The sequence below is a fragment of the Vulpes vulpes genome, chromosome 4 (genome assembly GCF_048418805.1).
Source record: "Vulpes vulpes isolate BD-2025 chromosome 4, VulVul3, whole genome shotgun sequence".
Taxonomy (NCBI): Eukaryota; Metazoa; Chordata; class Mammalia; order Carnivora; family Canidae; genus Vulpes; species Vulpes vulpes.
The window spans coordinates 74475343-74547431 of record NC_132783.1 but is presented as its reverse complement, the minus strand read 5'-3'; positions in this window follow the sequence as shown (position 1 = coordinate 74547431).

The following is a 72089-nucleotide window of genomic DNA, read 5'->3' as shown; positions in this document are numbered from 1 at the left end:
CCTCATCTTATTTCACTTCTTGGCAGCATTGGACACAGCAAGCACTCTCTCCCTCTTGTGCTTCATCGCCTTGCAGAGAAGAATTTGCTGCAAAGTAAATGAAACATGGACCACTGGCACCTGCTCCTCCCAAGGACCCACAAGGAGTTCTAGCCATGTGTTCACAAGATCATGTAATTTTGTAAAATTTGTAAAGTACTTTCACTGGAATTGGTCAAGATCATTGTCTTTTTTTCATTCTTTTTTTTTTTTTTCATTCTGAGCTCAATTTCATCACGTTTCTCCCTGCATTTAGCGTCCCTGCATTCAGCTCAGGGAAATGGAGTTGCAAACACATTTAGGTGGGATTTATCACACCAGTGCAGTGGGGTCTGTGTGGCAGGAGGTCCAGGAATTCTCATTCGGCCCACTTTCCCCACCTCTCACCCAGAGCTGTGACGTGAAAATGCAGACCTGGGGTCATATCATGACATCATCATGTCCTATGGCACCCTGCTCTGTAGGTACACAGGTTGTGGGGGAAACAAGTTTTGACACAGATTAAACTGGAAGCTAATCCGTGAAAAAGTCTTCTAATCTTCAGACACATATATTTGTAAGCAGGGAATTAGATTCTCTTTGACAGTTTACCAAATTAAAAGTCCTCTCCTATCAGGTATTTATATGCTCAATCATGCATCACGTGCATTAAAAATGTGCTGTGCTTTTTAAAAATGGGACTCATGCAAACCAGAAATTATCAGAAGGAAACTATAGGGCAGGAACATGCACAGTACTGCAGTGAGTATACACATATATACAGTTGAGTGTTGTATGCATCTTGATGTACTGGATTGCATTTTAATGTACTTGCCCCTTCAAAATCTGGTGGTTCTGGATGAAATGGCACCAAAATTGGCACCAAGAGAGTGAAGTGGTCTAAAGAAACTAGCGTTTCAGATGAAGAATTCCTATACATTTTCATCAGAAAGTGAATGTATATAGAATAAAAGAAATTTGGTTTCACAATTGCATTGCTCTATGCAACAGAGCAGCAATTAAAACGTATCTGAATTGCTCTTCTGTATACATTCATTTTAGATCTTTGTTTTTTGGTGCTAGCGATTATTTCACTATTCAACTATGATGAAGAGGCAGTATCCTCATGAAAGCCAAAACATAAACTATAAGAAAGAACAGGTGGAAGGTTTAAAATGCCACCCCCCCCCAATTTTTTTTTTATTATATTTCAACAGAAACTAAAGTCTCTGGTATTCAAAATCATGAAGATTAGGGAAAGATTCATGATAGCCAACAGAAGAGATAAAAACGCTTGTGATAATGAAAACGCTTGAAACAGGAAACAAAAAAAAGAAGGAAGATGAAAGAGTGAAGAAAAATGAACTTTGTATCCTCAAAGGAACACAGAAACATCAGAATCTGCTTCACTTTGATGAGTTAATTGATTTGGTAATTGCCATGATCTTTCATTGTGGTCTGTTATGAAGAACAATAATTTTATTCAACATCAAATGGAGTTCACTTTTTCCAAATTTTGGTCTAATAATATTCACAGAGAATTCAACAGAACAAATCACAGGAAAGCATATACTTCTCAAACAGATACATTTGGGTCAAACTGCTATGAGAACCTGGCTGGCCTATTCTAAAACTAAAAGTTGCATTTTTTTTCTTTTGTTTGTAGACTGTTTTCAACAAGACAGATTACGTCAGATGGGTTTTAGTACTGGGTAAATATGCTAAGAAGTTTAAAAAGTTAAGTATATCCCACAGAGTGCTAGGTTTGCAATGTTTACTTGAAATACCAGTTGACTCTAACAACACAGGTCTGAACTACATGGGTCCACTTATTCATGGATTTAAAAAAAAAAAAATACAGTACTTTATTCCCCCCCTCAATACAGTACTTTAAATGTATTTTCTCTTCCTTATGAGTTCCTTAATAACACTTTCTTTTCTCTAGCTTATTGTGGGAATACAATATACCGTATGTATAACATACAAAATACGTGTTAATTGACTATGGCTTCTGGTCAACATTAGGCTATCAGTAATTAAGTTTCTGGGGAGTCAAAAGTTATACTCAAATTTTTGACTTCAGAGGGTTGGTGCCCCCTCCAACCCCTACATTGTTCAAGGATCAACTGTATATATATATAAGTCTAATTAAAATGCACTAAACCAGCTTCTTGAAAAATCAACAGGAAAAAAAACAGGAAAAACATTCTGAATTATTTAGAATGCCATAAACAGTAGCAGCAGCTATTACATTTTTAAGTAAAAATGGCTTCAGAGGTCCTAGTGAAACATTGTGTTCTTCAAACAAAAGTAGGTAATTTCGCGGTAATCCCTGAACTAATTGTTGAATTTTGCTTTTGTATAAGAACTTGGAAAAAATGTCAAAATAAAAGAATGAACGTGACTCATCTAAAACTTATGGACAACAGGTGTATCAAATTAACTAGTGAAATAAAATACATAAACCAGATATCCAATACTACTCTATTAGTGAAAGTCTATACATGGCAGTGCCAGATTTTCAGATGGCGATTGTTGTATTCTCCATTAACAATAGAAACTTTCACCCATGAACAATTTTTAACTTATCACTAACTAAAAACTATCTGTGATTTTATTCAACACTTGCATTCTTCTATTGAATAGTATTCATGGTCAGGTGTGCTATCATGTAACTGCTAGGGATGGCTGGTGAAAGCAAAGAGCTACAAGCATTCTTTTAAAACACTAGTTATGGAGCGCCTGGCTGCCTTAGTTGGTGGAGCATGCGATCTAATCTCAGGGTCGTGAGTTTGAGCCCCATGTTGGTCATAGAGATTACTTGAAAATAAAATTTTTTAAAAACCCAGTAATTATGCAGAATTTTCTTAATTTGAGGGAAAGAAAAAGCTGCCTTGGTAGTAATCTGAAGTTATTCACTATGTCAGTATTTTGCAACAGTTATATTTTACTGTTTTGATTTTCTCTCACATATATTTTATTTCACTTAAAATTTTTTTTTCTTTTCAAAGTTTTATTTAAATCCTAGTTAGTTAACATATAGTATAGTTTAGGTTTCAGGAGAATTTAGTGATTCATCACTTACATACAACACCCAGTGCTCATCACAAGTGCCCTCCTTAATGGCTTCACCCATTTAGCCCATCCCTCACCCACCTCCCCTCCAGCAACCCTCAGTTTGACACCCAGTGCTCACCACAAGTGCCCTCCTTAATGGCTTCACCCATTTAGCCCATCCCTCACCCACCTCCCCTCCAGCAACCCTCAGTTTGTTCTCTATTGTTAAGAGTCTCTTATGGTTTGCTTTCTTCTCCCTTTTTCCTTTCCATATGTTCATATGTTTTGTTTCTTAGATTCCACGTGTAGTGAAACCATATGGTTGTCTTTCTCTGACTGACTTAGTTTGCTCAGCATAATATTCTCTAGCTCCATTCATGTTATTGCAAATGGTAGAATTTCATTCTTTTTGATGGCTGAGTAATATTCTGTTGTTTATATGTACCACATCTTGTTGGTCCATTTATCAGTTGATGGGAATTTGGGCTCTTTCCCTAATTTGGCTATTGTGGATAATGCTGCTATAAACATTGGGGTGCATGTACAGAGCATACAGAGCATTTTAAATAAACATGCCAATTTAGGTTTTTTTTTTTTTAAGATTTTATTTGAGAGAGAGAGAGAGAGCATACAAGTGGGGGAGCGGGGCAGAGGAAGAGGGAGAAGTAGGCTTCTCACTGAGCAAGGAGCCCATCACAATCCTGGATCTCAGGCCCCTGAGGTCATGACCTGAGCAGACGGCAGATGCTTAATCGATTGAGCCACCCAGGTGCAGCTCAGATTTTTTTAAGAAGAAATCTAAGTGTAATGAGATTATCTTCCCATTATAAAGCTGTTTTAAGCCTTGCAATATGGATATAACAATGTTTCAAGGATTCTAAAACATATTTTTCCAAGACCCAGAAGAGAAAGCTTAACACAACCAGATGCAATGAGTTTATTCAAAGCGTTGGTTAAATTAGACTATGTTGTTTTAATTGCAATTTGGAAAAATGTTTTGGAGTATTTCAAAAACAAGTAAGAAATTACAGACTGATTTGGACTTATATAAAGGATATTTCTTATGTCATTTTAAATTTATTGATATATAAAATAACAGAGAATTCAGAAGAAAAGAGGATGGAATGTGAAATAAAAGTGATGTTAGGGGTACCTGGGTGACTCAGTCAGTGTCTGACTCTTGATTTCAGCTCAGGTCATGATCTCAGGGTCCTGAGATCAAGCATCATGTCTGAGCAAAGAGCTTGCTTGAAATTCTCTCTCTTCTTCTCTCTTGGCCCCTCTCCCCATCTCTTTCAAATAAATAAATCTTTTTTTTTAAATAAATCTTTTTTTAAAAAAAACTGATAGATTAATTATCCTGATATTGAGAAACAAATTGTAACAGATTAAGATAAAAGCAGCAACACATTGAGAGGAAGAGATATATTTTGAATGGAAGGAATGAATAAACTTGTGAATTGTTTGGAAATCCCGCTAATAAAGAGAAGTAAGTCATGTAAACATGTTGAGAAAAAAACTTACATTCCTTGCTAATTTACATGGAAAACTAATAGTGATGAAACTAACATAAAGCTTCAATATGACACTACAAGGACATCAGGACATTGGTGACAACTGGTAAAGGAAAACTACGGAAGAAAACCTGAAATGCCCTACTATCCCACAGCTTGTGAAACAAACCTGATAGAGGTTTCCTAATTTTGACATTAGTCTTAGAAACATACATGACATTACAAACTATGACCCATGAGGTTCAAAGCAACTTTTTTTTAAAAAGGTTTAATTTATTTATATGAGAGAGAGAGCAAGCGCACACAAGCTCTCATGTACAAGCTGGGGGAGGGGCAGAGGGAGAAGCAGACTCCCTGCTGAGCATGGCGCCCAATGTGGGGCTCAATCCCAGGACCCTGAGATCATAACCTGTGCTGAAATAAAGAGTGGGGTGCTTTTTTAAAAAAGATTTTATTTATGTATTTATGAGAGACAGAGAGAGAGACGTGTGGGCAGAGGGAGAAGCAGGCTCCCTATAAGGACCCCGATGTGGGACTGGATCCCAGATCCTGGGATCACACCCTGAGCTGAAGGCAGAAGCTCAACCGCTGAGCCACCCAGGTGACCCAAGAGCCACCCAGGTGCCCCAGTTGAAAGCAACTTTTAAAAATTAATAATAATAAAACAAATTCAATCTACAATGCCAGAGGAAAGATTGAATTCTTTCTATTCAAACCATAGATAATTATACACTAAAGCCATAGTTATGTGAATAATCAGTATGAAGCCAAAATATGTAGGATAAGAAACTATTATGAGATGATTTTTTTTGCTTATTCCAAATAAGTGTTCACTCTACCTAATTTTGTTTTTGTAATTTTGCTTCTTTAAAGGAGGTTCCTCCCCAGTGCTAAAGTCCTCAGGCTCCATAAAATGTAAATATGCTCCCATACATCTGGTTTTCATGATGCTACTGCCCTGGTTTTCTTCCTAACTCCCCCTTATTGCCCCTACTCATTTTCTTTTCTTTTCTTTTTCTTTTTTTAAGGATTTATTTATTTATGTATGATAGAGAGAGAGATAAAGAGAGAGAGAGAGAGGCAGAGACATAGGAGGAGGGAGACGCAGGTTCCATGCCGGGAGCCCGACTCAGGACTCGATCCCGGGACTCCAGGATCGCGCCCTGGGCCAAAGGCAGGCGCCAAACCGCTGGGCCACCCAGGGATCCCCCTACTCATTTTCTAAGACGTATTGTGCCCCAGGGTTCTGAGATGGGACTTCTGCCTGCTCCATGCACAGTTTCTCCCAGTGCTGCCCCTTGTCTATCCCCTGAACTCCGAAGGCCTATTTGACAATCTGGGTGTCCAACAGGCATCTCAAATGGAACATGTCCAAAACAAAACTCTTGACACGCACAAAAACTAATAAGCAAGAACTATTCCTCTTTCAGATTTACCAACACAGGAAATGTCATCAAAGCCACCCAGTTATTCATGTCAAAACCACCAGTGATCATCCTTGATTACTCCTTCTCCTTCTCCCCTTACTTCTCATCCATTACCGAATCCTGTTGACTTTTCTCCCAAACCTGTCCTTGAGCCATCCACTTCTATTTCCGTCTCTACCATCCTAGGCCAACCTGCCATCATCCTCTTCCTATACACTTGAAACAGTCTCCCAACTGGTCTCCTTGTCTCTCCCTTTCACAGTCCATTCTCCACAGCCATAGTGGCTAACCAAAGTTCAATAATGGTCTTCCCTTGCTCAACAACCCACCTTAATAAATCTCTGTCACACTAATAATAACATCTAAGTCTTTACTTTGGCCTGAAGGTCCTGTGTGGTTTGACTTTCGTCCACCTCTCCAAAGCCATCTCCATAGTCTTTCTGCTCCTTGAGCCCTCCAAGCTTGTTGCATCACTGCAGTGAAAGTGGATCCAGCATTCCTTCTGCTCAGAATGTTTTTCCCAAATGGCTATTCAAGAGGCTCTTACCAAGCCCTTCCCTAACCACTTATTCTAGTGGTTCTCCATGAGGGTGGCACCAATCTCAATGAGGTGTTTAGAAAATGTGTCGGAACATCTTTGTTATTCACAATAATTGAGGATACTTCCGGCATTTAGTGACAGAGTGGGAGGGGATGCTAGAAATGCCTGATGTCTGGCAATAAATAGTAGAGTCGTCCCAATGAAGGATTGGCCTACATACTGCCTGACTTTGAATATCTTACTTGTCATGTATGAGAAAAAAAACCTGTTTCTAATTATATGTACCAAGAATCCTCTCTGTAGACCCAGAGATATCTAATGACTAAATATTTTTTGCCTAGTTTTAACATCCACTAAAATTTCTAGGGATGCAATTACCATGTGAGTTGATGAAAGATAATGCATTGTTTTGTTTGAGGCATTACCCAGAGTTGTTCCTTATTTAGGTAAATCATGTCACTAAGGGCAATGCCAGTGGTATAAGAGTCACTGGTAACACTCCTGTAATCACTGGGCATTTGTGGCTATTGCATTCATGGTGACTCAATGCATGAATGCAAACATCTGACTGCCTCATCATGTTTTCAAGTATAGTCATATTCAATCATTTACATATTGGAATGAATATTTTCTTATAAAATTATGTCCTTTTATTTCTCTTCATTATTAGTTGGACATATATATTTATATATGTATATGCAAATTATGTATGAAGTAGACTATATCATATAAGAGTTTATATTTTGGAATCATAAATGCTATTATATTTGTTATGGAGAGAGGATGTTGGGTTTGATAGGATTGAAAACTGTTGAGTTAATCTAAAGTAATCACTTCCTTTTACTTACCTTGTTTTATTTTCATCATAGCAATTATCACTAGCTAATAGTTTCTTGCTAATTAATTGGTTGATTTGATTGTTATGCATACCCATTCTGAAAGGTAAGCTCTGTGAGAGTATCAGTCTTATCTGTCTTATATAATGTTTAATTTTCAGTGCCTAGAAAAGTGTCAGGAACAAAGTTCCTTCAATGAATGTCATTCAAAGGATGGATGGATGGATGGATGGATGGATAGAGAGGATGACAAGTGCCTGTTAGCTGTTCAGCTGCTGAGATTGGATTTGAGTCTCTCTAGCTTAAAAGTGATGATCAGAAACTTTTCTTTAAAAAAAAGTTTTCCTTGTTCTTCTTTTTCCTTCGAGATAGTTATCAAAAAAGGGTGCTGCCACATGATCCCTATCACAGCAGCTGACCTTGACTTCTGATAGCCAGGCTGTGATGCACCCTGCCCTAGCCTAACAACGCTTCAACTATCAACACAGTCGACACCAGCCCAGCAAGGCTCAGCCACAGCTGAAGCTGCTGAGGCCTGTGACAAGGGCGCCACCTTTGGCAGGGTCTTTACCTCTGTTACTGTAGGATTTCCATACTCTGGGGTCTGTGTGAACACACCTCAGGGGAGATAGGATGATGGTAGGAGGGGGGTCAAAGAACAAAATTTTTCCCTTCCCTCCCCTCCCTTCCCTTCCCTTCCCTTCCCTTCCCTTCCCTTCCCTTCCCTTCCCTTCCCCTTCCTTCCTTCCTCCCTTTCTCCCTTCCTTCCTTGGCTCCATGCCCAAAATGGGGCTTGAACTCACATCTTCAAGATCAAAGTCCCATGCTCTACTAACTGAGCCAGCCAGGGCCCCCAAAGAACAGTTTTTTTTTTTTAAAGATAGAAGTTATTGGACTGTTTGCTGCAGGGAATGGTTCAGTTGTGAGGGAGAAGATGAAGACAGAGAAAACAAAGAGAATAATGCATGGGAATGGAGGTTTTGAAATCTAGCCACCCTGGGTCTAGTAGAGGAGAAGAGGTCTCTTGACCCTTCTTATTGTAGCAGGAAAGAACAAGACAAGGATGAACACAGACACTGGGAGGTTCAGAGATTCAGTGCTGGGAAGATGAGGGCCCAGTAACAACACCTGATGTCTGATGGCTTCTACTTTGTTCCCGAAGCAAGAGGGTATTTGCTTAGCTCTGCAGACCCCCGTCAATCTCTTACTTAGCAAGCTTTCACAGGAACAGGCATCCATGGTGATCAAACACGTAAGCTTTGTAGTCAGGCAGACGAATTATTTTGTGTGTGTGTGTGTGTTTGTGTGTGTGTGTGTGTGTGTGTGTGTGTGTCTTGGGTGCACAGAATTGGAATTCACAGTAGTTCTAATGCTATACTTTCACCTTTGGTCCAGGCTGGCGCTTCACTGCTAGCTCCTCTGTGTGACCTTGGACAAATAATTCGTTGCTCTGAGTCTTAGTTTTCCCAACTACACATCTCATCAACTACTATTTAACATAGAATTGGAAGTCCTGGTTAATACTATTTAAAGAAAAGTATTTTCCCATTGCATCACTGAGCAAAGCCCAACTGCTATCAAGAGAGACAATTTTCTAATTCCGGGACAGAACAAACAAACAAAAAGCACAATAAGAATATAGAAAATCTAGAGACCTTCCCTTCACTTTTCACATCAGAGCATGCATAGAATAGGATAATTTTGGGGGCACCTGGGTGGCTCAGTAGATTAAGCATCTGACCCTAGATTTTGGCTCAGGTCATGATCTCAGGATTGTGAGATGGAACCCTGCATCAGGCTCCATACGGGGCATAGAGCATTTTAAGATTATCTCTCCCTCTCCCTCTGCCCTTCTCCCCTCTCTTTAAAAAAAGAAGAAAAAAAAAGGAATGATAATATTGTATGAACTCTTGGTTAGAGTAATAATGCAGACCTGGGCAGAAGTACCAATCTAGATGCCAGGCCCCTGACCCGGCCTATCCTGAGCTGAGGGGGTCAATAGTTTCATTTCTCTGTAACCCTTTTGTGGCATACCTGTTGGGAAGCTCTTAATGGAGAAGAGGTTAGTAAAGTCCAGATAACTGAGAAGGGTTTCATGGAAGAGATGAAAGTAGAACTTGGCTTTGAAAGATGGTAAGTTGGAGGGGCAGTACTGATGGAAAAAGACATTCCAGCAGAGGAAATGACATGAACCAGAGCAGAGCAGTGGCACTGAATGCTAGATCTGTGGGCTCTGGGGAGAGCTGAAGACAGGGACAGATGACAGCAGGAGATCTAGGTTGAAATGTAGAGGAATTTTTGCGGGTTAGACCCCAAATAGGGAAATCTTAGAAATGGTCACATTCAGGCTCAGGGAAAAAGGAGGTGAATATTTTTTAATTAATTAATTAAGTCGAGAGACAGAGAGAGAGAGAGGCAGAGACACAGGCAGAGGGAGAAGCAGGCTCCCCATAGGGAGTCCAACGTGGGACTCGATCCCGGCACTCCGGGCTCACGCCCTGAGCCAAAGGTAGAAGCTCAACCACTGAGCCACCCAGGCATACCAGAAAGTGAATATTTTTTAAAAGTCTGTGTTGGGGAGACTTGAGGAAATAGACACTTCTGTATGATGCTGATGCAATATAAATGGATGACCTCTATGGGGAAATGTTTGCAGAATCTATCAGAATTACAAATGCACATGTCTTTTGACCCAGAATTCCACTCAGAGGAATTTCTTCTATGTATATAGGTATATACCTTATATATGGGTATGTACAGGGTTACTTACATACTGTACCATTTTTGTAATAGCAAAGGTTGAAAACAAGATTTGGAAACACCGTGACTATCTACTAACAGGGGACTCATTGAATAAATTACGGTACATAATTTGGTACAGTAGAATACTAGTTTTTATAGTTATAAAAAGAACAAGAGAGTCCTATGTATTTCATGTTTTCAAATATATGCAGGATACAATGTTTAAAGTGCTCATACAGGTGCAAAAAAGCAAGGGAAAGAGGAGGTGTATACGTGCGTGTATTTATGTATAAAATAAAAGATTCATAAAAAATTAACATTGATTGCTTCTGAGTCAGGAAACTGGTTGCTAAGGGACAGGAGTGGGAAGAAAACTTTTTATAGCATATCTTATTCTTCTTCCAAACATTTGAACTCATGTGGATTCATTATGTACTTAAAAATAAATAAATCAAAATTGAGAGAATCCCTTTGACTGCTTAAAAAAAAAACCCCACACAGCATCCATGATTCTCGATGCTCTAAGCATACAGGATACTTCCCAAGAGAAAAAAATTGATTAGTTTATTTTAAAAAATCAGACCTTTGTTTATTCTACTTTTATGAGTCTTCTGGATTCCTATTTTCATATTAAATATTCCAGCAATGGTCACTTGGTTCCACTTTTAATTCAAAATCTCTTAATATCATCTGTACTTAATTAACTATCCAAAAACATTTGATTGTGCTTATTTTGTACATGGATTCAAATGAATTGTATCACTCAAGCTTCAGACTGAAATACACTGTGTATGGTCCTCACAGTCATTCACATCATTTACTTCTATCCTTTTCATGTAGGTGCTCAATTAAGATCGAAAGATAATGCTATCCCCACGTGTATTAACAAAAGACCTTGGTGAAACTAACAAGTCTATTCATTGTTTTCATCCTTGAAAAAGAAATTGAAAATTGCCAAATGCACATTTTCCCCAGTTCTAAGTCTATGTCTAACCACACCCTGTCTGGACATAAAAATGCAGCCTCATTCGAGTTTGTTATTGGTAAGTACTTCCAGACACCAGTAAGCAACTTCTTCCTGTCCCCTGATCCCCACCCCCAAAAAGAGAAGAAAAAATTTTGGTAGAAAGCTTATAAATTTTTATCAATAATTGGGTCAATAAAGTAGACTTTCCTGAAGTAATACCTTCTATCAATAGGTAGTCTAATCCCTTTGTGACAAAGGAAAAGGAAAATTTCTCATAAAATAGGATGGTATCTCCGTGGGAGGGCCCTACTTAAATTCCATTATAAAGGAGTGCTAGACACAGCCTGCATTCTTGTTGTAATAAATATTGCTTGAAATATTTAAACCTCTCTGGGCCATGGAATTTTGTGTTAAAAATAGTTGTTCTTGTTATAGTTGTAGCTGTGTTTTAACAGACTGGTACATTTGCTGTAACTGCGTGTTGCTGCCCACCCAGACTGTACAAGTCCAGCTCCTAAAGCAGTAAAGCACTGTCTCCACCAGCTTACCAGTTAGTAAATTGGAAAGAATACTGGAGGTTGATGGACCAAAGGGATAAGATGGGTCGTCTCTCCTTTCTACCAAAGGGCAGGTAAAGCTGAGGCTTTGGGTAAACCAAAGGGAAGTTTTCAATGGTCCCCAAATAACTTTTTAAAGTTTACATAGTCCATAGGTCCAAGTAGCACTAAGTAACGGGAAAGCAAATAAGGCATCAGAACAAATGCAAGCAAAAGCTTTTCTTTCTTTTTTGATCGCTGTCAACCACAATGTAGGTTTTCAATGATTTTCTTTTTTAGCCAATAACAATCATCTATTTTAACAGGAGTATCACTGAACATGCTCTTGTGGAGCTAACAAAGCCTAAAGCATCATGAAAAGTTGCTCTGGCATGTGCTGATGACTGAATATCTCAATTTTCAGTACCGAAGCCCAATGCTCACCTCTGTGCCCCTCCTCCCACAAGGCATCCTGCATAAAATGCTTCTTAAATTACAGAAGCAGCAGCAAGAGGGAACCATGGAGCGTTTGCAGGCCTGCTCCCGTGTAGTTTCTTAATATGTCCTCTAGGTGTCTTCAGTGACCAGTGTTCTTGGAGATTTTCGTGCACAGGGGCCAGCTGGCGCTGGGTGAGTTCAGTTTGCAAGAAAGAGTTCTGCAATCGCTTCTTTGTAGCATTTGGATTACCAAGAATGAAGTATTTTGGATTTCATGTTTGTATTTTGTGCAATAAATACTTCTGAACATTTAAAAACCATTCATCTTAGGTAAAATACTGATCTTCTATTTCTACAACATGACTACTTAGGAAACTCTCCTTAATGTAAGTGGTTTAGGTGAGTTCATTAAAAAAACAAAAACAAAAACAAAAACAAAAACAGCAACAGCAACAACAACCCAAAGCAGCTAAAGCAAACATATTTCTTGGGATGGAGGGGGGAGGTTAGGAGATAAAACGTGCAATTACTGAAAAATGTGAATCTAGCCTGCATTATGCAAATTAGTTGGCACAAAAGATAGACTCGGTTAAACTCTTCAGTAGGCTTAGGTTGTCAGCCTATGAGCTCCAAACTGTTCCTTTGTTATTATAAGTTTGGATTTGGGGAGAATTCTAAAAATAATATCAAATAGGAAGATCGCGTTGTTCTCTAAACCTAAGGGAAAAAGTCGGAGGAGGGGCATGTGATTTGGAATTTGACAGGTAAATGTGGGTAGGGTCGGCATATATTGAGCTTGGGAGTTTCTGCTGCAAGCCTGGTCTATTGACTCTATTTGACTCCATGATGCTTAGTATAAGATATAGTGATCCAGCAGGGGTTTGCAACATCTAACAAGGTCGCTTTCAAATAAGCTTCATTCAAATAGTTTTCTTTTTTTTTTTTTCAAATAGTTTTCAAATACGTTTTTACGTTCAAAATAAGTAAGCAAGACAATGTGCAATTATAATGAAAAGATAATAGTAAAGCGTCCCATGAAATCATTTCCTTTTGTTCCTTTGTCCTTAGAACTGCAGAATATCAAAGCATCTCTTTTTTAAAGCTTTTATCTGGAAATAGTTTCAAACTTACAACAAAGTTTGCAAAAGTAAAGAGAGTTGCACAAACACTCTTAGACCTTTTCTCCAGATTCACTTATATTTAACATTGATTCCATTTACTTTGTCAGTTGTGCCCTTGATCTCTCCCTCCCTCTTTCTCTGTATTTTTTTCTGAACTCTTTAAGGGTAAATTACAAATATCGTGGCCCTTTGCACCTATATTCTTCAGCGGATATTTCCTATGAATGACTACCACACACTCATTTACTTCCTAGATTTACATTGATATGAGGCTTTCCTGTCATCAGCTCTCCATGTTCCAATTTTATTGGTAATCTAGGGATGTCTTTTTATAGTATTTTTTTCCCATCAGTGGATCCAGCCTAGGTTTAGGTATTGCATTTAGTTGTCAAGTCTCTCTAGCCTCCTTTCATCTGGAGCTAATTCCGTCACCTTTCCTTGTCTTTTACAATACTGACATTTTTTTGAAGAATATTGTTGGCCTCCCCCCCTTTTAAAAATGAATATAACATTTCTCATTTTGTGTTTATCTGATGTTTCCTTGTGATTAGATTGAGATTGTGCACTCTCAACCAGATTACTGCCTAGGTGCTATGTCTTCTCTGGACGTTGCATCTGGAAACACACAATGTCCATCTGTCTCTTTTTGGTGATACTAATTTAACACCTAGTCAAGGTGTTGCCTGATTTTTGCATTATATAATTCTCTCTCTCTCTCTCTCTCTCTCTCCCTCCCTCCTAATAGGATTATGCAAATGTCCTGCATCTCATTCAAAATTTCCTTCAAGATTTAAAATTCATTGACAATTCTTAGTTTGACTTTAACCATAACAGTTGCAAAATGATAATTTTCTAACTCCAGTACCACCTCTAGATTTACTATTTGGTCCTCTGCATTCTAGGTAAGCTAGAGACTTTGATCTTTATCTATCTATCATCTATCATTATTATTTATCATCTATTATAATCGTTATTATCTATGTATTTTTGGAATGGACAGATGAGTTATTATTTATTCAGTGGTTTAAAATTCATGATTGATGCTGGGACACTGATGCCCAAATGTTCCAGATTTGGTCAGGAGTAGCCCACTCAAGCCAGCTTTGGTGTCCTTATAACATGCTTTCGTCATTGCTTTACGTACCTTCTTGCTTCCTGGCAAGCAAGATATCCCGAGGTCTTATCCTGTCTCTGGAATCAGACATTTCTCTGAGAACCCTTAGATCTTTTTAGCGGAGAGCTGTATTAGAGACCAAGATCTAGGTATGCTTGTTGCTACTGCCGGCATCTTTGCCTCTTGGCCCTTTTAGTGTATAGAACTAAGAAATATATATATTTATATATGCATATGTATACACATATACATGTTTATGATATGCAAATAGTTGTGCACATAAACATACATATTTTTTTTATTTTTTTTAAAATTTTTATTTATTTATGATAGTCACAGAGAGACAGAGAGAGAGGCAGAGACATAGGCAGAGGGAGAAACAGGCTCCATGCACCGGGAGCCTGATGTGGGATTCGATCCCGGGTCTCCAGGATCGCGCCCTGGGCCAAATGCAAGCGCCAAACCACTGCGCCACCCAGGGATCCCAAACATACATATTTTAGAAATCATAGTTCATACCAGTACCTCCAATTCCAGCATACTTCTACAGGATTCTTTTTGGCTTTCTCTCTTATATTTGTATGGCCCTTCTTCCACAATGAGAATATGGCTCTCAATAATATCAACCCATTTACTCATTTTGAAAGCAGTTTTTTTCAATCTTTTATATATAGTTCCACACACAGGAGACCATTATTTTTGAAAAGCTTGCTATGTAGACTAAAAGGAATAATGCAAAAACAAATTTCTAACTATTGAACAAAACTAAAAAATGGAAAAGCCTGATTATTTTTTTCTTTCAACATTCAGGACTTTTAAATCTGTAGTACCAGTTCTCATATAATTTCTTAAATTGGAGATGGGTTGAGCAAGACAAATGCTCTGAATTAGAAAGGCAGAATAGCCTGCTGCCCTGTACTACACAGGGTGGGATGGAGTGTAAGTTTCCCATCCCATGTGACTCATTATTCTCCAGTATGTTTTCTTTTATGATGTGGGACAGGAAGAGGACAAAAGGAGACTGAGGCAAGAAGTAAGCCAGCAACAATGGTGAGAGATGATACTTGGAAGTACCAGTTACAAGAATGAAGCTCACTGCTTCTGGTCTCAGTTTTATTTTTTTATTTTATTATTTTTTAAAGATTTTATTTATTCTTTCATTCATGAGACACAGAGAGAGAGAGAGAGAGAGAGAGAGAGGCAGAGACACAGGCAGAGGGAGAAGCAGGCTCCATGGAGGGAGCCTGACGTGGGACTCGATTCTGGATCTCCAGGATCACACCCTGGGCTGAAGGCAGCGCTAAACCGCTGAACCACGCAGGCTGCCCCTGGTCTCAGTTTTAGAACTGTACTCAGACAGGCCTGCATCTCAGTCTAGCTGCCTTTTTTGGGATTGGGTCATAGAACAATTTCTTGAAAAGAAGAGACTGTATCATTATTGAAAATGACTTCCTCTTTGCATTTTTAAAATGAGAATAGACTACTTTTAGTTTAGAATACTGTGGGAACGACCTCTCTGAAGACTGATAGCTGATTGAAAGTGTCCCCAGTATCCTTTCGGCTTCTAAGATTCTGCTGTCCTGTGAATAAAGAGTGAAACATTCCAATTACTGAGTTGGTTTTGCAATTGTCTAATTAAAATGCAGACATTCCTGGAGTGATATTCCCTTCCCAGGGAATTCTCTAGACTCTCATCTGTAACTACTCCAGTCTTTGGACCTTTCTGTTCTTAAAACCCCTCTGTTTCTCTAGCTACTCTCCATGTTGCAAGGAGACATTAGTCACTGCAATTCTGATTTGACCAGTTCCAAACTCAGTATCAGGTAGGTCCTAGAAATGTTCTCTTCTTTGGATGGGCACTTGCTTTCTGTGCACACACCTCCTTTCCCCTTACTTCCCTAATTCAACTCTTTCCTGTTTTTCCAATGTCTCTTCTTCCTTTCACTCTTCAGGTACCAATTCGCTTCTAAACCAGGACTGATGGATAGCATTCCCCAGTATGGCATCCCTTCATTCTTAAAATTTAGAGACTTGACCCAATACTGAAGATCCAAAGAAAGTTTTGCTTTGGATCCTTCAGGACAGGGCTCCATCTGCCTTCAAGGGAAACAAAATACTCAGTGAGTTTCAGATAATGAAAGAGAGCTAAAGATAACCTTCCTGGCTCTACCAAGTGTCTTATAGGGACAGTTTCATTCATTCATTCATTCACTCATTATATGAGCGCCAGGCAGGAGATGGACAATGGGTAGTAAATAAGTAAGTACAAAAGTAAATGAATTAAAAACAAGATAATGAAAGTCTGTGGTAAATCTTAGGAAATAAACAGGATGATGATATAAAGTGTAACTGGGGTAGAAGTTTCATTTCTTAGTCTTTACAAAAGGGAAAAAACTTCATAAAGATGGAGATTGGAGATCAGATAGGGGTCCTCCTGACATCTGATCCCGCTCCATCTATTCAGTTACTCTCCATCAGTGCCTTTGATGCACACTTTTAATCAGACATGTCTCATTTTCCTAAGAAGGTCCCCCTTCACCTCTGTCCCTGTACCATTATGCTTTTTGGATCTCCTGTCTTTTCTTCTGATCCATGCTGTTATCCTAGATCTTACTTCTCTCTTCGTTCACTCATTCAAAAGCTCCATGACTGCTCTATTTTTTTCTCCCTTCTCTTAGTTTTGTAGCACTTGACAGTGTATCACACAATTTTAATTACACATTGTTTTAACGTATTTGATATTCTCACCTACCCTAGTTTTGTGTCTCTGATCTGTTAGGTCTTGAAGTCAGGGATGATGCCTCATATTTGCTTTGTGCTCAGCAATCACTGGGTATACAAAAAGTGTTCATACAAGTCTTATACTTAGCCAGTACTGATTGGTTGAAGAGAATATTGGGCTGTGCATGCTAGTGTGAGAGCTATTTTATGGCCAGCAGGGCCTTGTTGTACACGTCAAATGGTGCTACGTAGGTGGTTGCCCTTCTTCCTACACATAAGGCTGGCTGGCACTGTGCTGACCTACCCAGCTGCAAAAAAGCTCTCTTCCAGAGTGCAGTACCTGCCAATGACTTCTTCACTCACTTCCTGGCAGGATGTAGACCAAAACCCCAGACAAACCACAATTTGTTTTATTTAATTATATCACTAGTGTTCACTGTTTCTCCTTTCTTCTTCCCCTCCCTCCTGCAAAGACAATCCAAATCTCTAGAGCATAATTGGATTCCACAAATACGCAGTTATTGCTCCTTGGGCAGTTGGAAGAGAAGGAGAATACCATTTACTATTTTGTTTTACTGTGATAAGAAGTAGCAGTCTCTGAAATAGGAGTCTACACAGGCAAAGTTAGATTTTCCCATTGGTCATAAGATCTGGGTGATACGGATAGAGATATTGTTGACTGACGCAGACATCAGTTATTTGAAAGCATTTTAAGTGGCATGGGTTGATAAACCATTTGTCAAATCTAGGTACATTCTTTACTCAGTGGAAGTATGATTTGCATTATAAAGATAAGTTAGAAAGCAATACATCTACAAAGATCATATCAGCTTTTCCTTATTGTTTACTCATTCATCGACAAATGGTTTCTCCAGTTTCTGGTTCCTTTCCTCAATTCTCTGGCACTTGAAATCTATGCTGTTTCATATAAATTCTTCAGTTTGATATTTATAGTCTTTATTTGATATTGCTTCATCGAATCCATTTATTTGTGGGATTTTATATACCTTCATGCTTTGTCTAAAGGAGACTATTTTAGTTCTGTATGTTGAATCCAGCCATGGTGGACAATAAAAGTAGAGCTCGTGAAAAGGAACTCATGTTCTGTGCAAGTGAGTTCCTGCTCAGTTAAGCTTTCTGAGAATAGATATTTGTAGTCCCTGCACTTATATATTGATTCTGTACTTACTATCGGAAAATTGACTCTTCATCTCATTTCACGGCAAACAAAACAAGGCAAGTTGAAGGGATTAAATGCTAGAGTACGAGAGGGGAAAGTTGCAGATTTCCTGTGGTTACTATTGAAAACATTCTGAACTAGTGCCTGACGTATTAGAGGCTTGTTTGTTTCCTTCTTAAAAAGAGCTTGGATGTGAATGGACCCAATAGTGGAAAGAGGCTCCTGCAAAACCAGCGTTTCCAGCATGGAATTTGTGAGTGGGTGGGAAATGCTTACTTGCTATTTACCTGCCTTGCACTGCCTTTGACACACATGATGAGCCAGCGTCGTTTGACTGTCACCTCCTTAGGAGGCAGGATTCTTCAGCCCACACTCTGCTCAGCACTGATTTCTTCTCTGTGCATGCTTTGTGTCTGTATTTTTTGCCCAGACTGTGCATTTTGAGGGAAGCACCAACCCAAGACAGGCTCCTCAGCTTTGTCATTGTAGGGAGACCGACAGAGCCTCCCACACAGCGACACCCTCAAAGGGAGGCAGGGATGCCAATTCCTTTGAAGAAGCATTTCTTAAACAAAAGGGATTCCCCTATGTGCTGGAGTGCCTGACAGTTCTTTCTTTCCCATCACATTGGGCAGAACTCACAGATGGGTGGCTGTCTATTTGTACTTATTAGGACATACGTTGCTAAATAAATAAATAAATAAATAAATAAATAAATGTTTTAGACCTCTAGGCTCTGGCTTCAACTCATTAAAAGTTTAAGTTGTTGCGAAGATGCAATTACAGATTTATAAACGAGCTAAATGTATTTTAGAAATAAAATAGATGGGGACCCAATATAACAGCTCTGGCTAGTACATGAGCCAATAATAGTGAATTCAGATATGCCACAAGTCAAAGTGTATTCTCTGAAACATGATAGAGCCGATAGTTAAAGCAAGAAATACCAGTTAGGATGCGGTGACGTTTGCCTTCTACATATGAAGTATCTTCTGTAACTCTCAGCAAATGTGTGCCGCTGGAGAACCCCATCACTGACGTCTTCTGCTAAGAATGGACTTGAACTACCAGATTAGTATCAAAATACACTCATTCTCTGCAGGCTTCCTGGGAAGGGAATAGCCCATGGCCAGCCCAGCACCCCAGGCATCTGTGTTCTAGATGAGACTAATCTGGTCCTTCAGCAGTCCTATAATCTGACCTATAACCCCAGGTCCAGGTGTGAACGAAGTCAGTTATTGAGGGAGTGTGCTGCCAAGGGGAAGTTGGGGTTCTCTGGGTGTTCCTCAGTGTGTCAGCCCACATTCTGCTGGCTCCCCTCTCCCGACAGAAGCTTCATTGAATACACCAGGACAATGGGAGGCCCAACCCTTGCCCACAACAGCTCCCACCTGCCACGCAAGGTGCTCCATGAGAGTCCCTCAGGGCCTGGGTGGAAGTTGGCGCTGCCCTGGCAGGCCCAGACACTAGCTTGGGAGAAGGTGTACTCACTCCGGGGGCTTTCCATTAGTTGTCTAAACTGGTTCAGCTCTCCAACTCTATCCTACTTCCCTGTTTGTTCTTTTCCTCCCTTTGGGGCACATATTCTTCTCCTTGATGGCCAACTCACCTGCAAATTCAAAATGTCCTTGCTTACAAAGCTCCCTTCACAATAGCTTTAGATTCCCAAGCAGCCTAACAAATTAGCAGGGTACTTTTTTCCATTCTCAGAAAATCCCTTGGGAAACATTTCTCTATTTACTACTATGTCCCTTGATTTTTTTTTTTTTTTTCCTTCTTCTTCCTGGTGGACTCTTCTGGTCTGTGGATGCTCTTTACACGTGATGGCAGATATTCAATGGGTATGTCATCCAGGTTGTGCAGGACACCTTTACTTCCTTTTCCACATCCCACCCCAAGGGCCCAAGGAATTGGACCTGTCTTCCATGCTCTGGTGGAAGATGAGAGGAAATCAATGTTCTCCTCCTATGATTCTGTTTCTCTATCTCCATTTGGGGCCTGTTTGCTGATTTAGGTCCACAGAAAGGATAATTTGTGGAATTGTTTTTGGTAGACCAGAGGAAAGGAGATGGAGCCAAGACTCAGCCTGTGTTTACGTGGCAATCCACTGGCTGAGTGAGGAGGCAACATGCCCAAGGGTGGTGAGGAAACTGCAATTCCTTCTATGGCGATAAGAACTAGAACACATGGTGAATTCCCCTGGGTCAAAGTAAAGGCAGAAAGATGGGGAGAATGGTGAAAAGCAAGATGGCGCCTTTGTCTAAATATAGTATGGCACAGCAGCAGTGATACTACCATTAAAACAGACTTTGGTGTTCTGGTCAGGGCAAGCTATTTATGTATTTCTGTTTGTGCTGAATACCTAAACATGTGGGAGCCTGGAACAGTTTGCCTATCTCTGAATTTTTACACCGCTCTCACCAGAGAACCCAGGTGCTCAGACTGCACCCAGTTGGATGACTTGCCCCCTCCCAAAAACCTGGCAGGGGCCCAGGCTAAACATGACAGTAATGTTTGAGCAAGTGAGACTCCACCCCTGCCCAGGTCCTGCCTTTAAACCTCCTTCCCCTCCCAGCTGGAAGCAGCTAGGCCCCTCATGGGATCAAGTGAACAATCAGGTCAGCTTCTGATAATGAGGTCTTGGGCTTCAATCAGAAAAGAAGGAAATTGAGATTAGCACTTAAACACTATCCATAGCCCTGTCTGGTGGCTTCTACACGTTCATTGACTGCTCACTGACACTGGGAAGAAAGCTCTAGGCAGGGATGACATGACTACCTGGCACAGCGCTGTGGGGAAACACAGAGGAGGGTGTGTTCCTTTTATCACACTGTCCAAAGGATGGCAGGGATGAGGAATAGCTGGCCACCTGGCATGACTGGCACTAACCCTGTTTGGAGAGTTCCCACCAGGGTACAATATGGCAGCATTTCCTCAGTTTCATGACTTTTGTCATCTTAGTGTGCAAGCTGCCCTGTGGTTTACTTACTAGTTTCTAAAAACATCTATCTACTTTGGAAACAGATTCTCCTTTAGCCTTGTCCTAAGCAATGATATCATGAAATCACTGGTTTGATATTTTTTAATATACTTTTGAGTAAATATGTAACTGCCAAAATTAAACATAAAATAAAGTATATAAAAATAAAATCAAAAGTACTAGTTCATGAGGCTCCTAAAATTATTAGGAGTACCATGTTTTAGGAAAACAAGGGAGATATGTTGGCTTCAGAGGACAGGATATACTCAGTCAAGAACGTTGTACTGTGTCAATGTGAGAAGGTTGAAAGTGAGTTGATTCCACATTCTTCTTAAAAAAAAAAAGATCTATTTATTTGAGAGGGAGTGGGGTGGGCAAGGGCAAAGGGAGAAAGAAAGAGAGAATCTCAAGCAGGCTCCCCATGCAAAGAGCCTGAAGCAGGGCTTGATCTCATGACTCCAAGATCATGATCTGAGCTGAAATCTAGAGTTGGACGCTTCATCAACTGCAACACCCAGGCACCCCAATTCCATATTATTCTAACATGAGATTCAAGATTCCATTCTTCTGGTAAAGAAGGAGGAAGAGGAGGAGGAGGAGGAAGTAGATGTAGAGGAGGTAGAGGTGGAAGCGAAGAGAGAAAGAAAAGAAGAAGTACACGTTTGGCTATTAGGTGTCTAGGTAATTGTAAAACATGGATTTCAGACGGTGGGGCTAAGATAAAACAATTTCATAATCATACAGACCAATACTTTTTGCTTGTAGCACTAACCCTGACCAACCATATCTCAAGTCTGCAGCAGTGTATAGGCCGGCTAAGCTAGGTAATCCTGAAGTGACCCAAGACTTCAACATCCTGGTGGCTCAACACACATTAGTTTACTTCTCCCTCACACAAAGCCTGCTGTAGGTTACGTGGATTCTCTGAGGCATCTTCCTTCCAAGGATGAGTCAGAGATCCAATCTTATGGCTTTGCTACCTCAGCACGTGGTTGTCAGAGTTACCATAGCAGAGGAACAGCACCTGGAGAGTCACACAGGGATGGTTCACTGCCCAAGCCCCAAAATGACCTGTGTGGGTCACGTGGCCCTGCCTAGCAACAAGAGGGCCTGGGACGTATTTTTTCCTCTGGGAGTCCAGAAAAACGAGAACAGGACATGGATGAGCACTGACAATCTCTACCACAAGCAAGAAGAATACAACTTTTCGAACGTGACCATCTGTCTTACCGCTCACGGTTATGTATTTCTTCATACATAACACCAGCATAAGGCTGGCCACGTTGTGCCTTTGCCACGAGGTTAGGAGAGATATTACATAGAGAGTGCCCAGGGTTGTTTTGCCTTTATCTAGTTAATCTGGACCAAAAAAAAAGTGAGGTGTGATAGAGATAGCAAGATTGCTTTAGGGAGTTGGATGCTGAGCTAGGACTTAATTCCAAACCCCAGGGTGAGGCTGCTATTGTTAGACATAGTGCATCCCCCTGTGTGGACCTGCGCCCCAGCAAATGATAATTCTCCTTTCCTCCCCTTCTTGGCAAGACTGAAGGAGCCAGTGTTAGATTTTAAGTTCTCTTTACAATGCTACAACAGCAACAACAACTTTTTAAAACATTGTGGTAGAAAATACCTAACAGAGGGATCCCTGGGTGGCTCAGTGGTTTAGCGCCTGCCTTTGGCCCAGAGCGTGATCCTGGAGTCCCAGGATCGAGTCCCACGTCAGACTCCCTGCATGGTGCTTGCTTCTCCCTCTGCCTGTGTCTCTGCCTCTCTCTCTGTGTCTCTCATGAATAAATAAATAAAATCTTTTTTTTAAAAAAAGAAAATACGTAACATTAAATTCACCATCTTATCCGTTTTCAAGTGTACAGTTCAATAGCGTTAAGTGTATTCATATTGCTGTGCAACAGAGCTCCAGAACTTTCTCTGTACACAAAACTGAAGCTTGATACCATCCCTCCCTTGCCCCGGCCCCTGGAAATCACCATTCCACTTTCCATTTCTATAAATTTGATGGCTTTAGAAACCTCATGTAAGAGGAACAACAACAACAATTTTTAGTTAAAAACCATGATTAGAAAACAAATCCCCATGGATAAGAAATGTGCCCCTCTTTCACTACAAAGAGAATTTTGAAATCAAGAAAGGGAATGACAGGATCTGTGACACTGGTAGACTTGATGGATCTAATGTCTCCTCTGGTGGCTGTAAAGCAATTAACAAAACACAACTGTGGAAGTTGAGATCCTTATATTTCCTCATAAAATTCACTTCTTGTGCTTAATCTGTTACTCTCACTAGTGAAGTTTGAGAGTCATCAATATGACAGTACAGCAATATTGCCTCATCAGTCATGATTTACTTAATGTTTTCTGAATTTAGTAATATTTGATTAAAATTTAATGTGAACATATCATATCATGCCATATATATTATTGCATCCATTAATCAGGTAACTATAGTAATGAAATGCCGGAAGGTTGGATGAAAAAGGAGCTCAAGTCTTGATATATGTTTGACATAATCCTGTGAGTGATTAACCAAAAAAGAAAAAAGTCAGTCATACAAAACTTCATTAATATATATTACTTTTACAATCGTCTATGTATCATCAGATATTTTTAACCTTTGTTAAGCTGGATTTTTAATTTACTTAAAGACACTGAATATTAATAACCATGAAAGATATACATTGTTCCATTGAATCATAAGTTGACAGAATGATTCATTGTTTATTCTAATTTTTTTGTATAATGATGTGTTAAAACATTATTTAAGCTATTCAATCAGTTTATCATGGGGGGAACAGCACATATTCAGCATATGGCTGTGCAAAATACTAATTTAAATATCATATATTTCTATCATCTTCAACTTCCATATCATTGACCGTAGCAGGTGATCAGTATGACAATGCGTAATTTATGTCTGCCACAGACTAGTTTTTGTGTACAAAAATTATCTTTTTACTATTGAGACATTGAAATTAGGCATAACTTGTTTCCTTTAATACTGTCATTTTAATAAGCTAATAAATGACCAGTTGCTATGTAAATATCTATCTGCCCTGTTCATCAAAGTAGTTAAGGGGTGGAGGGTTTGGAGAAAATGGAGAAATAATGAATAGAATAGAAGGGGAGGAGGGCGGGTGTTGGAGGGGAATGGGTGACGGGCACTGAGGTGGACACTTGACGGGATGAGCACTGGGTGTTTTTCTGTATGTTGGTAAATTGAACACCAATAAAAATTAATTTAAAAAAAAAAGGAAAAAAAATAAAAAAAAATAAAATATAAAAAAAATAAAATAAGTATATATGTTTAATGTAAAAAAAAAAAAGAAAATTGGTTGCAAAATAGTTTTATTTTGACTCAGTGGAGGAATGTTGATAATTTAAACACAGTTTTCCTCTTAGTTGTTCTCTTTTAAAAATTCTGTCAGATTGCACTTTGTTCACTCATTCATTCATCACATTTTTTGTTGACCACTTCTCTTGACAGGCATTGTTCCAGGCTCTGGGATACAACATGAAGAGATACAGTCTGGTCCCTGGTTCCCAGTAGCTCACAATCTAGTGATGGGCAGGGACGACCTCCAAAATGGAGTCTGCACAAAGTGCAGTGGGACACAGAAGAGTGTTGGAGGGAGCCTGGAGCTGTCTGGAAAGGCTTGTCAGGGGCTGCATCTACCTTGTGTGGAGACTTGAGATGTAAATTAAGAGTTTCTCAGACACACATATGGGGGTGCACCTGCAGGTGAAGTGCGAAGATGGGCAGATTCTAGGAAGAACGAGCAACATGTGCAAAGACTCAGAGGCATGAGAAAGCATTTTTGGGATGAAGCAAAATTCACAAAACTGCCTCCATCTAGTTAACGTATACTGTGGTGTGATAGAGATGTCAAGATTGCCTCAGGGTGCTTCATGTGGAGCTTTGACTCCTTTCCAAGCCCTAAAGAATTGTAGCTCAGAAAATACTACCGAGAAAATTAACTTTAATTTTCCCTTTAAGTGTTCAAACAGAGTAATTATAGATGGAATCAGGGAACTTAGGACTATGATATACTTTGTAGCTAACTCCTATGTTAGTAGGGAATCCATCCTAAGAAAGGAGACGTTAAGAAGGGATTCAAAGAAAAAGGACAACTGGACTCTAGGGGTGTTGGAACAGGAATCATTTCTAGGATAAGATTGATTCCAAATAAAGAGATAATAGAGTTAGGAAAGAAGGAAAGTGATATCCGGAAGGAAAGATCAAACCTGCCTGTCCTATGTATCCGAAATGTTTGACCCTGTCCTTGGGAGTGGGAAGTGGCTCCCAGTTGGAGATGAATGCTTTTCATGGTTGGATGAGTCTGGTCCATGGTGAGGTCAAACATCATTTTCAGTGACTTGTTGCAACATTCATGATTAATGTTGATTTATTACTCGATCATTGTGTTATGTAAATAGGCGGCAGTTTTTTTGTGTGTCTTGGTGTGATGCTGGTTTAATTGAGTTTGGGAATGGGGGGAGGAGGTGGGAGGTTCCAGGGTTAATACTGTTAGCTTCTTCCTCAGTAGCAAACTCTTCTCATGATGGATGAAACAGCTAAACTGTTAATGGAATTCCATATGGAAAAGAGGGGTTTTATTATGGCAATCTTATGACAGTAACAGAGAAAGATCTATAAACTAAAGAAAGTTACTTATAAATGTTACCATGAATCAAAAACGGCAACAAAGCATATACTAATTTGCTGACTCTTTAGGCAAACTAAAATTTTATTATTTTACTCAATAATGAGCTTATTTAAACACAGACAGACATGGATACATGGACACACGCACAGGTGCAGAGACAATTCAAATGAGAAGCAAACGTATATTTTCCAATGTGATTGAAGTTTATGACAAATGAAAATGGAAAACCCCATTTTTGTTATAAGATTTCTATGATGAAAATGGAATTGTTTTATAATCAGAAAAAATTAATTAAATCCACATTGAACCAATGCTTTAAGTATCTAGTTCATTATCTGGAAGCTTCTATTGGGGATTTGAAACTTGAAGTGGAAACAACTTTCATATCCCTGAAGGAAACACTTCTAGGATTTACTTGGTACCAAGAACTATCAGAAAAAGAATCTCTACCCTAAGGTTTGGAGATTCTGAATCGATACCTGGGTTTCTGATGAACCAAGGAATCTTTCCTATCAATCTGCTTAGGCCCTGTGGAGCTGCTGATCCAGAGTGTGGGAGGTGAGTAGGACAAAGCCTCTTCAATTGTGATCAGATAGCTGTTCAGAGAAAGGTCTTCCCAGAGTTTGCTGTATAGAAAGTGCAACCCACACATCATCATTATTCATTCTTCCAGCTTAAGAGGCTTGTTTTTCACAGATGTGCCCTTCCTGTTTGGCATTTGTAACTGTGGACTGTTGTTCAGTTGAGGAAAATGCGTCATCTAAATATGAACTGAGATTTCGAGCTGATTCATGAACACCTTTTGTTGAGTGAGACATAAAAAGGAGTATCGTTGCCCAGAGTGAGGTATGCAGCCCGGCAAAATTTTACTACGGTATGCCACACCGGGCATAAGGGAGGAGAGAGCACCGCTGGTGCAGTCAGGGGAGCCCCTCTCTCAGAAAAAAGGAAAATATGAGCGATAAGAAATTTCCTGGAGAAAATAAATAGACAATCTGCTTTAGCTTCCATTTTGCTTGTGTACACACTCTATATTTCTCTGGAAGCTTTTCCCACAGAGATAGTGACATTATTTTTTAAGCCAACTCCCCGATTCATTCTTTGAAGCAAATTAGCCTTCCTCCTACGCTTTGATTTAGACATTTGTTTTAGGGAATGTTGTATCTACTGAGGCAGTAGAGGGAGGGGAGTTACTGACTCAGTCAAAATGACAGGAAGGGATCTTGTAATTACAGGGGATATATTCATTCATTTAACATTTATTGAGCGCCTATTGTTAGCTAGGTGGTGTGTGCAGTAAATGTTTGTGGAATTGATTTCTTGCCACTTCCACGACACTTCAAACTTCCTGTGTCAGATGGTGAAATACGACCCTCGCAAATTTGGTCTGGGGATTCAGAGTTCAGAACTCTGTGCCCATGAGAAATCATGGAGATGGTAACAACACCTCAAGGAATATATTTTTATCAGGCTGAACATTTGCTCAAAGTTGGTCAGCTAGTTATTATCAGAGAAAATGAGATCATTCTAATAAAGGACACATATAGTTTCTCTCATGTCTTTTACTGTTTCCACAGTGAATCATCATCATCTAAGTTCACATTTGCATTTCACCAACTGGGAGGAAACAAACACTGCCACCTTATTTCTAACCAGTGTTTTATAGAAATAGTCTAATTTGGTCAAAGTTCTGAGTCTGACTCCTAGCTGTTTCTCAACTCTGTGACCTTGGATAAGTCACTCCTTCCAATCTCGGTTTCCTTAACTAAAAAAAGAATAGAGATTAATAAACATGGAATGAGATGATGTTTATAAAAATTGCTGTATTTTTTATTTTATCTTTTTTAAGATTTTATTTATTTATTCATGAGCGACACACACACACACACACACACACAGAGGCAGAGAGAGAAGAAGGCTCCATTCAGGGAGCCTGACGTGGGACTTGATCCCGGGTCTCCAGGATCACACCCTGGGCTGCAGGCAGTGCTAACCCACTGCACCACCGGGGCTGCCCTAAAAAACACTTTAAACCTGTGAAGCCCTATCCAAATACACAGTACAGTGAATTTAAAAAGCTTAGCTTAAAATTAATTAAGTCAAAGGCAGGGAAAAACTTTTGGTTAGGTAAAATTTATTCTGTTGTATTGAACCCCTTAATCCTTTTCCACTTAATTAGAATCTCCTGGATGCCAAATTCTGAAATGAAATTGATGGCTGGAATTCCACCTCAAAATGTGGTTATCCCTGTTCAAATGCAAGCATATATGAGCTGGCTATTAGTCATTTACATCTTAGTATAACTGAGATGAGATTAAGAAGTTTATTTTAGGGGGTGTTTAGGTGACTTAGTTAGTTTGGTGGGTGGCTCTTGATATTAGGCTCAGGTCATGATCTCAGGGTCCTGGGATTCAACTCTGAGTTGCACAACTCTGTGCTCAGTGGGGAGTCTGCTTGAGGATTCTCTTTCTCCTTCTCCCTCTGCCCCTCCCTCTGCCCCTCCCTCTGCTCAAGCTCTCTCTCCCTCTCTCTCTCAAGTAAATGGATAAATCTTTTTTTTAAAATAAGTTTATTTTAAGAAGGGAGATAGGCTGAACATCCCTAATGGGAGGCTGAAGGGTTGGAAAAGATGTGCATGTTCCCTGAAACTGTAATTCTGAAATCTTTAAGCCACGGGATTTTTTTTTGTAACTCATTTAGCAACAAAACCTGCCCTGAATGGATATGAGACTGTTTAGATTCTTAATTTTTCCCACTTAGTATAATTGGTTGTTCATATGCTTTGCTGCAGAATATAAATGGGTTTGACTATAGGGTGGTTTTCCCAGGCCCCGCTGAGTGTACAGCTTATGCACAAAATATAAAAAAGTTTAAATCCCCAAAACACAGGGCCTCAATGATTTCATTGAACCTATACAAATATTTTGTACTGCCCAGATTACTTCCATATTATTGCCCAACCCAACTGAGTCCTTTTAAATGCTTGCCTGTTAGCAAGAGAAATAAGCCAAACTGTATGTAAAATTAATGAACCCATGGAGTTATAAACAACATAGGATTAGCTTCCAAAGTGCCTCATTTTACCTACTTGCATCTATTCTTTTTCTGAGGGGTGAGGAGAGAGGTGGGGGAGAAACAGAGAGAGGAGAGGAGAAAGAATATCAATTAGACTCCACATTATTCAGGGATCCTGACGTAGGGCTTGATCTCAAGACCCTGAGATCATCACCTGAGTTGAAATCAAGACCCAGATGCTTAACTGACTCAGCCATCCCAGGTGCCCCATCATCTGTTTACTTCTATTGGCCTTTTAATTGCAAATCCTTGGTCTTTTGGCTTCTCTGTTATCTGTGTGTTTCAATTTACAGGTTGGGTGTTTTGTTTTGTTTTTTGTTGTTTGTTTTTAATTTCTAAACTTCGGGTTTATCTCTGGATTCTGTTTTCCCCATGTCATTCGTCTGCTTGGATTGACAGCTTTGTGATGACAGTATCACTGGAGAGATCATGGGGCCCTAATTCTGATGTAGTGAACTAGGAAGTGACCTTCACTGGGAGCTGCCTGGCCCTCCAGCTAGTCCCCAAACACCACTAATCAGTGCAAAGGGCACCAGAGTAAGTGTTTAGTGCCTTAGGGCCTTGCCTTTCAAAGTGTGGTCCCTGGACCAGTACAGGCTTCACCTGGGAGTTTGTGAGGAAGGCAGAGTCTCAGACTCCGACTCTTTCTGAACCAGAATCTGCATTTCAATAAAGTAATTGTTTATTTAAGCAAACTGATACTCCCAGATTTACAAAGCCCCTTGATTTAAAAAAAAAAAACAAAACTCATCTTAAAATAATCAATGTATCTCACCACTAGTATGCTTAAAAATCTCTAGATTATTATATACATTCCTTCTCAACATTTACTATAGACCCTTTTGGTAAGTCATAGGTTGCTGCTCAGGTGGCATATTTTGTAAGCAAACTAATAAACTCAATTTTTCATTTTTGGGTATGGTCTTGGGCTTTGTGATGTGGGATCATAAAAGCCCAAAATCTCCAGTGCCTTTCCTGGGGTGAACTTTGCGTCTACAGTGCAGACGGAGATGGCTGTGTCACGAAGAGAGTATAATAACTGTTATAAAAGCATAAACAGGCCACCAGAAGACTTTGGAGAAAAGAGAGAACACATCTGGTTGGTGGGGGTGGGGGGAGGCCAGGGGGTACATCTAGAAAGTCTTTCATGAGCATGAACTTTTATCACAAAAACTCTTACTTTTTTTATGGATAAAAATATAAGGAAATCTAGTCCTGCCTACATGGTTGCTGCTGTTTCTTTTTTTTGTCTTCTACTTTGTGCCTTATCTCTCCAAGATGACAAATGGAAAAGGAGAGGGAGAGAAGGAGAGAGAGAGAGGAGAGAGAACACACTGTTTGCTGGTGGCTTTATCTGCGAGACTCCCAAGCCCCAAGTGCTGGTGTGCACCATCGCTTTGCCGACTGGCCTGGGACTGCCGTGTATGCCATGTAGACAGTCTTTGCCATCTGGTTGCTTCTCCTGGCCTCTGGCACTGGAAGTCGGAGGTTCCCTGTACGACATTGCCTGTGCTGGTCTTCAAAGATGGAAGTCTCGACTTTCAAGAAGGAAGGAGATGAAAAGGAAGGAAGTGGGGGCATGGGAGGACATAGCAGACTCACAGCAGCAGGCCAAAGGCCACTGACCTAGACCACTTCAAATGGGACAACTATGAAAATAAGACTTTTCATAGTCTTTCAGTTACTGGAGATCGATGATATATATTCCATTTATCATATAGATCTACATTATATCTTTGCTGGGCCAGAATAGTAACTAAATTTAGTCCCCCTAGTCTGGACCAAGGAGTCAGGAAAGCTGACTTCCGGTTGACTAAAAGCCATTGCCTAGCCGACCTTAACAACCCTGTCCATCCGTCTCTCATGTTCATGGCTTTTACATGCAAGTGATAACTCCTGATGATAACATGATCTAGAAGATCTAGAAGTTTTTTGAATTCTCTGGCCAAAGCATTCTCCTTAAACCTGACACAACATAGGACAATATAGTGAAGTGTGAAACTCTGGTAATAAATAGAAGGGAAGCAGAACTCGTCACCAGCGAGGTTGCTTCCAGCTTATCACAGAATTCTTGAATGACTGGTATGTATACGAGTCTTGTGTTTTTCATTATTCATAGAAAAATAGACCCATTGAAATATTTGTTGAGGCCAATCTTAAGATGCAGTTGTTTGTATGAGGCAGGAAAGTGAATTTGCAAAACTGTAAAATGAAATGCATCATCTCATTTTTAAGCATTTTAAGTGAAAACAGATTTGGGAATGGAAAATCTATATTTCCACAAAATGTTGGAAATCCAAGATCTAAACTGTTTGACTAGAAATTGTGAATCATGATAAAACCAAATTTCTCCCCAAAACCTGACCTATTTGGTTTTGGCTATGCAGTGTAGTTATATATTTATACACCCTAGAATCCTGCCTGACAATTGAACATTCAGAGCAGAGCACAGAAATCAGATTGGAAGCTAATAGAGAGCTCCTTTCTCTTTGCAAAAGTTTGCTGGGTCAGGCAGTGTGGGAAATTTTACAGGGCTCACACTCTCTTCTTATTCTAAGAAGTAAATGGCTTTAGAGCCCTTGGGCATTTTTGGGAGGAGTGTGGTCACAGACTTTCAAAAACTGGCCTTTTTTTTCCACCACGAACTTATTTGTTAATCCTCTTCCAGTCTGTAAATACACCCTTCCCCCTGTTTCCCTGAATAAATTATGAGCTAAAAAGCTGTTTAAGGCAAGATGTTTTGCTCAGATAAGATGGAAAAAAAAAACCCCAAAAAACCCCCCAAAACAAAACTATGTGAGGCACTCAGTAAACGTAATGGGGCAGTTGGGCTTCCAGGCAACTCACCAAACCTTGTCTCTCAGTTTTTCCATCTGTGAAATGGGGAATCATAATACATATTCTGCTACCCCACAAATAATTCCTTGTTAGGAGACTATTTCCATGAGGGAACAAGGAAACTCCCAGTAGAGAAATGAAGGCCCTTCCTAAATGAATGCTTGTGTGTTCATTCATTACACATACACTGTATTGAAGGTCTTCACGTCAGGTAAGTGGACAGTTCTGGGAACACAGCAGTGAGAAGATAAACTGGGGGCACCTGGATGGTTTAGAGGTTGAGCATCTGTCTTTGGCTCAGGTCATGACCCTGTGGTCCTGGGATCGAGGCCAGTGTCAGACTCTTCATAGGGAGCCTGCTTCTCCCTCTGCCTCTTTCTGTGTGTCTCTCATGAATAAATAAATAAAATCGTAAAAAAAAAAAAAAGATAAATTGAACTATCTGAGCAAAGCAGAGGCAAGACAGAGTGTCCTTATGCCTGGCCGGTATGGTCTTGTGCCTGATTCCTAGGGAGAGGGACGTTGATTCAGAAATAACTGTGATTGTCAGAATATGATCCCCGTGGTCCAGGGGGAGACCTGCTGTACGATTCACAGAACAGGATGTGATCCTGGCTTCAGGGACATCAGCCCCCCACCCCCGATCCATAGCAGAGATGGATGCTCTCACTCGGGCTTTTGTGACTTTCGGGAGCCTCCACAGCCACAGGCAGCTGGAGTGGGAAGGATGTCTCAGTTCAGGATGTTAGAACAAATACGTAGACCAAATTGCTGAAATGCATTTATTTCTCATGCTGCAGAAGCCAGAAGTCTAAGACCAGGGTGCTGGCAGATTTGGTTTCCAGTGTGGACCCTCTCTCCGCCTGGCAGATGGCTTTCTCACTGTGTTCTCACACGGTGGGGACAGACAGACAGGGACCTGCTTGTAAACAAGGACACCAGTCCCATGGTGGGGGCCACTCCCTCATGAGATCACGCAGGCCTAGTTACCTCTCAAAGGCCTCCCCTCCAGGTCCCATCACACTGCGGGGTGGGGCTTTCGCATATGAATTCTGGGGGGCTGTAAACATTCAAGTCCATGACAGGAGGGAGACTGCAGATGACCCTCAGAGCCAGGAGCTTGTGAGATCCCCTGGGTGGGATCCTCTTGTGAGAAACCGCGGTGGCTGAGCTTTTCCAGGGAATATTGTGATGGTGCCACGACAATGAATGAGCTAAAGGCTACTAGAGCAACACTGTTCCTGATGCTATGGTGGCTCACCACTGTTACTGCTGCTGTTGTTACTACGGCTACTACTACTACTACTACTGCTACTACTACTACTACTACTACTATTACTTCTACCAATATGTTGATGATGATGTCTCTTTAGGCACAAGGAATCATTCTCTGCAGTAGCAGTAGTGGTTGTATTGGACTTGAACCATGGCTGCGAAAAATAGGAGAAACAAAATCAAACCAACGTGTAAGAATTTGGCCTTCCAGAATTATATAGATCTATCACTGGAAGCAATATGTGAAGCTCAGTCAGTATTTTCATGGTCGACACCATTAATCATGGCATCTTTAAAAAAAATAAATCAGGGCAGCCCGGGTGGCTCAGCGGTTTAGTGCCGCCTTCAGTCCAGGGCCTGATCCTGGAGACCCGGAATCGAGTCCCATGTCCGGCTCCCTACATGGAGCCTGCTTCTCCCTCTGCCTGTGTCTCTGTCTCTCTCTCTGCGTGTCTCTCATGAATAAATACATAAAATCTTTAAAAATAAAAATAATAAATCATTACTCTTTTTTTAAAAAAAAGAAATCATTACTCTTAAAAGATCCAAAACGAATTCTTGATTTTTCCTGATTATCTTTTTTTTTTTTTTTTTTTTTTTTTTTTTGCGGGGGAGTATGAATATCTTTTCGTTGTGTCTTTCTGCACACATTTTCATCTATGTGAAAACATTGTTTTGGTCTATTTTTCAGATTGTCTGAAATGGGTGGCTAGACTTCCACACAGTTTGAACAGTTGGATAGGATTTGACTGTGATTCTCTTGGCAGGTGGCAGTTTGAGGAGTAACTAGAACTCATGCCACTGCAGACTGAGGGAGGGAAGCCGTGTGAGAGAATGGTAACCCTCTGGAAGTGTAGAAAATTTCATTAATAGATAGATGCCCTGAATTCAGGCATTAAGAAAAAAAGCTGGGGGGGGGGGTGTTGAAATCAGTATTTATTACCTATGCTCCAGATTACACTGATTCTCTCAAAACTATCCCTTCAATTTTAAATGTTTGTGGTTCCCATAACTTCGTATTTGGTGCAATTACTGCAGCTGGGTGCTCTGTTCTGCCATAAGACATGGCCATAGTGTCAGGGTTGGTAAGGCACTTATCCTACTATATCGGGACCAGGGATTTTCTGTTTCTCTTTCCCATTGCCCAGGAATGATCACCTCTGCATCTCTGGCATCCTAACACGTTCAGGCAAAAAGTTTGGGTTCTGTAAGTGTTGGGTGAATGAATGCTCACCAAATATTCTATTATCACAATATTCTATTATCACATATATTCTGTTGTGTCTCATTGCAATTAAGAAGCTCTGAATGAGTAATATTTAGGACATAAAATAGGCAGATTTGGTGATTCATCGGATGTGGGAAGAAAGAGAGAGAGAGAGAATGAGATCAATCAATCTAAGATGACTCCTAAGAGTCTGGAGTCCTAAGCTAAACAATCATAAGCACTTTGAGTGACATTCATCTAAATAGGAAGTAAGAGATGAGTAGTATTTTGGGGAAAAAACAATGAGGTTTATTATTTCTATTGACAGATGAGAAAACTGAAGCTTAATAGAATTAAATATTGTGCCTGCAACCAAACACCCAACAAGTGGCAGAGCAAAGATTCAAGCCTAGGCAGTTACACAACTGCCCTGACATCTATTATTAGAACATTTCTTAATCTTAGGCCCCGCCTACCTGCTCAGGAGGAGCAGGCATTTCAACCAAAGCAGGATGACTGGGGAGACTAAAATGTCTATTCCTCCAACACTGAGCGCATCTGTGAGCCCAACTAGAAGCTGTGACCAGGACATATTAAGACATACCAATATTATTAGTATTAAGTGTTTCAGAATATCATCAATTTTTTTTCAAGGAAAATATCTTTTTTTTAAAGATTTTATTTATTTATCCGTGAGAGACACACAGAGAGAGTCAGAGACACAGGCAGAGGGAGAAGCAGGCTCCCTGCAGAGAGCCTGATGAGGGACTCGATCCCAGGACCCCAGGGTCACGACCTGAGCCAAAGGCAGATGCTCAACCACTGAGCCACCCAGGTATCCCTCAAGGAAAACAATTTGAGAAATTATTCCTAAATATCAAAGTGAAGAAAGCTATATTTACTAAAGATATTTATTAAAATATTAGTACTATATTAGTAAAGAAAACTGAAATATCCATTTATGCAGGTATATATGTGTTTGTGTGCTTGTTGCTTTCTAATTTTCTCATCAAATTCTCTTAATTTATTTTATGGAGGAAAATTTCACATTATAGGGTAAGAATTTGTAAGTGCTTAAAAGACTTCCCAAACTAAAAGCAACCCCAAAGAATTTTAACAGCAACATCTATCAGTTTATTGTTTTTATCTGTAAACTGACAATATTATTTACTATTACTTAATTCAGAGGACTAAATAATTTAATATACTTAGAATGCTCAGAATAATTTCTGACACATTGTAGAAACTTTATAAACTTTAACTCTTATTATTGATAATAGTTTTTATTTCCCTTCTCCACAACTATCTATTGAATACTTACTCTGTCCAAGCACATATGGACTCAAAATCCAGCTGTGCTTAAAATAGCCTTTTCAGGAAAACAAAGGTTCAAAAAATATATCCTATAAACTTATGATAAGAAAGGGTTTTAAGAATTATTAACATTAGATGAAAAAGATGCTTTTCTCTAAGCCATATTTTAAGATAAAATTTCTAATCAGGCATGAGCCAATCACACGCCATAACTGGATAAAATTCACTTCAAATTTATATGTAACAACATACATTTCTTTAACAGGCTGTGAATCACATATTTATTTAAACAGTTGAAAACTTTACAAATTCTTGTATTTAAGATATTACTTTTTAATATCTTTGCATTAGAATGAAAATGATTACTTTTTAATATTACTAGAAACCACCCTATCCCCAATTGTAAAGATATATTTCTTGTGTGATTTTATTATATGCTTAATAATAGTACCTGTGAGCTCAGATTTCTTTTGAATAAAATTGATTGGAAACAATATCTACCCTAAAGCATCTTTAATGTCATTATAGATGGGTAGGAGTAAATTAAGCGGTATTTAGGCACCAAAGTCTTTAATTTCATTGCATTTGAGTAGGAGTTAGACATTATGAGGTCCAATTAAAAAAGTCGCTAATGTTTTTACATCTGAGTAGGAGTAAATTAAACAAAATCACTCCTGAGCTGCTAATATCATTTTAATTGAATGTCATTCAGTTTCTAACTGCTGTTACAACACTACAGATAATGAGGCTGTTTCTACACAGCATCTGAGACTCTGGGGCTGTGGCTGCTGAAAATAAAGTTATAGGTTAGGAGATGACAAGGCAAACACTGGGACGTGGAAAAAGAAAGCAGCCGACGCATTGAGAGAGGTGACATCCTGTTTGATGACATGACCTACATATATTAAAGCTACTGGATCAAGGAGCCTGAAAACCCTCTGGCTGCAAGTTGGATTGTAACTCTTACGGAATTGGCTTTCAAAAGCTGCATCTTCCCCCATGATAAGATTTATAGATTCTGAAAGCAAGAAGCACTAATCCCATTGATTTAGCCACTATGAATTATTCATAAAGTTTGATTTAATGGAAAATTTGAGGTTGAGACAATAGTTAAGAAAGGCATCTAAAATAATAGAGTGATAACTTTAAGACAAAGTAATACAAACATTAAATAAAGTTTCTTCTGTACCTAAGGTTATTATTTGAGAGATTTTAATAATTGGTGGAGGAAAAATTTGAAAAGGAAATCCAGGCTTGGTGCCTAAGCCATACAGTAACACTACTATTGAAAATATTATTATTATTTACAGTGAAGTTTACAAGTGTTGAATGGGGATGCAGAATATTTATTAATGAAAACTACTATTGGGATCCCTGGGTGGCGCAGTGGTTTGGCGCCTGCCTTTGGCCCAGGGCGCGATCCTGGAGACCCGGGATCGAATCCCACGTAGGGCTCCCGGTGCATGGAGCCTGCTTCTCCCTCTGCCTGTGTCTCTGCCTCTCTCTCTCTCTCTCTCTCTGTGTGTGTGACTATCATAAATAAATAAAAAAAAATTAAAAAAAAGAAAACTACTATTAATTCTTTTATAAAATGTTATCAAAGGATGTTTATCTATGCAGTACATTTGTGTACATTTATACATTTAAATACACATTTATGTACACTCACAAGTTAACGGTTTAGAACATTAAGCACCTGTTCCCTCTACCTCCTCATTCAAAAACTGTAAGTTGAACCATCCTAAGTTGGCAATCATTTGTATAAAGAACAAATGACAAATGTCCTTTGGTAGATCAGGTAATTGTTCCTAGGTCTTTACACCCTCTCTCTGAGAGGAGTGTGCACTATCCACTTTGCCATGAGACTTGGCAAAGCTTCCAAGGAAAATAGGTGGGTAAACATCCTGGCCCTACTGATATTAGGATTGGCCACCTGACTTGATTTGGCCAATGGAAAGTTAGCAGATCTGATGATCTAAATATGCTTGCATACTTTGTCTTGGCCTCTCGTGCTTCTGCCATCTGTCTTGGAAATAAGCATGTCCTGAGACAACATTGGGTCCCAGAATGAGAGATTTGCAGCAGACTGTACCCAGGTAAGCCTCAAGCAGGGTTTCCCCAGCCAATCTGCAGGCACACACAGGAGAAATGGGGGTTTACAGGTTATTATTATTTTTAAAAGGATATTATTTATTATAGAGACAGTGAGAGAGAGAGAGAGAGAGAGAGAGAGAGAGATTATGAGCAGAGAGGCAGAGGGGAGGGCAGAGGGAGAAGGGGACTCTCCTCTGAGCAGGAAGCCACGTGCAAGACTCAATCCCAAGATCCTGAAATTATGACCTAAACTGAAGGCAGACGCTTAACTGACTGAGCCACCCAGGCGCCCCTGGGGGCTTGCAGTTTAAACCACTAGCTTTTCTTTGATTGTTTAGAATATTATGATGGAAATACAGTCACCAATAAAAGACTTACAAATAAATCAGGAAAACGTTCGAAACCTCAATTGAACATGAGCAAAAAAACCGAGAATAGACTAATCTCTCTCCAGCAATTTCCAGTTATCTCTCTCTCTCTCTCTCTCTTTTTTTTTTGCTCTCACTTGCTCTTGCTTTTGTTCTTACACAGACACAAAACATAAAATGTCAATCAACACATGGAATAGTATTCAATCTTAGTAATAACTAAACTCAGATTAAAATATCAATGATCTATTCCTCAACTTCTCAACTTCTACTGTAATACTCTAGATGGAACTATCATTTTTTTTTTAATAACCAATTACCTGGTGTTCCCTGGCCCGTTCCTATTGTTCAATAATTTATTCTCCATATCACAGCAAGAAGGAATTTTTCAAAATTCAAATCCTATCATGTCACCTCCATGCTAACCCCTCAGTTATATCTTGACCTTATCTCAAACCATTCTTACAGTATTCTATTCATTTCCTATAGTGCATTTATCTGTAATTGTATTTCTTTTTTTTTTAAGATTTTATTTATTTATTCATGAGAGACAGAGAGAGACAGAGGCAGAGACAAAGGCAGAGGGAGAAGCAGGATCCCTGTGAGGAGCCTGATGTTGGGCTCAATCCCAGGACCCTGGTATCTCGACCTGAGCTGAAGGCAGATGGTCAACTCAAGCCACTCAGGTTCCCCTGTAATTATATTTCAATTTGCATAATTATTTTTTCAATATCTATCTCCTATACCAAATTACACACTCCAAGAGATCAGAAGCTAGGTCTGTTTTTGTTTGCTAGTATATTCCTGGATAGGTATTTTGTCTAATTAATGATCATTATTATTTTGCAATTAATTGAGACTGATGAAACAAAGTTAGCATGTCATGTTGGCAAAGCTACAATAAAGGGGTGCCTGGCCGGCTCAGTTGGTAGAGTATGTGACTCCTGAGTTTGTGAGTTTGAGTCCCACACTGGAGGTAAAATTTACTTAAAAATTCAGAAAATAAACCTACAATAAAATAAGCACTCTCAGAAAATGCTGCCAGAAGTTTAAATTTGTATTACTCTTCTGGACAGAAATTTTATAATATATACCAGGTTTATAGTTTTCATGACCTTTGAGCCAGTTATTTCACTTCTAGGGATTTAATCTATTTATTCATTTATTTATTTTAAGAGAGAGAAAAAAGAGAGTGTGCATGGCCATGTGCAAATGAGAGAGGGTGGCTGAGGGAGATGGAGAGAGAGAATCTTAAGCAGGCTCTAAGCCCAAGGCAGAGCTCATGTGGGGCTCAATCTCATGACCCCAAGATCATGTCCTGAGCCAAAATCAAGAGTTGGATGTTCAACAAATTGAGTTGGCTGGGTGACCCTCAGTTTACATTTTTTAAACAAAAGCATATAGTTTTACTCACTTGTTAGCTTTTAAATGCTTTCAAATACTCTTTCTTCATTATTTTGCTTAGCTTTTCTAATTGTCCTCAGAGGAAAAGGTGGTCCAAATTACATGAGTAGAATTTAAAGTTGAGATCATTTGTGTTTTCTAGATACCGATTTTTCTCCATTTAAAAACCCTGCTACATTATTAATATCCAGTTTTTTTTAATTTGCTGTAATCAGGACAACACTAATTATGTCAGAAGGATAATTACTGGAAGACCATTCATTAGAAGATGATTTTAGTTGTCTGTCTTAAGGATGTGTTTGGTTATCTTGATTGTCCTTACTCATTTCCAAGTTTTCCACCAGCCATATAAGTATATAAGTGAGATACATATTAGATGCTTTTATAATGGCTAAGTCCATCCATTTTGACTAGTTAAAAAAAACAACAGTTTCCCCATTAGATGAAATTTTATTTATAAATGTCCAATCATCCTATTTACTAGCTACATTGTATGCATTTAAAAAAAAAACCACACTATAAAATCTGGTTTAAGGGTTATTAAATATGAGATCAAAGCCACAATACACTTAATAAACACTAATAAGCACCTACTGCATGCCAGGCAGTGTTCTAAGCAATGGACCTACAGCAGTGAATAAAACAGAATAACAACTATAACAAAACCCAACATCAACAACCAAAGAACAAAGCAAACCCAAGAATCTTTGCAAAATAAAACTTTTCCTTAAGGCCAAATTCAATGATCCTTATCATTCTTCCTAATTTGATGAGCTTTGCTTTACTTTGTGTGTTTGTCATATCCTACAAGCTCCTTCCCAGCCTTACATATGCATAGATTACCATGCACAACTCTGTCAAACACTGTGGACTACTCTTTTCTTCCAGTCTTGGATGAAGTCTTAAGAAGAGCCCATAACGTTTATCATCAGTTTCAGGAAATAAATTCTTGACTCATTTCTGTCATTCACTTGTGCAGCCAGTGTCACAATGGACATCTAGAGCCTCATTTAAAGTTAAGTCTTCTCCCTTCCTTGCGACCTGAGCTTCCCTCAAGTTAACAAGCCTGTGGCTGGGAGGTAGAGTATCTTCTATTCTTCCATTCATCTCTACAGGTTCTCCTTATGCTATCCCCCCTCACTTGATTGTTTCTGGCTCCTTGTGGATTGAATTAGGAGCTGAAAGATGAAACATTTCTCATGAATTGGCACATGCATAATTTAGTGATGTTGCCTGCTGGGTATGAAATACTCCCAATGTAGTCTTTCTTCTCCCTTATTTCATGCTCTCATGGGTTCCTTGCAAGATATGTATGCTTGGAACTGTGTCTACACTTCCCATGGCATGAGAAAGTTCACTTTTCTAGCTAGTCACTCAGAATTCCTAGACTTCCCATGGTCCACCCCCTCATTGGGCCACTTCATTCCTTGAGGTAGTCTTCTTAGGTAGGATTCAATCCAGCCATGTACTTATGCATTTTTGCTCTGTCTTTGGTGTAGGTACGTTCTCTTCCAGTGCAATCACACCATCCATTTGCTCCCTTATCTCCAGGAGACACTTTGGTCTTTTGAGTGGTTCTCTTGCAACTCCCCTTCTTACTTGGCTGAACCGAAGCACAATGCTCTTCCATCCTTCCCTTCTTTAGGGGAGGCAGGGAATACACAGAACACCAATAAATCTCCAAATAAATTCTCTGTCTTCCTGTATAACTTCAATCCTTTTATATTCTTAGGCAGTGGCATGGGTTAGGGGTCTGCAAACTATTTTTTGCTACCCCTTTGGCAAATCCTTCCTAAATGGTCCAGCATTCAATTTGGAATATCATGAGATTTGGCACTTATTGGCCATTAGGCCTTACCCAAAATTAAGGCAGAAATTGTCCTGTGTTAACAACCTGTTGCATCAACTATAAAGTATTTGTATTCTGGCACAGTGGGAAGAAAAAATATTGCTAGCTATAAAAACTAACTGCACCTGCTTCTTCTTTTCTCTATAAGGGCAATGTCTTAGTTCATCTCAGGAAAGATAGATTTTTACTTATTTTAAAAAATAAGTGATGGACATCTTTGACTTGAAAAGGTGATTATAGCAGTTCTGCAAGGAGAAGGGGGAACACACAGTGTGCTGATGTGTTGTGCTTGATAGGGGAGAGAAATTCTTGAGTTTCTCAGGAAAGGGGCAGAAGGGGCCTGGAAGGGGAACTCTGTAAGGAGCCATGAAGTGGTTTGGTGAGGCTCCCACCCTATTGGGAGATCCTGGCCTAAGGAGAAAGGATGATTGATGACAGGGATGGTCAAGGGAATTTAAACACAAGGACGCCTACCATTAACTGTTGAAGTGTTTAGTGCCAATTCTCTTTTAATAAGTAGGCTATAGATAGTGACCTTGGGTTAGGAGGTGGCTTTGGAAGTTAAAGCAAAAAAGATCTTGTGTAATGTTTGGGATGATGTTAAATACAGGAAACAAGACTCTCTAGTGAGACCATGTGGGAGCAGGAAATCAAGAGAGAGTTGACCATGAAAGGTAAATCATGGAGAGTGCACTAATCTTCCCATTGTATGGGTTGGGAGGATTGGGACACTTAAAATTTCTTTCCTCATAGACATTTTGAAAAACACTCAGAAATAGCATTGAGAACTTGGTTACCCATCACTCAGTTTCAAAAACCATTGAGGCATTTAAAAATTTTTAATATTTAAGGAAAAACTTAGTTCATTAAAGATGAAGCATTTGGGACAGGGGCACCTGGGTGGCTCAGTAGTTGAATGTCTGCCTTTGGCTCAAGTCATGATCCTGGGTTCCTGAGATTGAGTCCTGCATCGGGCTACACAGGGATCCTGCTTCTCCCTCTGCCTGTGTCTCTGCCTCTCTCTTTGAGTCTCTCATGAATAAATAAATAACATCTTTTTAAAAAAAGGACTTGGTACAAAAATGGGGAGGCCTCATCTGGGTTATAGTTGCAAAATGGGTGATTGGGAGGCTTCTTATAATGTTCTAGAAACAGCAGTAGAGTCAGTTCATTCACATATCAATAACTTCTCTTACAGGAGATCTCTTAGACCCGAAAGATTTCTTCCATGAAGAAGTAATTCCAACGTCCCTTAATTTTACCCAGTACTTAACAATTTATTTGAGGGAGATGTGTGCTTGTTTATTTTGTCATATGTATTTGAGTTATGTGTAAATATGCATTTGGCAAGGCATTACAAGACATAGCAGTCTTAGAAAATTGCTCAGTTTTTTTCAGGTGCGCAGATTCCTGGAAAGTCACTGTACCAGTTAGGATGATGTCAGTATCCTAAAACTCATTGAAACAACAACAAAAAATTCATTTGTTATCTTGCATACCAGGAAGTTCAAAGGCAGAATAGTTCCAGGGTTAATTCAGTGGTTCTGAACATTATCAAGGTTCCAGGCTCCTTTCATCTTTTCACTGTGCAATGGCTAGTTTTGATTTTTCCTTATCTTTACCCTTCATGTTTATAAGATGACTGCTGTAGATCCAGCCATCACATCCTCACATGGTAGCACTTCCAGGAAGAAAGAGGAAGAATTTTTTCTTGTGTCCTATTAAAGAAGACAACCGTTCAGAGATGCCCAGAAAATTTTTGACCAAAGCACATTGGCTAAGATTAAGTCATGTTTTCATGCCCTAGCCACAACGAAGGCTGGGAAAGAATGACGTGATTTTTTTTTTTCCTTTCTGGATGATTCAAATAGGGAGCCAGCGTTGAGAAGCACTTCTTTAGATTTTCACATTTTCTCCTTTGGCTCAGTTTCACATTCTTTTTTTTTCCCCCCATGGTTAATATTCTTTTTCTATTTTTTAATTATTTTTTTTTTATTGGAGTTCAATTTGCCAGCATAACACCCAGTGCTCATCCTGTCAAGTGCCCCCTTCAGTGCCTGAGAATGACGTGTTTTGAAATTTATCTTAGGAAGTGGGCTCTGCCTAAGAAAAATGTAGGTTGGAAATGATCATCAGTAGGCAACCATTGGTGTCTGTTACTATTATTTAGGAAGTAACTATGTTTAAATAATGGTTTTTATTTATTTATTTTGGTATTTATTTCTATTGCATGCTAATATTCTTAGCACCTATGGTATGCAAAACGATGCCAACATGATGCTGATATGGTGTCCTTACAGCTACTATGCAACAGCAGCAAGTCCTCAGAGAATGCACGGTAGAGTTTTTATGATTATACCAGGGAAGGTCAAGATGTAGAGGAATGAACCCAGAACTGGAGGTCAGAAGACTAAGTATTTAGATCTGGCTTTGCTCCTTTCCAGCCTGACACCAGTGCAAGTAATCCAATCTTTAAAACTCTTTATTTTCTTAATCTATAATTATCTGTGGAATAGGGATGTTTGGGTTTGTCTTGAAGTGATTTCCCTTTATTTTAGTAAGATCTCAATTTTTCCTTCAGTGCTTGCTATCTTGGTAGGTCAGTTTCCTGCCCAGCTTTGGTCAAAGGATGGCAGAGAATCTCAGTGTGGCCAACTGAATCCTTCTGATTCTGCATCTGTTTGCAGATACTGCCCTCTTTCCATGATCTACTTTATTATTATTATTTTTTCCATGATCTACTTTAGAGAGAAATACCTCAGAGGTCTTTTTTCCTCTTCTCGCATTTTTCTCTTGAACCTCTCCCACTGGTCTTTTGCTCCTACCACACAATCAATACTTCTTCATTGTTGCCAGCAGCCAACATGTTGCTAAATTCACTAGTTAATTCTATCTTACTTGACCTAGAGCTCTCATTTGGCACAGAATCTCTTGAAACATTTTCTTTGCTTGGTTTTTAGGATACAAGTCTCTTTTGGTTCACTTTCCATTCCTTTGTTGAATCTCCCTCATGTCTCTGACCTGTCAATACTTATGCCTCCATATGTATTTCTGGGGTGAAGTCAAACAATCCTATGACTTTAAATGCTACTTATAGAGTGACAACTGCCATATTAATACCTTGGGATGGATGTCTACCCTAAGTTCTGGATTTATATATCCAACTACTGCTCAGGATGTCTACTTGGATGTTTAACAGCCATCTCAAATTAATTCCTCCCAAATAAAATCCCTAATTCTCATTCCAATTTCCATGTCCACTACCTGCCGTGTAACTTGTTCCACCTTACATGATTAATACAAATTCTCTCTTCCCTTAGTGTCATTATGACACCTTCTCATCACTTTTCTTCAGTTGTTAAGACAACAAGAGATTGTCTTAACAACTTCTGACCTGAGCCAAAGTCAAGAGTCAGATGTTTAACTGACTGATTACACTGGCACTCCTAGAATAATATGATTAGTTTAAATGCTCTTCGGGAATTTTGGTCAGAACTACATTGATTACATAAAATAATCTGAAGAAAATGAGCATTCTTACAATAATGAATCTTCCCTATCCTGTTCACAAACCCAACACAGCTTGCATTGTAATGAATTCCACTTTGATAGTCAAATTATTTGTTAAATAAAAATTCCTTAATACAAATACGGGATTTTCCTACACTAATGATCAAAATTTTGTTTGAATAAGGAGTAATGCACCCATTTGTCCTTTAAAAGAGCTTCTAAATGAAAATTACCATAATGGTTAGTGTGTGTGTTTTTTTAAAGCAAGCAAATATTCAATGAGTAAATTTTGCTTCTTCAATATTTAAATATCTCTTCATAATGTCAGTACTGTTTCATGCACCTTTGACTGCTCTTTCTTTTTTTATATAAATTTATTTTTTATTGGTGTTCAGTTTGCCAACATATAGAATAACACCCAGTGCTCATCCCGTCAAGTGCCCACCTCAGTGCCTGTCATCCAGTCACCCCCACCCCCCACCCACCTCCCCCCTCCACCACCCCTAGTTCGTTTCCCAGAGTTAGGAGTCTTTCATGTTCTGTCTCCCTTGACTCCTCTTTATATTTGTCATCTACCTCCAGTCAAATTCCATGTTTCAGGGAACCATTCTGGAATATTACTAAAATCTTTGTTCCATTTTCATTTCTGGTGCCACTAACCTAAACCAATCAGTTGTTTGCAAACTTGGCTTAAACAATTATTAGTGTAGTTTTTCTAGTTGCTCTCTCACTTTCTTCTTTTACTTTCAGGCTGCCATCTTGTTACCCCATTCTTTTATAGTCTTTTTGTGTGACATGTTGGTTTTTATTTTACTTTTTTTTAAGTTTTAAGTTCTAGTTAGTTGACATGCAGTGTAATATTAGTTTCAGGTATATAATATAGTGATTCAACACTTACATACAATGCCCAGTGCTCATTACAAGTGTGCTCCTTAATCCCCATCACCTGTTTCACCCCTCCCCCCACCCTCCTCCCCTTTGGTAACCATCAGTTTGTTCTCCATAGTCAAGAGTCTGTTTCTTGGTTTGTATCACTCTCTCTTTTTTTCCCTTTGCTAGTTTGTTTGGTTTCTTATATTCCACAGACGAGTAAAATCATATGGCATTTGCCTTTCCCTGACTGACTTATTTCCCTTAGCATAACACTCTCTAGCTTCATCCATGTCCTTGCAAATGGCAAAAGTTCATTCTTTTTGATGACTGAATAATATTCCATTTGGTATACATACCAGTCATCTTTATCCATTCATCAGTTGATTGGATACTTGGCTGTTTCCATAATTTGGCTATTGTACATAATGCTGCTATAAACTTCAGGGTGGATGTATCTCTTTTAATTAGTGTATTTGTATTCTTTGAGTAAAAACCTACTAATGCAATTGCTGGATCATAGGATAGTTCTCTTTGTAACTTTTTGAGGAACCTCCATGCTGTTTTCCGGAGTGTCTGCATCAATTTGCATTCCTACCAACAGTGCAAGAGGGTTCCCCTTTCTCCACATCCTTGCCAACACCCATTGTTTCTTCTGTTGTTGATTTCAGCCATTCTGACAGGTGTGGGGTGATAGCTCATTGTAGTTTTGATTTGTAGTTCCCTGATGATCAGTGATGTTGAGCATCTTTTCGTGTGCCAGTTGGCCATCTGTATGTCTTCTTTGGAAAAATGTATATTCATGTCTTCTACCCATTTTTAAATTGGATTATTAACCTTTTGGGTGTTGGGTTTTATATGTTCTTTCTAGATTTTGGATACTAATCCTTTATCAGATATGTCATTTGCAAATATCTTCTCCCATTCTGTGGGTTGCCCTTTAATTTTGTTGAACTAAAGCTTTTTATTTTGATATAGTCCCAATAGTCTGTTTTTTGCTTTTGTTTCCCTTCCTTCAGGAGATGTATCTAGAAAGAAATTGCTATGGCTAATATCAAAGGAGTTACTCGCTGTGTTCTCTTCAAGGAGTTTTATGGTGTCAGGTCTCACATTTAGGTCTTTAGTGACATGATTTTTAAATATTATTTTGTATTGATGTGTCCCTTATCACTAAGCCTTCAGTTATCCAATAGCATGAATGCAATCCACATCTAGCATCCAATTTTCACATCTAGAGTTAAGAACATAGACAGTACACCAATGATGGAGCTATAGAAAATGGAAAATAACCTGGGTGCTTGATGATATTGTTGGGCTCCAGGTCAGTTTAGCTGGAGACATACAACAAACTAGACTTCTTGGTATAGAAAATAACAATTTTCTTTACCAAATTGAGCTGGAATTTCCTGATACATGTTGATAAAACCACCCAAAGTAACATAGGATCTCATATTAATGCTGGTAGATGTCCAAGCCTGCATGGTAAGAGCCTACCTCTAGGTTCCTGGCCTGAATTAAGAGCAGCTGGTGCTCTTAATGGCTTTCATAGGCAATAAGATGAAGAGAAGGTTTGAAAACTCTAGCAAGGAAACCTTTCTTGCAAGCCCTCATGTCACACTGGCCAGGACTGGGTCATGGGTGTGAGGAACAAGATGATCATGATTGCTGTGGTGCTGGGGAGTCAATGATAATGCCCACATTTTTATTTCATTGAATATTTAGTGATAGGTATTGTTTTGTTGAATTGTTGCTTTTAAGACTCTTAAAATGTCTGATTCATAATATCATAGCCTTTAAAGCTGGTAGCATAGTGCTGTCTTTCCCCAACATGGCAGTTTATTCATTGAAATCACCCGAAGTACCTCACTAACCAAACAAAAAACAACTGGGCAAACTCCCTTCCTCCCAAAAGATTCTCATTTATAGATTTGGTAGAGGGTCTAGGAATCTGTATTTACAAAGCACTTCTCAGGCTTTGGCAATTACTCCTCTGAAGATTATCTAGTCCAATCATTGCTTTTGCACATTAGGAAAACTGAAAATGTGAGAAGTTCAAGTGATATGGGTGCTTTTTCCACTTTTCCAGGTTTGATAAGCAGGTACCGGTGCACATATCATCCTGCTGCTGGAATTAAAACTTCCTCTGGTGTCTGAGAGCCATCTTTGGAAAGTCTCACTAATGGATTCAGTTTGATCAAGAAAAGCACACGGGCGCGCGTGCGCACACACACACACACACACACACACACATTTTTCTTATCTTTTGCTTCTTTCCCTTACAAAGAAGAGAGTAAACAATATCAGCTTAATTATTCAATTAAGGGGTCTGGTTAGAGCCCAGTTAAAAGATTTCATTTAAATCAGAGCAATAATGATTTAAGTTTTCTGCTAGAGAAAGAAAGAGAATGAACAAACTGCTTTTATCCATACAAATCGAATTTATCTCAGCAGCTTCCCCTTAGTTCTTTAAGAAGGAAATATAAGATTTTGCCAACTTAAGAAATCATAATTACTTATTTGGAACTAAGGTCATATGGTTGTCATGCTTAATTGTGTAAATAGTGTGTCTTTTTTTTAACCTCCTAAATTATTGGCAGCATTTAAGAAAAGGAATTCTATAAACCTTCCTGTGATATTTATATTATTTTCCAATTTAAGAATTCCTTTTCCTTCACAATAAAAGATTATTTAAACTTATCAAAATCACTTTGATTTTACACCTACAATTGGGATCCTAACATCTTGATTTTCGACACTTATAAATGCTTTAATAGATACATGGACAGTAATTTAGTTTGACTTAAATGTAATAATCGAGCCCATTTATCTAGGCTGACAAGATTTCATTTCCTAATGATCTTTTATTGTAAATTTATTTGATTTCCTTTAATATATTATCTCATTTCTCATCGCCTTTCCTTTAGAAAAATTATGAATAATTTTGTATGGAATTATGAAGACTTGGCCTTGAGCTGACAGCTCTGGGAAGCACTGAATATCTCCACCCTTAAAACAAATTACATAGTTTGATAACAAAGTCCCAAGAAGAAGGGAACATTAGTTTATCAAGAACCTATTCTAAAAGATGCTGGAATTGTACTTTCAGGGGCTCTTGCTTTCCTTGCAAGAATGGGAACCAAAATAATTCAGCCAGTCTGACTCCTTTTCTATATTTCCAGCTACCTATCTGAGCTCTGAGTATCCACAGCCAATTCACATTCAACATTTGGTCATAAAGCCAAACTTACCTTCTCTTCCCCAAAATTACTTCTCCTAAATTTGCATTTACATTACATTTACATGAAAAATAACACTATCCATTCAGTCAGTCAAGTTGAAATTTTCTAAGACATTTTGGAGACCTCCCACTCTACAAAATAGTCATCTGGCACAATGTCTTGACTTTTATAAATTCCAAATCATTCTGAGAACTGTCCCCACTTCTCCATTCCTTTTGTTGTTGTCCTCATGATTCTTATTTGGGCACTCAGTGAAACCTCTTACCTGGTTTCTTTGCCTCCAGTTTCATTCCACACCACCCATCGTCTGTGCTAGAGCAAACCTGATCCTTAGGGGAATGCCAATCTGATCTAACCCTCTATTTGAATACTCTTCATTGGCACCTTAGTGCCTGTAGGATTGACTCCATCGTCCTCAGCTAGCCATATGAAGCCCTTCAGGACTTGGTTCCAACCTAGTTCTCCAGCTTTATCTCTTGTCACTCTTTCTCTAGATCTGCTCTCCTACCTCAAACTCCTCTCCATCTTTATATATATATTTTAAAGGTTTATTTATTTATTTATTTATTTATTTATTTATTTATTTATTTATTTTAGAGAGAGAGCAAGCAAGTGGAGGGAAGGACAGAGGGAGAGGGAGAGAGAGAATCTCAAGCAGACTCTACGTTGAGCATGGAGCCCTATGTGGGGCTTGATCTCATGATCCTGAGATCATGACCTGAGCAGAAACCAAGAGTCAGATGGGTAACTGACCAAGCCACCCAGGTGCTCCTCCTCTTCATCTTTAGAGAGTAAACTCAAACATCCCCTCCTTTGATGATGAGCTGGCATAGGCGGCCTTGGTCTCCACTGTACTTCTATGTCCCCTGCTTGCCTCTAAGGTTCTATTTACTCAGTGCTGTAATCTTTCATGTCTCTCTCTCACACCAGACTGTAAGACCCTCAAGAGAAAGTACTGTATTTCACTCATTGTTTTCTCAGTTCCCAGTGCAGTATTTGGCATGATCATTACATAATGGATATTCACTGAATGAAGAGTTGAATGACCGAATAAGCTCTGAAGAGCTGTTTAAATTATTTTCTTTGGCTGGATGTCTTACTTTTGTCTCTGTGAAGCATAACTAAAATTTGCTGTTTATTATGTTTGTTGAAATGGCATTTGATCTGAATGTCACAAGTCTATAGTAGAAAAAAAATGCCCAATATGGGAATTAAGAAAACTATAGTTGTAGTATAAACATAGGCTGTTTACAATTTTAATACTTTTTTAAAGATCTTATTGCAAAACTATGTTTTCTTTCCCTTCTCTGCCCCACCTCTTTTGTAAACACCATATACATGTGTGTTTGTTTATGTTGTAGAGAAGCCTTCTGTACTGGTTTCCCCCCCCCAACTTTATTGAGATATAATTGACAAATAATACTATGCAAATTTGAGGTGTACAATGTGATAAGCGATATACATATATATTATGAAATGCTTATCACAATAAGGTTAGTTAATACATCCATCATCTCACATAGTTACCTTTGTGTGTGTGTGTGTGTGTGTGTATGTGTGTGTGTGTGAGGTGAGAACATTTAAGATGTACTCTCTTAGCAAATTTTAAGTATACAATATGGTATTGTTAACTACCATATGGGGTTTTGCAATAACCCTTCCCTTCTGCAGAATCAGGTAAGCATCCCTTCCATTACGCCCAGGATGTGAGGCAACTTGAATAAACAACACACAATCAAAAGGCTGTAGGTATTTTTGTGAATGAAAAGACAGCACCACTAAAATCTGCTTATTTTCTTATATCCCATCTTGTTTAAAACAGACTTAAACAGGAGTGCCTGGGTGGCTCAGTTGGTTGAGCGTATGACTCTTGGTTTTGGCTGGGGTCATGGTCTCAGGATCATGAGATTGAGCCCCCATCGAGCCCCAGGTCAGGCTCCAAGCTTAGAGTGGAGTCTGTTTGGGATTCTCTCTCTCCCTCTTCCCCTCTGCCCTACTCTGTCTCTCTCTCGCTCTCTCAAATAAATAAATGCATCTTTAAAAAAAACCAGACTTAAAACAGTTGCTAGTGTTTCTTACTGTATACACTCTTACTAAAGTAAAGCAGAAAATGCCCTGAATTTAGGAGGGCATTTAAAATATAAGACAAATAGGAAAAAAGCCTAAAAACTACTTGCCCCTCATCAAGAAGCACATTAATTTTATTTATAGTTATATGATAGCATTTTCCAGGTTAATTTTTCTTCCTTTTAAAAAATCAGCTCTCTGTTTCAAAAGGAAGATGGATGATGATTTTGTTAAAAATATTTTTATGATCTTGGCATTCAAGGTCCTTCACAGTGTAGACCTAAGTAACCTTCCTTGCTGTCAGCACACCTGTTCTTGGGGGAAGTCACTGCTTTCTTCTCTGTGGCTACATGAGATCTACCCACCTGCTTTTCAGAGCACTCATCACCTCAGTTAGAGTTTTCTAAATGCCACTTGATTGTCCAGCTAGGCTGTAAGCTTCTTAAAATTCTTCTTTCCTTTTTAAATTGCTATATACATGAAATGCACTAATATTTAGTGCACAGCCTGATGATTTCTTACATTTCCACCCAGGTCAAGATACAGAGCATTTCTAGCATTCCAGTTTGCACCTTTGGGCTCCGTCTTAGTCAACAGCCCACCCTCACTCTTATGACTTCCATCACCATAGATTTTTTTGGCTTGTTCTTAAACTCCATACAAATGGAATCATACTGAGTGTATTCTTTCATGTCTGACTTCTGTCTCTCAACATTATACCATTATACATCCATGTGGTTGAATGTGGTGATAATTTATTCTTGCAATTGTTGTATTCTATTATATAATATTCCAAACATACTGCAATTTATTTACCTATTCTACTGTTAATGGATATTTTGGCTCTTTCTAATTTTTTGCTATTATGAAAAAGCTGCCACAGACATTTTTGCACATTTCTCAGGATGGATGCTCTCATTTCTCTTAGGGACATATACAGAAATGGATGTATTGGGTCATAGCATAGGCATTTGTTTGACTTTAGGAGTTTAGTGAATACTGGCAAATAATTTTCCAACGTATTTGTAATAGGCTTTTGTAAAGCCTATGACAGTTTTTGTCATCTTTATTTCTTCAGGGCCTAATACAATATTTGGCATGTAGTAGGTGTCCAGCAAACACGTAGTGAATCACTAGATGCTGAGATGTAGCGGTAGGATTCTTTGGTTGTACACAGTGGAACTTCCACCTATGTTGTCCCAGATTACTTTAACTCCTGTGTAAAGCCATCACTTCGCAGTGCTCACAACTGTCTTCCAAATCTCTTGCAGGTACATCTGTTTGTTGGGCCCAAGTCATGTATGAACTTGAGGTACAAGGGCTTCTGGGAAGTGTAGTTTCAACTTCCAGCCTCCTTAGCTCAGGAAGTGTGCCAGAGGACTTAGAGATGAAATGGGATGAGCCATTATGCAGATTCTGATACAGATTTTAAAGGGTGGGCTGGAAAACAAAATGAAAAAGACAGAAGCCAGGGCTTTTTTGGAGACCTGGATGACAGAAACCAACTTACCTTTCTTTTACAGATATCATTCTTTCCTTGATAATAAAGATTAAAAATCTTGGAAAGGAGTGTCCATGAAGATCCAGTTGCACACCCATTTCATGGGTAGGAGAGGACTAAACTGACAATCCCACCAGAATGGCATTCAATAAAGGAGTAGTTCTCAAAGAAATGGGATGCTCTAGCCAAGATGAAGGGAAATGTACTTTGGGGCAAAACCCCCATGAATTCTCACTACAGGGTTAAAAAGAATAAGGAATGATAGTTTGTCTTTTTTCTTTTTAAATTACTTTATTTGTTTATTCATGAGAGAAAGAAAGAGAGGCAGAGACACAGGCAGAGGGACAAGCAGGCTCCATGCAGGGAGCCTGACCTGGGACTCGTACCTGGGTCTCCAGGATCACACCCTGGGCTGAAGGTGGCGCTAAGCTGCTGAGCCACTGGGCTGCCCCTAGGAATGATAGTTTGAAAGTCAAATTACATTTCATGCATTCTGCCTGAGAACCAACATCCCCATGAATTATAGTAGTTAGAGACAAACAGGATATAGAAAGGCCATTGAAATGGATGGAGCTAGAGTGTATTATTATTATTATTATTTTAAAATGTTTTATTTATTTATTTGAGAGAGTGAAAGAGCACAAGTGGTGGTAGGCAGAGGGAGAGGAAGAAACAGGCCCCCCACTGAGCAGGGAGCCCACTGTGGGGGCTCGATCCTAGGATCCTGAAATCATGACCTTAGCCAAAGGCAGACTCTTAACTGACTGAGCCACCCAGGTGCCCCTAGAGAATATTATGTTAAGAGAAATAAGTCAGTCAGAGAAATCCATATGATTTCACTCCGTATGGAATTTAGGAAACAAAACAGGTGAACGTATGGGAAGGGAGAAAAAAGAGAGAGGGGAGCAAACTGTGAGAGACTCTTAATGAGAGAGAACTTGGGGCTGATGGAGGGAGGTGAGCAATGGGCTAGATGGGTAATGGGTATTAAGGAGGGCATTTGTTATGATGAGCACTGGGTGTTATATGTAAGTGATGAATCACTAATCTACTCTTAAAACCAGTAATGCACTGTATGTTAACTAACTAGATTTTAAATAAAAATTTGGAAGAAAAAAGAAAGAGAGGGCATTGTATGGGGTCAGGTATATTATAGTATTTACATACTCTAAACTTACCTTTTAATTTTTTTTATTTTTATTTATTTATTTTTAAAGATTTATTTATTTATTTATTTATTTATTTATTTATTTATGATAGTCATAGAGAGAGGGAGAGAGAGAGAGAGAGAGGCAGAGACATAGGAGGAGGGAGAAGCAGGCTCCATGCCGGGAGCTTGACGCGGGACTCAATCCCGGGACTCCAGGATCGTGCCCTGGGCCAAAGGCAGGCGCTAAACCACTGAGCCACCCAGGGATCCCTAAACCTACCCTTTTTAGATGTAGAGCACCACAATCAAGATATGGAATTATTTCCCCCCCCCCCCCACCCCGCCCCAATTTCCCTCATGTCCCTTTGTGATCAATTCTCTTCCTCATCTCTAGTCCCAGCCCCAACTCCTGGCAGCCACTGATTTGATTTCTGTACCTTTGGTTTTGCCTTTTCCAAAATATCCTATAAATGGAAATATATAGTTTGTAGCTGTTGAGTCTGACTTCTTTCACTTAATGAGAGACCAAATTGTTCAATGGTTTGCAATCTCTTTCCCCCTCTTCTAGGAACATTTTCTTTTCCCCTAAATAAACTTTCATGCAGAAACTTTATCTTTGAGACAGCAAAAAGCAGGTTGCTTTTATGAGTCACAGGGAGGAGCCCAAACCCAAGGTGGCTTGTGATGAAGCAAGGGCATTGTTATTTGCTCACAGAATTTTATTTTTCCTGTGCATTCCATAGACAATCAGTTCAGAATCTCTGTGCTTTTTAAAAGTAGGTTTCCAGTTGCAGAAATGTTCACAGAGCAATTTCAATGGAGGAAGACATGGCCTGGGAAAACTATCAGTAATGCTCCCAAATTTCCAGTCCTTACATTTTTTGTTAAAGCATGGATTCTTACTTAGTTTTCTTGCTAAAAATATTCAGTTCAGGTCCACTAGGTGTCAGTTGCCATCTCTTCCATCTTTTTTAACCTGCTTCTTATAAATGCTGCCACTAACCATTAGAATGGCAAATGTCCATGAATCACTCCACCAAACAAACATGAAGGCAAGCTTCTGCAAGATGTGGCTTCCAGACCTGTGTTGTTCCAAGTGGCAGTCACTGGCTGCACATGGCTATTGAGCACTTGAAAAGTAGCTAGTCCAAATTAAGATGTGCTGTGGCTATAAAGTACACACTGATTTGGTAGACTTTGTAAAAAAAAATATATAGAGAAACACCTTGTTAGTAATTTCTATATTGATGATATCTTAAATCTATTGGGTTAACAAAATATTATTATAAATAATTTTCCCGGTTCCTTTTTGCTTTTTAAAGTGTGACTACAAGGAAATTGAAAACCACACATGCAGCTCATATTTGTGGCTTGTATTAGATTTTCATGGCATGGCACTGACTTTCCACCTCTTGATTTATTTCTGTAAATTGCATATACAATCTTTTTTGGAGGTGACTTCAGAAGGCAAAATTGTGACTGTGATAGGCCCTGTCTTCCATCTTTCTCACACATCTGCTACTTGATCTTTCTAGTCACCAGGGTCTCTGTCACTTCCCAATATTACTCTGAAGCCTCGCAAAACCTGCAACAAAGGTGCCTTGTTAGAAAGTGAAAGGACTATACTAATTCCACCCCAAACTCCTCTTAGCAGTGATATCCTTTGAGGGGGTGGGGTGATGCAAGTTTGGGGCAGAAAAGAAAATAAATAGCAGAGGAAGGGAATGACAAGAAATGAACCCCCCATTGCCTGTCTACACACAGTTCAACTGTCCTTCTCACCTGGCGACATCCAGACTCACCCAGAAAGCTCTTTTTCCTGATTGTTAGCTTCTATGGATGCTAGACTGCTCCAAATTGGAGGCATTTAAAATCTATTATCTGGAGGAGCGGGAGGAAAGCTCTATTGGTACCTTCTGCTGGAGCACCCCTCCTAGCCACAAATTGCTCACTTTAAACCCTGCATTAGGCGGGTGCCGCTTTGCCGACTGGGCTCTTGGGTTTTTATTCTACTCTGTGTATATGCCCTTTATGCCTGTAAAGTCGGGTTTTGTTTTGTGACTATGTAAATTGGAGCTAAGGGAGTTTTCTTTTTTCTCTGTGACTGGAACCATGGTGAGGCATTCCAGCACTTTCTATGCCTCTGCGCTGCGTGGGCAGAAAACAAGGCAGAGGGAGCTCTTGAATGCACTTTACACCTGGTTTAAACCAGAGCTTTGATTCCTCCCTCCTCTTCATCACCATTGGGCTGAAGTGAAAGCAGGATTCACAAGAGTTGTTAAAAAACAAAAACACAAACAAAAACACAACTGTTAGAAGATGTTTGCATTTTAACATTTCAGATTATGGCTGAAATGATCACCCAGGACTCCTGGAATATGATGGAATGCTGGATGGTCTTTTGGTTCGGGCAGGTTTTCTGTCCTTTGCTTAACACATCTCTGTCTGGTGGCTCATTATAAAAGCCAATGAGGTACTTTCTTCACAAAACCAGATCTAATGCATTAGGTCAAAGGATATCACCTCTGAGAGGAGTTTGGGGTGGAATTAGTATAGTCCTTTCACTTTCTAACAAGGCACCTTTGTTGCAGGTTTTGCGAGGCTTCAGAGTAATATTGGGAAGTATGTGACAGAGACCCTGGTGACTAGAAAGATCAAGTAGCAGATGTGTGAGAAAGATGGAAGACAGGGCCTATCACCATGGTGCCATGGCAGGTGGACCACTGAGCCCAAGGCTCACAGTCACAATTTTGCCTTCTGAAGTCACCTCCAAAAAAGATTGTATATGCAATTTACAGAAACAAATCAAGAGGTGGAAAGTCAGTGCCATGCCATGAAAATCTAATGTAACCAGATCTAATGTTTTTGATTGGAGAAGCCTTCCCCTCTTACACATTTATTCCACCAACATTTAACTGAGCTCCTACTGTGTGCTTATGTGCATACAAAACTGTCATTGCTCTTAAGTGGCTGGCAATTGAGGTGGGGGGACATGACAAAGAAGACAGATGCAACACCGCCTCCAGGTGGCCCTCAGCTGCGTCTTGAAGGACAGGTAGCTCTTGGCCAGATGATGAGGGCAAGCAGGTAGGATTTTTAAAAACAGACTATTTTTAAAATTATTTGATTTTATCTATTTAGTTTCCAGCTTTTATTTAAATTCCGGTTAGCTAACATGCAATATAATATTAGTTTCAGGCATAGAAATTAGTGATTCGTCACTTCCATACAACACCCAGTGCTCACACAAGTGCCCTCCTTAATCCCCACCACCTATGTAACCCATTCCCCCCTGCGCACCTCCCCTTAAAACAGATGTTTTTTAGAGCAGTTTTAGGTTCACAACAAAAGTGAGTGTAAGCTAGAGAGATTTCCCTGTATGCCCCTGATCCCCACCACAAGAACCTCTCCTATCATCAACATCTCCCACCAGAGTGGCAATTTGTTACAACTGATGACTCAACCTACACTGATGCATCATTGTCATCCAGAGTCCATAGTTTACATTAGATGTTGTACATTGTATAGGTTGGACAAATGTGTAATGCAACGTGCCCATCGTTTATGGTATCATAGAGTAGTCTCACTGCTGGAAAAATCCTCTGTGCTCTCTCCTCTCCCTTGCCTACATCCCTGCCCCTGGCAACCAGTGATCCCTCTACTGTCTCCAAAGTCTGTGTTTTCCGGAATGTCATATACAGTTGGAATTATACAGTATACAGCTTTTTCATATTGGCTTCTTTCACCTAATAGTGTGCATTTAAGGTTCCTTCATGTCTTTTCACAGCTTGATAATTCATTTCCTTTTAGCACTGAATAGCATTTCACTGTCTGGATAGACCACAGTTTAGTATTCATTCACCTACCGAAGGACATATTGGTTGCTTCCAAGTTTTGGCAGGGATAGGCATTTTAAGTAGATAGAGTAGAATTGTAAAGGCACGAAGGGATGAGTGCAAAGTCCTTTGGAAACCTGCAAGTGACATATAGAGTGTGGGGAGATGTTGCATAAGCAGTAACCGAGAAAGCTCATCCTTTATTTGGAGCATCATTCCAAAACCACAGTGTGGATCCTATTACTCTGGTGACATTTCCACCATTATAATGTGTCTCCTTGTATATCTTGCCTGGAAACAGAAACAGGGATGTCCTATTTACATATGATTCACAAGTTTATTTGGTTAATTTTATAATCTTACCTAAAAACCAAAAAGCTTCTATTAGGATGATCTTAAGTTGTGGGCTATGTTATGAAAATCAAGTCAAGGGATAGAGTAACTTGTGGGTTTGAGTACAGTTTGGCCTTCTTATGACTCAGGGGATTGCGTGGTTTTGGCTTTTGGTGAGAGCCCCATTGCATATTTTGGACAGAAGCCTGACTTGGGAGGTTGTTGGTGGTGGTACTGGTGGCAATCCAATTCACCTGATGCCAATGAGCCACTCTTCATTTAGAAATAAATGAAATAATAAAGGAGTCACTCTGAAAGCATAGTCTACAGCCTCATTAACAGCAAAACAATTACTGTTCCTGTTCAATACTTTATGAACTAAGTGTGGTTTACATGATAGATGTAATTATGCCTTTAGCATGTCTGTGATCAATCGGATCAATATTTCACTTGAAGAATCGAAAGGCACCTCTTTTTCCCTCTGACAGACTTTATTTTATCTCTTAATATAACAAACATTGGTTGATCTTTAATATTCTCTCTTGAACACACTTCAATTACTGATAAACTCCATCAGCATCTGTCCCTAAGAAACTCAAGTCTTTGTAGCTTGGAGACGTGGAGTTTTATTTCATTTGTGAAAGCACTTCAAAAACTATAAGGTGTTACATTAATGCTAGATATCATTATCCTACTTTTTATCTACTCCCCCCTTTTTAGGACAACAAAGCAGCTTGATGTAGAGATTTCTGTCTTCTACTATGGAACTATTAAGAAATCCTGTTGTAAAGATATTCAAACCTATGGCTCAATAATCCCAAACTAAGGGATGAATTTTATTATTTTACTATTTTTTAAAGACTTTATTTATTTATTTGACACACAGAGAGAGAGAGAGACAGAGAGAGAGAGACCGAGAGACAGAGAGCAAGCACACGTAGGGAGAGGGAGAGGGAGAGGGAGAGGGAGAAGCAGACTCCCCGATGAGCAGGTTAGCCTGATGTGGGGCTCGGTCCCAGAACCCTGGGATCATGACCTGAGCCAAAGGCAGATGCTCAATTGACTGAGCCACCCAGGCACCCCAGGGATGAATTTTAAATAAGTAATTCTGCAGGATTAAAGTGTCCCTGCTTCACTGCTTGGTCATTGTGGTGTTATTTTCAATAGGAGAGGCAACCCAACTAAAATAAGCAATCAGTGTGGAAATCTAAATATATACCATTATGGAAGTTCATATTAAGAAAATCTTATTGGCATTCATAATTAGCCATATACAGAAGTGCATTAGAAAATATATCTAAATATTTAACATTATAGAAATACTTTAGTAACCAAATATTTGAGGAAATATTATGCTAGCATTAATATGGTAGTTGGGAAGGTTGGTATAGAAAGGTGGAAAGATGCTTGCTTACAACAGATCATGTGAAAGAGCAGAATGCAGACTGACCCATGTACTCAAACATGAAAAATGAACAAGCTTGCAGAAAGAAAACTATGACATTAAAATTTGGAGAAGGTTAGGGAGACGGAATTTACTGTGCTATTCTTTTTTTACTGAAATATTTCTTAATATTAATGTGCTATCTTATCAATGATTTTAAAATTAAAGCCCTTTAGTCCTTCAATACAAAGAGTGTCAAAGGGGCACCTGAGCAGCTCAGTGGTGGAGCGTCTGCCTTTGGCTCAAGCAGTGATCCCAGGGTCCCAGGATTGAGTCCCACATCCAGCTCCTCTAGGGGAGCCTGCTTCTCCCACTGCCTATGTCTCTGCCTCTCTGTGTGTGTCTCTCGTGAGTAAATAAATACAATCTTAACAACAACAACAACAACCAAAGAGTTTCAGAAAATTTCATTTTAGGGCAAACCTGAAAAGAAACTATTTCTCATAGGGCCAACTGAGGGCATCATCACATTCAAAGCATATTTATTGGATATTCTTGATTTGTGGCTAAGGGTAATTAAATACTTGCCCTCTAATGGCTTAAAGTTGGGAAAAGACAATTTTGGTTTAGTTTTTGTTGCTATTGCTAATGTCCCTCTTTTTGAAGATAGTAATATGTAAAATACCCAAGGTAAAACACTTATACAATTACAGTGTGGAGTGTGACCAAAATGCGTAATGTGGTCAACTCTTCCTAAACTTACCTTTGCAGCTTACAGCTATTCATAAGGTTCTGGAGGGCAGAGTGGCGTAGGAGTTGCAAGCCTGGACTTTGCAATGGAAAGAACTAGATAATTTGAGGTTCTTCCACACACCAGCTTGGGCACGTTCATTCCCTTGTTTTCTTCATCTACTAAGTGGGGATAATAATACTACTTCAGGGGCGCCTGGGTGGCTCAATCGGTTAAGCATTTGCCTTGGGCTCAGTTCATCTTCTCAGGGTCCTGGGATCGAGCCCCTCGTCCAGCTCCCTGCTCAACCGAGGAGTCTGCTTCTCCTTCTACCTCAGCCCCCACCCCTCCATCTGCTCATGTTCTCTCTCTCAAGTGAAAAATAAAATCTTAAAAAAAAAATAAAAAGAATACTACTGCATAATGTTCTTTGGATTATGAAATACTCATAATAATGTGTCATGTAGCACAAGTGTATGGTGTGTAAAGTGCTATTATCATTACTATTTTCCAGGACTGATTTGGGTGCTATAGGTATTGATCTTGGTGCTAAGGATGAAGAAAGAAATGCAAGAAAAATTGGCCTTTAGAGAGATTTCCACCTGTTTAAGAGACAAGACATGTTTCCACGCAATAATTGGGAAAATACATAGTAAGTAAAAGCTAAAGGGGTGATAAAAGTATACATCATTGCTCCTAAGACAGAATTTATCATGCTTCATGTCCATGTTCCTGGGGTGCATCTAATAATTGATAATGACTTATTTAATAATTGGTAGCATCATTTCATTTTTTAGTTGTGTATAAAATAATGGTGCATTTTGTAAACTGATGGTGTCTTGGATTCAATGACCTATGGTAGCCAGTAGTAATATGTAACATTTTAAGACATTTGCCACAGTCTAGATAAAGAATGGAATTTGGCATTCCTGTGTGTGGAATGCAAAATTGTACAACCACTTTGGAAAACAGTTAATTCTTAAAAAGTTAAACATATGTGTAGCATGTGACTCCTTTGTTTATTTCTATAATGTTCTAGAAAATGCAAACTAGTCTATAGAAACAGAAAGCAGATCATTAGTGGCCTAGGTAGAGACAAGGAGAGGCATGATGAAACTTTTGGGGGTGATAAAAATTTTCCTTATCTTGACTACGGTGATGACTTCACAGGTGTACAGATTAAGTAAAACGTCACACGGTGTGCTTTATGTATAGTTGCATCTATAGTGCTTCAATAAATTGTTTTTATTTATTTTTAGTTTTAAAAAAGATTTATTTATTTATTTTAGAGAGAGAAGGAGAGTGACAGTGTGGAGAAGAGAATCTCCCATAGACTCCCTGCTGATGATGGAAGCCCAAAGTCGGGCTCCATCTCACAATCCTGAGATCAAGATCTGAGCTGGAACCAAGAGTCAGATGCTTGACCAACTGAGCCACCCAAGTGCCCTGAAATTGTTTTTAGAAAGAAAAAAAAAAAGAATGGAATGGGTTGTAAACATCATCAAACATAATCCTTAGGAGAAGCTCTGTGGATTTGGAAAATGGGAAAAATCACTAGAGAAATCAATGAATCTTAAGGCAGTGAAGTTATAAAGGACTCCCAAGGCCTGACTTGAGCTAAATTGCTAAATGAGAAGACTCTGTTTAAATAAGCCCTGGAAAGGCGGGATGGGGATTCCAGGAAGAGAGATGCTGCCCATGTGATAACCTGCTTGGAAAAGCTGTGGTCATTACCTGCATGACCACTCTGGTTATTTATACTTTATTAGAACCTCTCCCATCTTGACTGTATTCCTTCAAAGGGAGGACCTGCCAGAGATTTTCTTTAGTGCGATTTCTTCTCATCCATTTTGCTTTTGAATTTTAATTGCTTAAAGCAGAATTTCTCAACCTTGGCACTATTGACATTTTGGGCAAGATAATTCTTTGTTGTGGGTGGCTTTGCTGTGCATTGTGGGATCTTTAGCATCATTCTGGGCCTCTACCCACCAGATGCTGGTAACACCTCCCCGTTGTGACAAAAAAATTGTCTCCAGGCATTGCCAAGTGTCCCTTGGAGTGTGGGGGGCAAAATAACCCCTAGTTAAGAACCACTGGCTGAAAGAAAGGCGCATATCTGCCTTTCTTCTCTTTTCCTATGTGTGTGTGTGTGTGTGTGCGCGTGTGTGTGTGTAAGGAACAACATTCACAAACTTTATAATTTTTTTAACAACTCTTCTATCTTGCTGTGAAGTCTAGCTAGTAGACCACAATGATGCCATTGTGTGTAAGTTTAACAAGCAGCTGCTCACTTGCTGTTTTGCTAACAATTCTGAAGTTTGAAGGGGTAGGGGGACTGGTGCCTGGGGAGCACATTTTTAAAAATTTTACTTTTGAAATAATTTTATGTTCCTGTATATCTGCCTCCCAACTTCCTCTAATGTTGACATCTTACATAGCTGTGATACATTTATCAAGACTAAGATCTTAGCAACAATTGATGCAATATTATTATCTAAACTACAGACTTTATTTGGATTTGCTCAGTTTTCCTACAAACCTTTTTCTTTTCCAGGGTCCAACACAGATTGCTTGTGGCATTTAGAAAGAGCATAACTCTTTTTTTTAATGGAAAGAATATCACATATTCCTAGAAAATTGCCGATTCTCAGATGATGACAGAGAGCAGAATTTTCTAAGCAAGGACCTCCCTGCATTAGCACCCACTGAACTAAAATATTCCCTTATTTCTGCTTAAAGTAGAAAGTGGAATCAACACTTGCCAAGGCAAAAACAGCTATGACAGTTCATATTTTCTAAATTTCAAAAAAAAAAGTAGCCTAAAGATGGCTTTTGTCTTGACTCTCGGTCTACACCACCCTCATTTCATCTTTTTTTCCTAAATGACAAATGCTAATGGAGTGAACCAAAAGTATAGTCCCAAATTGCTGTTTCATATTTAGGGCACACTGAATGGTTCTTTTCCAATTCTTCCTGACAAATACGACACGAACACAAAGTGACATGGAAAAGCTGTAATCTATTGAGCCTGGTAAGTGTGAGTTGTAAGTAATTGCGTTTCCTTCTTAGTCCCATTTGCTGCTCAACCATTTCTCATTATATGATCCCTTCAAGTCAACCTGATTCAGGAGCAGATCAATACTAGGGAAACCCTTTTGTCTTCTTTTAGGGCATAAAATTTAAAAGATGTTTAAGTCAATATTCCTTTTAATAATGTGTCTTACGGAAATGCCCGGGTTCCCTCTTCTTGTTATATAATTAATTGAGCTGCCTGCCACCCACAAGGTATAGTCATTCCCTCCCATAATTCTCCGTTGGCCTAATTGCCATTCTGTTTTCAGTTCTATTTGTCTTTAGATATTTCTTTTCTCCCCAGTAGTGTTGGGCATGCTTTGTACTTAGTTTTATCTTTCTGTGCTTTTGCTTCTAAATGTCAGCATAATTTTTCTGCCTTATAATATTGGAGATGTCATAACCATCCATCAGCCCAATAGAAGAGCAGAAAAGATTAGATATCATTTATCTGTATTGGTTGTTCATTGTAATGACCCAGTGGACAACATGAACAGATAATCTGTTGCTTTGATGAAAACTAATTATTCTTAAGCATGACAGCATCGAAATAGCTTTTGTGGCATTGTTTTTAAAAATGACGGCTACCTAGTCATTATTAGTGTAAGCAGACATTCAGTGGTGGTGTCTGATGATTTCCCTACTTAAGCAACACAACAGTTTGGATCTTTTATTACCGCTTTATGGGAAAAATTGAACTAAAATTTAAGAAATTTAAAATTTCAACTGACATTCAAATATAAGGACTATCCAATAATATTTCTTATTGTGAAATAATTTATTGTTTCCTTGAGAAAAGTAAAAGTACAATTAGCAGATAATTTTTCCAGGAGGGGTTAATATAGCTTGATTTATTTTTTTTATAGCTTGATTTTTATTTTGTTGCTGGTGATGGAACAAATCATGGGGTTTGGAAGATGGAGTTAGAATTCATTTCTGATGGAATTTCCTAAGTGAAAAGCATGGTTCTGTGATTAATTCTTAAAATAATATAATTTATCTGCACAGATAGGAAGTTTTATTTTCTGCGTATTTATGTGTAAACTGAAAAACCACAGTATATTGGCATATTGCTGTGTTTATATATTGTTCCTTAAAATGCTTTTGAAACATAATCAATACTCTATGACAGTATTTGTATTACCAGTACCACTAATATCCAAATTGAGATTTGCATATTATTACAGGCCTGTAGTGCAGAAATGCACTTTTACTACAGTGTGCCATGGTTTGAGAACAGAAGCAAATCCAGTAAATGTTTCCCTTTGTTGTAGAAGCTTTAAGCCTTGGGGATGATTGAGATGATGACATAAACCATGGCTAATGTATTGAAATGTATCAAATAAGTTTATAATTACACAAGTAACACTGATTGTAAAAATTTATTGCTGTAAAAGCATAGGAACAACGATAAAGTAGGTGGAATAGAAATAAAAGCATCCTTTTACCTTCTACTCTTTCTGGTTTCTTCAATTCCTTTCTCTTCCTCAGAGGGTTGTTGAATAATTTCACACATATTGTTCTAGGCTTTTTGCAAGCACGTATGTACAAGCATATGCACACATACACACCCCTTTAGGATTGTGCTATGGATATTTTTTAGACTGCTCTTTACATTGTATTTTTCACCTAAAAATATATTTTGTATATCTTTTCACATATGTATATATAATTCTTAAAAAACTGGTCATTCCCATTTTTAACTATTATTTTATCTCATGAAATAATGTTTGCCCTTTCATGTTATCCTCTGTCTTAGGAAGTCTCATTCGGATGCAAATAAACTGGAGGAAAACTTCAGCAGGAGTCTCACTTGTTAAATGGCTGACTTGGGTTAAGCCCTTCTAACCATACCCAAAGAAGGACCTCATCCCATGATTAGAGGGGATGTGAGTCCCTGATTCGGTGCAAGTGCAGTTGGGAAATGTGGCTCTGACACTTGAACAAGTCACCTCTCTAGGCTTCAGTTTTTCCATTGGAAAATGGGAGCAGGGGTGGACTGGGCCAGGTTTGTCCTGTTCCTCTCCAAATATTACGTCCTCTGTTTCCGTTTTCTGAGCTAAATGCTGCATTTTTGCAAAGGGTAATTCTGGGATTAGTTATATTTGTGTGCTCATGACAGACATCCAAAGTTTTAAATATGGGCACTCAGGGCTATTTTGACCAATAATGGACATATATACCTTTGTCCTTGAAAACACTGCTTGGGATGGCCTTTGTCATCACCCAGGTGTGATAATGCTAACCAACAGGAAGAGAAAGAAACTGCCTGCCCCTCCTGTGGCCACCTAAGAAAGCTGTACTGGGAGACTTACTTGTTATTATAACTTGTAATTACAGCCTGTTAAAGACGATTCTTGATATCCCTCCACTATCATTAGAAACCTGTTAGTTGACTTTAGAATTTACACTGTGCAGATGATGCTTATCAACAGGTGTTGCTGGACCACATTTACTTTTAGAAAGATGTGTTCAAACACCGTAAAAATATTAACAACAGCAGCTAACATTAATGAGCACTTACTATGTGGTAGTAAGTGTTCAAAGTACTTTGAAAGTCACCCACTGCAACCCTCTCAAATAGTTTACAGATGGGGAAATAGAGACTCAGAAAGGATAAGTCATCTATCCAAAGGCAGAAAGTTGCAACTTTGTGCATGATACAACTAGGATGCAAATTTCCTCTCAAGGGAAGAGATTCAGGATTTAACTGACTAATTACATAGTTCTAAACTGATTAAAAATTTAAACTGAAGGTGGTGACAGATCTGGCCACGCGCAGATGGTGAGTGCTGGTGCTTCTCCCTTCTTGTGACGACACTGTAAAGACTGTTGACTTGAAAGCGGTCGCCTGTTTCTCAGGCACACTCATGGTGCTGTCTATTGTCGTGGGTTCTTTAAAAAATATATAAACAAAGCAATTCCTTAATGTTCTCTCTGTGGCTATAGATCATTCACACTGACTTTTGCAAAGCTCCTGCCCTAGTAGACAAGCCCTAGTGTTGGAATCTGCAAAGTTGATGATTAGCCGAAACAGTCTGGACTGCAGCCACAGGACATCTTGTAGCACAATCAAGCACCACTTCATCATGCCTGGTGACAGGAGTTTCCCTGCTAAGTTTCCATCAGTAGCAGGGAGCCAGGGCACTGCTCAGCAGCTAATTAGACAAGGCAACATACAAGGCTGGTACATGCCAACTTCAATAGGCTGGAGTGGTGGATCTGTCAAACGAATCTGTCTTGCCCTCTCTCTTTATATCCATGACTGTACCTGGTTGAACATTAACACTCGGAAATCTGCTGATTTTCTCCAATATCCTGGCCCATGCAGAGAAGGAGTTGAAAAGGAACTGGATGTCTTTAAGGTAGTCCCATGCTTCATTATCCTGAAAAGCATCAATCTTCAACTCATTGTTAAGGAAGCATCACAAGATGTGGAAATGTTGAGAGGATGGGTGGAAATGCAGTGTATGGACTTTTTAGTGTCTCTGCGACCATTTCCTCTCTTTCCTGTGATATTGGTTTTGAAAAAAGTCAAAGACTTAAAAAAATGAAGAAAAAAGTTTGCCAGTTGAGACAAAAGCCAAGAAATTGTGAGTGTTCCCCTCTCTCTCTTGCTTCTGTACGTCCTAAAAGATTAAGGTTAAAAAGAAATCTTAGAGTTGTGTGTGTGTTTTTAAACAACTTGTCAAAATATAAAGGCAGATACTCCAAAAAGAATGTAAACAAATATCTGGAATGTAAAGGTAATATCAACAAATACTTAAACATGCAGCAGCAGGAGCAGCAATGACAACCAAAAGCCAAATATTGTATATCGGGTTGGGATATAATCCTGACCACTTAAACCATTAACCCTATACAGTATATCAGTCTTAAAGATGTCAATTCCGTGTGTGGATGTGTTTTCATCAGCAAACCTTGCCAGCCTCTACTCGCTGTGGCAGCAGAAGCAGATGTTGTTGAAACCAGGAGACTTGCAAGGCCATCTTGTTCAATTTGCTCACTTCACAGGTGAGAAAACCATAGGTGATCTATCCATGAGAATGTTGGTGGCATGGACAGACCCACTGCCACTGCTCTTTCCTGCTGGGGGCCCACTGCTTTTTCTATGACACCCTGCTGCCTGTCATGTGATGGGAATTTGGGGGTAGGGGTTCTCTTCAGATGTGGAGATCTTGGGGGTCAAATCTGCCTCAAAACCCTGAAGGCTGGAAACTGTGACTACAAGGGACTACTCCAGCTTTCCACTTTGTCTACCGATAGAAAATATTTCCTTGTGTATTTGTATTTCGGAGAGTGAGGTACTGTCATCTTCTGATTGAGTAACTTCATGGAAAAAATGTATTCAGAGGTGAGTCATGACGTGCTGTGTTAATTTGTAGACTGCTCTTTCTGCGTAGCACAGTGGACCCTGCTGATCACAGAATGAACAGTGTGGCTCAAGAGGAGGCCCTGATTTATGAGTGAACACTAATAATAACAATAAAATAATGACAATAATGTTCTGCCGTTGTCTTCAGAGCTATGGAGCTATGTGGTATGCCGTCTGAGGGTAGACCCCCAAATCTATGAGTGTGACTGACAAAGGATAGGCTTCTTATGGCTTGTATTTAACGTGGTCAATAAATCTTCCAGTCCCATGGTAGTGTCATAGAGTTGCTAATAGTTTATAACAATTGCTAATAACATACTGAATGGCAAAATTGGAATCCTGGGTGTAGGTTTCTAGATCGTCCGCAAACACTGAATCTCTTTGAGCCTCCGTTCCTTCAGATGTAAAAATGATGGATTAAAGTGAGCTTATGTCTAAGGGCATGTTGACGTCTAACGTTGAATGATTCTCTGATTTTAACAGTTTCAGTATTACTGCTATGAAATATTCTTTACTTGCACTTGAAAAATTTTTTTTAAAAGATTTTATTTATTCATGAGAGACACACAAACATAGAGAGGCAGAGACATAGGTAGAGGGAGAAGCAGGGTCCTTGCAGGGAGCCCCATGTGGGACTCAATCCTGAACCCCGGGATCACGACTTGAGCCGAAGGCAGACATTCAACCGCTGAGCTATGCAGGCGTCCCTCTTTGCTCTCATTTTTTAGTTGATTTGTTCAACTGGGGTTCAACTTACTGCAGGCTAACTGGTGCTACTTCATCTGGTGTCCATAGAGGTGACTCCTCAAAAAGACAGAGAATTTTTTTTAATAGAAAAGTGTATTCATGGTAGGAGATCATACATAGATAAGAGCTTGTCAGTTTTCATAACTGAGAAAAAGATGTCTGAAAATATATATTAGGCATTAACTTCATAGAGGAAGCATAGAAGCAAACAAACTCTATCTTTGCTTATCCTAAAGTTTTGTGCTGAATTTAGATTTGCCAGAAGCGAGGACTGGGAGTGGAGGACTGGGCCTGAAGGCTGAAGGCTGAGTGGGTGAGATGGGGAGGTGTGGAAAAGAAAATCTAAGGAGCAAACCTAGCTGATCTTGACACCTGAAGGCAGAGCTTGTGCACAAGTTTTTTGTTTTATTTTCTTTGTTTCTTTGCTTTTCAGCCCACACAGTGTTACTTGGATCAGTGTTTCTAAAACAAACAAATAAACAAACAAACAAAAACAACAACCAAAACCAACCAAACAACAACAGCAACAGAACTAGACTGAGTTGCCAACATGGGAGAAGTTCAGATTTCTGGCTTTTCTCGAAACATCAGACAGTTTGGCAGCCTTGGGTCCTAAACCCCAACATGTCAGCAAGTGGCTGGAGGTGCATGGTGCTTACCAGTTTTAGATGGGCTTATTGCGCTCCCATTTTCCACAGTCCCCACCGCTCCCTCCTACCATCATCGAGGCCTAACGTCAGTTGCCATTTATTAGCACCCTTGGAATGTTATTCTCATGTAGCAGAGTGCAGTTAAAATCTATTTCTTCTATCCATGTCTCCATTAAAAGTGGGAAAATAAAACCAGACTGAGCGGGTTGTGTGCTTCTTATACCCAGTCTACTTTATGCATTGATGTTATATGTCTTTCTCTTGCAAATAACTGAGTTTTCAAGCCCTGTCCTAATGCTAGCTCTGTTCTTGAACTCAACAGCCAAGAAAAATAATCTAGCTAAACTAGAGAAGCACAACATGTAAAATATTAGCCCAAATCCTCTCCCTACCTCATTATATGTTCCTTTTGATTGTTATTCTTTAACCAGTTTGAAACAATCAGGGCTGGAATTTTGAGGGTCTTCCCTATTTTGTAGCTGGGGCTAAGGGAGAAAGTACAGGGATGGCACAGGTAAGACACAGAGGTGGGAGTGGAGCTTATTCCTCTGGCCTCTCTTGCCTACAAGCCAACTCACCAAGGATGCCAAGGAATGCCCTTGTGGTGAATTTACCAGAACAGCTCCTGTCTACAAGTCAGCTAGCTCTAATTATTTGTGGTTCCCTGTTTAACCTGCATATCTCCCCATAGAAATAGTTGGGGTTTGAGGTTTGCCGTCTCAAATTCTGAGGGCATTGGGAAAACCTGAAAAAAATGTTGCAATAATCTTTATGAGTTGCTTTTTAGGTTAGATTAATAATAGCTGGTCTGGAGTGATTTTTTCACTCCAGAAGGAACACTTGAATGGTAAGTCTAATTAAATATTCAAGTCTTGAGCTACGCTTTTGTTCTTGCATGACCTTTTTAGTCTCACCTTTTATGTTCCTTAATTCTTTAATTAATGAGATTATGAAAATTTCAAAGGAACTACACAAATGTGGCACCATCAAAATGCTAGTGTAGACATGAAATTGGATTATGAAATTGGGAATAAAGACAAGTCATAGCACTTAAATTTGAAGTGCAGTTTTTGTCTCTTTTATTTTCAGCTTCTCATTTATTCCCTCAAGAGAAAACAAAATCTGGAGATATCAAGGGTGAAATTGGTAAATGACTGTAAAAATTGGCTTGTTTTGGGGGACTCTTGCACAGACAGGTAAACTGTGTGTATGTGGGGGATGTGTGTGTGCTGGTGGGAATTTAGTGGAGTGTTAGGTAGGAAAGTATCAAGCTCAAGACCCAGATAAACATGCCGACATTTCAGTGCTCACCCAGCTCTTAGCCCTCTTGGGTTGGGAAACAACATGAGAACAGCCTTTGTTTTTATATTCCAGTTCATTACTGGTGGGACCTTAGCCAACAAGAAAACGCTGTCGGAACAGCTTCAGAATTCAGACAAAGAATCACGTCAGTTCTTATTTTAGACGAACTGGTTCGGCCATTCCTCCTTCAGAGAAGTAGGGTGGGTTTCCCCTGGTGAGCCTAATTGAAAGGACTTGCTTCCACTTGAAAGATGTGGTAAACATCTGGCAAAGTAAGGGGAGTTTGGAACTATGTAGAAATCTTGGAAGAGACCAGGAGCCGGAGGCATAACTAACTAGATTCAGGGCCAGGGTCACTGGTTTCATGCCTGACTTCTCCATTCATTTGACTTTGACCTTGGATGTGACTTGGTTATGTGTTTCCCCTCTGTTGAATGGGGATGATGAGATGATGAGTCACATTTACCACTGGGACAATTAATTGTGAACAACTAAAAAGCACTTTACAAGCAAGGGCTTCCACAGGAGCCCAATTATGCTCAAATAGCTGGAAACATTTTGGTAGTGTACAAATTTGAAGGCAGTAACCATAAACCATAGATTTTGCTGCATAAGAAAACACACTTTTCGTTAATTTCAGGACAGTTGCAAGCTTTTATTATCAAAGGATATTCCACGGTAGAATAAGGAGTGCAGAAGAATAGGTTAAGACCAAAAATACTGAGAGGGATTTTATTCATTAGTGAACTCAACATGTATTGATTGAGCTTTTTCTATGAACTATGAGCTGGGTTGAAATAGGAATTAAATACAGGCTGTCCTTGCCCTTATAAAGCTCACTGCCTAGTAGAGATGCAAAAAAGAAAATACTAACTGTAAATTTGAGTCCTAGAGGTATGGGCAAGCATCCTCTGGTGTCTCATTTTTACATCTGAAAATTAGAGATCACACCCCTCACTAGCATTCATTCTAAGATTAAATGAGTATTTCATGTAAAGTACTTAGCACAGTATTTATGATAGTAGAGAATGTTTATTGGAAATGTATTTTTAAAAAATTGAGATTTTTTTGTATAATTAATCAAACTGCAGGAATCATTACTAACTGTTGGAAGACTTCCATTGATAGAGGTGGGTTTGAAAACAGTGAAGAAATTAGACGTTTCAACAGCCTCATATGCAATGATAGCCTCATACACAATGCTGGAGAGGTGTCATGGTAGGCCTTACACAAACAAACATGAAATAGAAGAAAGAAGAGTAGGATTCTAGTCTTGGCTGTGTTGCAACTGAACTGTGAAATTGTGGAAAACTCAACTTTATGGACTTCAGTTTCTTCATCTATAAACTGGATTGGTAGTTGTATTTCTGGCTTACTCCAATTCTAAATTTGATGACTCTCTACAATAAATCTTATTGAATAGTAGTAGTCAAAAAATGCAATGCTGGTGCTAATTTCTTTTAGATGAGGACTAAGACATGAGCCTATGCTAATAAGTGTCACTTTTAGGTATAGCAGAATAACAGTATAAATGAAGAAAAGTGTTCTAGACTTATTCATAGAAGGATTAAAGACATATATTTATATTATATATATTAAATATACATATAGTGTGTATCTATATCTATATCTATATCTATATCTATATCTCACCATTTCAGATAACCATAGACAATGCTACTTAAATTGGTAAGCAAATCAGACTACTGCTTATGAATATGCCTGAGCAAAGTGGTAAGTAGGCATAGAAATCTTAAGGAGCTAAAAACTAACTTTAAAAAAAGAGAAGACCCTATGCAGTCCTTAGGTAAGATAACCTAGGGTTTCTAAAAGTGCTGTTTCTGAACCATGAACATTAGCATCACCTGGGAACTTGTTAGAAATGCAAATTATCAGGCCACACCTCAGACATATTAAATAAGAACCTCTGAGTGTGGAGCCTAGCCATCTGTTTAACAAACCCTCCAATGATTCTGATGAATGTTCAGGTTGAGACTCATTGAATAGACTCTTGTCCAGATAAGTGCTA